We start from the raw sequence: 69,571 nt of genomic DNA, 5'->3' as shown, positions 1-69,571 counted from the left end.
CGGTTATTTGGCACTAGTGACACAGTTGATGGTATTTATTTGAACATGCACTAGTGGTTCCGGTTAATTGGCTCTAGTGGCATGGTATGGAGTATTTGTGAGAGCATGTGCTAGTGGTTCCGGCTAATTGGCTCTAGCGACATGGCTCGATTAGATGTACGGAATTGCATTTGTTTGACAACATGGCATATTGTTGCGTTGCGTTATTTCTTTATAATATTCCGGACTGTTTCTTATTTCATACTCCTATTTGATATCCCTACTGAGCCTTCTGCTCACCGTTTTATTTTTCCCCCTCCTCAGGTGATATAGGTACTAGCGCTAGTGCTCCGACTACGGATCAACAGGGAGGAGCGTGACGCGGATGGCCTGGACTTGTGGTGGTTTGTTGTTTTATTTTGTGTGGTGTTGGTTAGTCTTTGGTTTAATGGTATATTAGGATATATACAAGTATGTAATGTGTGGGATGAATGATGATTTTGGATGGTTAGGCTTAATGCCCTGGTGTGTATGTGCATATGAAGATTTATGATTGGGATGATATGGCCTGAGGCCCTGGGGGATTATTTTGATGTTATGGGAATTGTGTGTTTTAAATTGCTATGTTTTATGCAGGAGACATTCTCAGATATACGGGGAGGTGCTGCCGAATTTTTGTTTAAAATATGTGTTGGTATAATAATGAGTTAATGGTATTTGAGTCTTGGTGTTTTAGGTGGCGGCACGTGGGTGCACACACATGTTGTCAATAAGTCACGTTCCTGGGACGGGGCGTGACAAGTAAACTAGATGGGCCTCTTAACATTGTAGGCTTAGCACTAGATGGGCCTTCTCAATATTGTAGTTGACGTAAACTAGATGGGCCTCCTAACATTGTAGGCTTAGCACTAGACGGGCCTTCTCAATATTGTAGACTTCAACTAATGGGTCTCTTATTTGTCCTACATCACATTGTTTTCTAGTACCTTGCATCATTGAATGCCTTTTGACATTGAATATGTTGGTAGTTTGGAGAGTCCTACATACTTTTTTAAGTTTTAAGAAACGAGCTACTCATTTTATGTATCTGATTCTCAGGTGGCTATCCCAACATAGTTTGATCATCGTTGAGAGCGTGTACACACATATATATTTTCATGAGTTTGCTTGACACTCGTGGTTTATGAACCATTGTGTGGGCTCGAAGGATTTATCTAGAACCCAATCGAAAAGTATTGACTGCGGATTCCTACCTAAAAAAAATCCTCATTTATGTTACAAAGGACAAGAAAAACCCACCTAGTCCAACATGTAGAAATTTGAGTTCTTTACACAAGAGTAAGCATATGATGACCATTTTAGAGTAAAATTCGAAGGTAGACACTCAATTAGTACGACCAATTCAATATAATCTTTCAGAGTGGCTGACCACTTAACTTATTTGTAGAGAGTAGTTGTTGTGATTTTTAACGCTAACTCAAAAACTGTGAAAAATAAGTTGTGAAAAAAGCTGTGAGATGTTTGAGAAAACTTAATTTTTAGATGATGATAGTTCATAAGGTGTGAAAATTATATTATATTTATTATTAAAATTTTTTTTTTTTATCAAATAAGTTGTAAAAAAATTGCTGAACCTTTGTTTTGCCATCGATACTGCTAACTTATGTGTGCTGTTTGGTGGAGCAGCGCCGTTGGCAGCCCTGCACCAAACAGTCACCTAGTTAGAAAATTGAAAACAGTTATAGAATGGAATTTCTTATGTTGTTGTTGAACAAAAAAAAGAAAAGAAAAGAAAACCAATTCATATGTGCGTGTATTGGTAGGAAAAAAAAAGCTCTCTTTACCTGCAATTTCCAAGTAAAACAGGTCAAGCAGAGATACCAAAATATGGACCGGTGACCACAAAGTTTTTTAGTCTTTATTCTTTTGTAATGACTGATAAAACCGTGTGGGTCCACAACATTTCTGGGATATGAAAGAAGTCTCAAATCTCACTTACCTTTTAATATTTTCTATTCAAGACTTGGTCTCCTTTTCTAATGCTTGCTTTGTGGCCCTTGTTAATCAAACCCACAAACAATGCTTAAAATTAATCACTATAAATACCCCATTACTTCACAAAAAAGAACACACCAAAACATTCACCTTCAAGTCATTACTACGACTACTACTACTATCATGACACCAGAGCTTCAACTTCCAGGTTTCAGATTCCATCCAACAGAAGAAGAACTCCTTGATTTCTACCTTAAAAACATCATCTATGGCAAGGGTTTACATCTTGACATAATTTCCTTAATTGGGATTCTTAACATTTATCGTCACGATCCTTGGGACTTGCCAGGTACATATTCATATAAAATTTATAATATATTGCTTGCTTACATATTCATATATGTTTCAATACACTAGAAGTAATTGAATTGTTAATGTTTTTTGTAGGATTGTCTAAGCTTAATGGAGAGAGGGAGTGGTACTTCTTTGTCCCAAGAGACAGGAGACAGAGCAACGGAGGAAGGCCTAACAGGACAACAGAGAAGGGTTTTTGGAAGGCAACCGGTTCTGACAGGAAAATTGTTAGCCTCTCTGATCCAAAGAGGATTATTGGACTTAGAAAGACTCTTGTTTTCTATGGAGGCAGAGCACCAAGAGGAAGCAAGACTGATTGGATCATGAATGAGTATCGCCTGCCTCATTCTTGCAACTGTACTGATAAGGTACTAATATAATTGATGCTAATTCTGTCTCTTTTCTTGATGGGTTTTGATCTATTCGTCTCTGGAAAGAATTTATGTTCATGTGATTGGTATCCATAAAAATGCAGGACATTGTGTTGTGCAAGATATACAGGAAGGCAACTTCCTTGAAAGCTCTGGAGCAGAGAGCAACAATGGAGGAAGAGATGAAGACGACTAGTCCAATTACTTCTACTTCAACCCATTCATCTCCATCTCCATCTCCATCTCCAGCATCATCACCACAAATCTCTTCATTGGACACCATGTCATTTTGTCAAGAAGAGTCGATTGTACCTATTTCTGAACCCAGTGGCAGTTGGGTTTTGAAGCAAGAAGTAGAAGAAGAGAAAAATGGACAGGCCCAAGTGAATAGTAATGGGTCTTCTCTGAAATTGCCAATTGGCCACGGAAAGTTGCCGGAGCTCCAAGTACCCAAATTGTGCATGGGCTTGGAATGGAACCAAGACCCATTCTTGTTGACACCCATAATTAGTCCATGGCTCCATAATTTTACCACTCCTACTTATGCTAATGTTCTCAATTTCTAGTGGTTTCTGTAGATAATCAGTGAAGCAAATTAGGTAACTATTAGGACTTTCTATCTATGTCATCTCCTCTTGCTCAGTAACAGCAGTATTTGAACTGAGTTCCATGAGAGCAGAGAGTGACAATAACTGTGATCTCAAGTTTGGAAGCAGAGTAAGCATGTCTAGTTGTTCAATAAAATTCAAGTAAATCTACTATCTTGTTTTACCCCTTTCTTTGTTTGAAGTTTTGTATGCTAAACCCTTAACCAATTGGGGAAAACCTGGCTTCATGGGCCTAACTAGAAATATTTTTTTATAAGCTTGTGATTGGAGATGGGAAGCCCATTGAGCAAGGAACTTTTAAGGCTAAACATACACGAATTCTCCTGGGCTAAGTTTGACTTTCTTGATCTTGGGATTAATTAGTATCAAGACACTCGTGCATTGCAGATTTCAATGTATATACATATATGTGTTGGGGCACCTGGTGGGGAGGAGACATTGCATAAACATCGCTGCCACAGTGTTCGAGATCTGAATCTTGATTCTCTTAATTACCTTTAGTTTACTAACTGCTGAAACAATAGAGATTCCTCATGTCTCTCAACACTCGATTTGTATATATAAATATATATAGAGCAGAGCAATGAGCAAATCAGCAAAGTCAGCAAAGTGAATTGTATCTTCAATTTTCAACTTCTAAGCTCGTCTCATTTCTAAAAAGAAAATAAATGGCTGCATTGGCCTCTTACACTCGCTCTAACAGCTTACGCTCCAGACCACACCATTTAACTTCAGAAGTTGAGGACCATCTTAGTCCTTAGAAGATTAAGGGCCTCTCAAGCTACCTCTTCTTCAATATCCCATCAACTTACTGCCTTCAAGATTTGCATGATTGTGTCAACAAGTTGCTTCTCTTACCCGTCACTCAAAAATCATTAGCCCAACATCAGAGGAAGACTTTGGTTGATGAGCAGTTGGATGGATCTATCAGGCTCTTGGATGTGTGCAGCACAGCTAAAGAAGCCTTGTTGCAGACAAAGGAATCCGCAGTAGCACTTCAATCAGTTCTACGCAGAAGACATGGTGATGAAATTGGGGTTGCAAGTGAGGTTTAAGGACTTCTTAGCCTCTAGAAAGGTGCTAAAGAAGGCTATACACAAGGTCTTTGGGAACTTGAACGGTATGGAAAGTAAAAGGTCCCTTCCCATTAACAATAACCAGGAGGCAATCGTGATGCTAGAAGAGGTGGAAGCAGTCACTCTCAATGTGTTCGAATCCTTGTTGTTGATCATATCAGGACCAAAGGCATCAAAGCTTGGGGGATGGTCAATACTCTCCAAGCTAAAAAAGCCTAAAAGAATAGCATGTGAGGAAGAACACAGAAAAGCAAATGAATTTAAAGATGTGGATGCTGCATTATTTATTCCTCCTCAATGGCCACAAAGCAGGCAAAGTTGAAGACATGGATGTTGTGCAGCATTTACTTAAAAGCTTGGAGTAGTGCATTCAAGATCTTGAAGAGGGACTTGAATGCTTGTATACACACTTGATCAAAACCAGAGTCTCTCGTCTCACCATCCTCAATCATTAGATGATAAAGTTTTTCTTTTTGTACATATATGAAACATGTAGTGCTCTCCTGAAAGAAAATTTATACACTTGAACGAAAATTTTCTCTGATATTACTCTTCTGTACTTTTTCCTTACTTTTTTTTGTCTGATGTAGGAATAATTATCACTTGATCTTTCATCCACTTCAGATTTATCAAACATTAACATATTAATTATTTATATAAAATATTGTCCCATGAAGGGGAAATACTTATTGAGTTAGAGATTAACACAAGGCAAAAGAGATTCTCCATTTGAATGATCAAGAAAATTTTGTCATAGATGAAAAGGGTTTGACAAACTATGCAGATAAATATTTCAGTACCTGTGACAGGTTGAACCTTGAAGCATCATCGGTATATCATTTTACCACGGTGAAAAGTGTAGACCCTAATGGACCAGCTTCAGCCCTTCAACAAGTTAAAACAGAGATAATGAGTTATTTGCAGGATTTCAAGTTCATGCTTGAGTCTACTTGGGATTCAAAGTGGTCAGAAGAATATCAAAGCTGTCAAGATTACTGTTTCCTCAGTTCAAATAATCAAAAACCAACGCATAATCAAATTATGTTCACATGATTGACATTATTTTCTCGCTGTTTCTCTTATGGATCAAAGTATGCAGATCTTGCCTGCGACTTGCACTACAATGACTGACGCATACACGTTGGAATGATTAATCAAAGAAAGTCGCAATTAAAGCAAATAAACAACTTCATCATGGTCTAATTAATTTTTCAACACCTAGTTGCACAGATCCTTGTCTGCAGGAGAGGGAAAGCAAGATTCCTGGCATTTTGTGAAAGGCAGAACCGGTGAGCTTTCTTCATCTCATGATTCTCATCAATAAAAATGATTTCAATACCACTCGTGCAATTCAGACACATTTCTAAAGCCCTTGAAGACAAAGTTTTGATAGAAAATTCATGTATGTGAATCTTGCCTGCTTCGTGGACTGCAATGTCTAATTGATAAGAAAGTAGTGCACACATGTGGACGTACAGAGGCAACTAAACAAATTCATCACGGTCTAAATAATTTTTTTGCAACAACAGCAATGCACAGATCCTTTTCTGTAGGAAAAAAAAATCAACTGGATTCCAGGCTTGTCCAATGGGTTGCATGCAGTGCACTGTTTTGAATTTCAGACCTCTACTCGTGCACATGTGTTTTATTACTTTCCTATATTAAGTGGAGAAGAAATGGGTACAGCCAAGGCTTATAATAGAAGAAGGTGTCAACACCACTCGTGCAATGCATATTTTATAGTTCAAAATAGTTGATAATATGAGCTGGAAGGCCTTGTAGAAAGGAGACATAGCGTAAACATTGCTTAATAAATTTATTTGATCTAGATCAAACCACGTTACCTCTAGTAATTGAATGAGCAGTTGAGATTCCTCATGTCTCCCTTTCCTTGTGGAATAAAAGGAGCAAGAACCTGCATTAAGGAAGCCAAGCCAATTACTCAACTTGGTTTTACATTCAAATTCAAACTCAAAAGCCTTTTCTTCTATCAGCGAAACAAAAATGGCCACCCCATCTTACCATACTCGCTCTAACAGCTTCCCCAACAGACCACATCCACTCGGTGCAGAACTCAATGCGCAATTGAGAAGATTAAGATCTTCTGAAGCAGCATGTACATCATCAATTTGCCACCAACTAGAAGGACTTCAAGATCTTCATGATTGTGTTGATAAGTTGCTACTATTGCCAGTGAGTCAACAATCATTAGCTCAAGCACAGCATAAAAAATGGGCCGATAAACTGTTGGAAGGATCTATCAGACTCTTGGATGTGTGTAACACTGTGAAGGATGCCTTGCTGCAAACAAAGGAATGCTCTCGTGAACTTCAGTCAATTTTGAGGCGGAGAGGTGGAGTTGAAACTGGGGTCAAGAAGTACCTAACCTCCAGGAAGGTGGTGAAGAAGGCCATCCAGAAGGCCCTGGCAAAGTTGAACGCTGTTGAAACCTGCTCTTCTTCTAAGAATAGCCATGAGAGGAGTGAAACAGTCAACATGCTAAAAGAGGCGGAAACAATCACTATCACTGCAATGGAATCCTTGTTGTCCTTCATTTATTCATCCACCACAGCACCAACAAAACTAAGTGGCTGGTTGTTGGTCTCCAAGCTAGTAAAGACCAAAAGAATAGCATGTGAGGAAGAAAAAATTAGTGAAAGTGAATTTCTAAAGGTTGATGTTGCCCTTTACTCCCTCATCCATCAGGCAACAAAAAAATCAGATGGTATCAAGAATCCTGAGAATGTGCAAAACCAGCTCAAAGAATTGGACTTGTGTATTCAAGATCTTGAAGGAGGACTTGAGAGCCTGTATAGGTGTTTGATCAAAAGTAGAGTCTCCCTTCTTAACATCCTCAACCATTAGTTGAGAAAATTTAATGCAATCAATTTGTTCATGAGTGAAACATAAATGTACATATTTTTTTGGATACAACTTATAGATACGCAATTTTGCAGAAATACTGATGCTATTACAACTTTCCTTCTACTTTTGGAGCTTTAAATTTTTAGTAGTAGTGGTTTTCAAAAATGACTGCTATATCTAGCATAAGCAACATTTTCATGATTCCAACTTTCTGAAATTTGTTAGGCGAAATTTGCTGAATGGAGAGGGTGAAAATTAACAACCTTGAAAGTAGTTAATTTAATTATAAAGACAGGACTATGTATATTTAAGTTTTGAGGCTACATGAGTTTCTGTAGAGTTCAATTCAATGTTAAGGCTGTAAAAACACTTGTACTGTATCCAGTCAAATCTGACAAAATTCACATGCTTGACTCCCCTCTCATGCACTTAGTGCTATTAAAAATGAGCTGGTTGTCTTACTGTTTGAGGGACGATCAAATTTTTGGGCACAATCCCTTACTAGCCAGATTATATTTAGTTTCTAGCATTATTGAATTAATGGCAAACTCCACTATGCAATACAATCATGCTAAAAACACATTATGCATTACATATGATTGAATTATCAATAAATGCCTCAACTAACATGATAGTGCATGCATCTAGAGGTGTAGAAGCAATCAAACAAATTAATCAATGAATGTCTCAACTAACATGATAGTGCATATGCATCTAGATGTGTAGAAGTAATCAAACAAACTAATCAATGAATGTCTCAACTAACGTGATAATGCATGCATCTTGAGGTGTAGAAGCAATCAAACAAATTAATCAAGGTCTGCAATATGAATCAGTCACCTGAATAATCTAAAATTTCATAGCAGATCAGCAGATGGGTATTCATCTTTAAACTGTCCCAATATTGTTTCTTCTTCTCAGCATGTTTAAAATGAAATTTTGAGTAATTGATTCAAGATGTTTCGACTCAATCACGCTGCTACTCAGCTAACTTGAAAACAATGTTATTTGTCCCTCATTGTGAAGTGCTACAGATTTTAAATGACTCCTTGAAGACACAAGGATATGTAAAGTGCTATCCATTGATGCATGGTAAAAAAGATGTGCCAGAAACATGAAGACAAACACAAAACAAATTAAGCACCATTTTTTTCATGGTTAAAACATGAATATAGCATCCCAAAATAAATTTCAATTAATTTTATATGCTTAGGAGTAGGCCACAACAGTTTCCTTCACCAGATGAATGCTCATCTGTGTTGGAAGCTTCTTCCTACTTCCTAGTATTTGTATGCACACTATGAAGGTTTTGAATAATAATCAGCAGAGTAGCCACTACTCTTTTCCCCCATGGAATACTGACAAAAAAACTAAGTATGCAAAGCACTTTAAGAACAAAGTGGCCATTATAATGTCATATTACGGAAAATGGAGTCACCACCGTGCGTGATGTATACTAAAAAAGCAACATTGCCAGAAGTGTTGGGTGAGTAGGAAAACCTAGGGAGGATCATTTAACCTGTTGTGATATAGAGTTTGCCCTAAACTTCAATTTAATCATTGTTGTCCGCGGGTGAGGAAAGGGTCAGCTGTCAAGGAAGCATCTCTTATGTGTTGTTAGAACATATGTATTTTTCAATCCACCTGTGCGCATGCATGTACCATGTCGAATATTATATATTTATGTAAACAGAATGGGTATGACCACGCCTTAGATGAAATTGGGTCAATGCCATCTGTGCAATGTAGATTATTAATTCAATAGAGATGTCTAAGCTAAATAGTTAGCGTACTAAGTTGGAATAACTGGTGGGGATGAGACATTGCCTAAACATACACAATACTGTTTAGATCTAAATCCAAATCAAATTAGTAAATTACTCACTAGTAAAATGTTCTGTCAGAATACTTGAAATTAAGGCCAACAACACTTGTGCAAATGCATATAATATATTTATAAATTATAATCATCATGGTCAAAACAGTTGGACTATGAACTGGGAGGACTGGTGGAAAGGAGACATTGCCGAAAATGAAATAGTATTTAAAGGTAGATCAAATCATGTGTCACCTGAGGAGTACTCGACATTCCTCATGGCTTCCTCTCCTAGTGGTATAAAAGAAGCAGAACCCGCATAAAGAAGCCAGGCATACATTCAACTTCAAAACTCAGAGCTTTCTTTTTCTAGTGCCAAAAAAAATGGCTCCATCTTCTTACCACATTCGCTCTAACAGCATCCCAGACAGATCACACCCTGTCCAAGTGGAACTCAAGGAGCAATTGAGAAGATTAAGATCCTCTGAAGCCACCTCTACTTCATCATCATCATCAATCTGCCACCAACTAAAGGGGCTTCAAGATCTTCATGACTGTGTCAATAAGTGGCTTCTATTACCCCTTACACAGCAATCATTAGCCCAAGGACAGCATGAGAAATGGGTTGATGAGCTGTTGGACGGATATCTCGGGCTCTTGGATGTGTGCGACACTGCTAAGGATGCCTTGCTGCAAATGAAAGAATGCTCTCAAGGACTTGAGTCATCTTTGAGGAGATGTGGAAGTGAGCCAAGGCTGCTTGCAAGTGCGGTTAGGAGGTACTTAACCACCATCAAAGCAGTGGAAAAGTCAATCAACAAGGCCCTGGGGAAATTGAAGCGTCTGGAAGCATCTTTTCCTAAGCACCATGACAGCAATGAAATGGATAGTGTGCTGAAGGATGTGGAAGCAATCACAGTCATGGTATTGGAATCCTTGCTGTCCTTTATTTCCTCCTCTCAAAAGACAGCAACAAAGCTAAGTGGTTGGTCATTGGTGTCCAAGTTATTAAAGACTAAAAGGATTGCATCTGAGGAAAATGACAATACAAATGAATTTCAAAAGATAGATGTTGCACTTCAGACCCTCACCAGTGTCAAGAAAGAAAAATCTGATAGCAGCAAGCATGTGAAGGATGTGCAAAACCAGCTCAAAGATTTGGAGTTGTGCATTCAAGATCTCGAAGGAGGCCTTGAGAGCCTCTATAGGCATTTGATCAAAACCAGAGTCTCTTTTCTCAACATCATCACTCACTAGTTTCTAAAAAATCACAATGTAATCATACATGTAAATGCACGAAACGAAAGGAGGTGTATATGTACTCAGAAACTTAACATATAGATACAATTTGTGCCACTTTTCTACTAAATTTCTCTTTTCTCTTTTCCTGCAGCATTCAATTTTGAGGGTAAAGGGATAGCATTCAATTGTAAGACAAAAATAGAAAATTGCCATTGTTTAATTAGTACAACAATTGAAATCACACAACAAAAAAAAAATCAGAAAAGGAAAAAAAATAGAGGCTTCCCTATTTATTAGTCTCATGACCAAGAAAATACAATTAAAAAAAGGTTAAAAGTGGTGAGAGACTTTAACTCCATAGACTCAATTATTATGCTAAAAGGAGTTCTTTTAACCACAAAAATGATTTTCCTGGTCAATCAAGATAATACTCACAGTCTGTGAATACAAATTTGAGGGCATGGAGTTCTGTAATACTCAATTAAATACCTTCAGAGACGAATCAAAAAGTGATCAAATTCACATGCTTGATTCTAATATAACACATTTAATGCAATTAAATATGATCTGTCACACTATAGAAAATTTGAAATATAGATCCAAGATGATCTGAATAATCTCGAAAAAATCATGGTGCTGTGTCTGCTCTAATAAAAAAAATCTAATCATAAAACTTAATTCTCAACATTTTTCTAGCTGACAGAACTCATTCTATGCAAAACCTCTAGTTTATTGAAATTGATCTTAGAGAAAGGGAAGGAGTTACAATGTTCATAGCAACTAATACTTGAGAGGAAAAGAAAAATAAAAAACATAGTAATATGTAAAGATGACTGGAGTTGAAAGCAATAGTCCATTACAAATGAAGATAAGTACCTCTGCTCTGTTGCAGAGGGTTTACAACTCAGAGTAGCAGAGCTGAGGCGTAACATTGATTTCCTATGAGTAGAGAGTAGCAGAGCTGTACCCACGCCAACAGCGAAGAATGAGGAGGAGCCCCAGCTCAATGAGTTGGTGATTGACGACGGAGGAGAGAGAGTACACGGCGTTTGCAATTTTAGGGAAAGATTTAGGGCCTGAAATTTCAGTTCTGATCCGTTGTATCAACGGCCAGGATCAGCCAAATTGTAGATTCAACATTGATTGTGTCATGGGCCGAACGTTAAGCCCAACAAGAACTCAAAAAGAACGTTAAGCCCAACAAGAACGTTAATGATTGTGGTATGATCATAGTGCAAGACCAAAGCAATAGCATGATCTGCAACACAAGGATAAGCTGTCTATCCCCCTATCTGCAAGACATTCAATTTCAGTAAACATGTGGAGAAACGAGTAAATATAAATTTATGATCAATGTAATATAATTTACGAGACAGAAAATGATCCATGAAAATGAAAGTTATATAGGCCTGGATTTGAAAGCTCTGAATGAACAAGGAAGATATTGAGAGTGAATTGTATATTTGTATCAAACAAAATTTACATTTTGATTTCATTTACATCACAATTTTCCCAACTAGTGGTTGGCGATGTTGAGAAAGGAGACTCTGGTCTTGATCAAACGCCTGCGCAGGCTCTCAAGTTCTCCTTCAAGATCTTGAATGCACAACTCCAAATCTTTGAGCTGGTTTTGTACATTCTCAACATGCTTGCTTGTATCAGATTTTTCCTTCTTGACACTGATAAGGGAGTAAATTGCAGCCTTCATATTCAGAAACTCATTTGCATCTTCTCCTTCCTCAGATGCTATTCTTTTGGGCTTCACTAGCTTGGAAACCAATGACCAGCCAGTACTTAATTTCCCCGGTGCCTTTTGAGAAGAGGAAACAAAGGACAACAAGGACTCGAAGACCATGACAGTCATTGCTTCCACCTCCTTTAGCATATTGAACATTTCATTGCTATCATGCTTCTTCTGATCAGAGGATTCTGTACTTCTCAACTTCCCCAAGGCTTTCTTGGTTGACTTCATAACTATCTTCATAGAGTTTAAGTACTTCTTGACTTCAGTTTCAACTTCACCTCTTCTCCTCAAAATTGAGTTAAGTTCAAGAGAGCATTCCTTTATTTGGATCAAGGCATCTTTAGCAATGTCGCAGACATCCAAGACCCTGAGTGATCCGTCCAACAGCTCATCGATCAATTTTGAGTTTTGACCTTGGCCTATTGATTGTTGAGTGAATGGCAGTAAAAGGAACTTATCAACGCAATCATGAAGATCCTGAAGGCCATTTAGTTGATGTGAGATTGAAGATGATGAAATTGATGTGGCTTCGGAAGATCTTACTCTTCTCAACTGCTCCTCTAGTTCGACATTGAGAGGGTGTGGTCTGTTGGGGAAGCTGTTTGAACGAGTATGATAAGAAGAGGCAGCCATTTTCTTTTGCTGATAGAAGGGAAGTCTTTTGAGACCTGGAGTTAACTCTACAATTTGCTTGGCTTCCTTATGCAGGTATATGCTCCTTTTATACCATGAGGATTGAGGAGATAGAGGAGTCTGATCAACTGCTGATACATGGATTGAAGGTAACATGATTTGAAACCGCTGTTTCAGCGACATTTGCGCCGTGTCTCCATTCCACAAGCCTTCCAGCTCAGAGTCCAACAACTTCAACCTATAAAATTTTCGTTGCACGAGCAGCGTTGACACCATTTTCTTTGATGAGACTTGGCAAGTTGGCATCCCATTCTGTACAAAAATAAGCATGGAAAATATAAAAATCAAAGTAATCTGCAAACAACACATTAGACAAGCTTGGAATCCAGCTGAACCTTCCTCTCCTACAGACAAGGATCTCCATATTGCTGATAATTGTAAAATTATACAGACCATGATCAAGTTGTTTATGATGGAGACAAGATGAATCTTTAACATGATTCAGATTTAGATCCAAACGCTGTCGCAGCGATGATTATGCAATGTCTACTCTCCCATGGGCACCATGACTCATCCTCCAAAACTTGTATATATCATCAGTATGCTGATATATATAAATGTGTGCGAGTACACGCGTGCATGTGTACATAATCTGCAGAAATTCACATCTCCCAACCATTCTTACATATATAAATTCTGGGAATGGTAAGACTTACACTGTCTGGAATCAATGCATAGGGAAAGGAAAGCCTGGAATCCAGCTGATATCTCCTGCAGACAAGGATCTGTGTGCATCATTGGCATTGCAAAATTGAATAGAGCTAGCATGATGAAATTGTCTAGTTGCTTCTGCACGTGTGCATTATATCTAATTGTGACTTTCAAATGATTGATCAATCCAACGTGTAGACTTAACATGATTGTAGTGCAAGAAGCAGACAAAGATCCGCAAACTTCGATTAGACCCCCAACGGTAAGACAACCAGAACAATTAATTAGAACTGTTTTCAACGCAAAAATTACTGTCAATCATGTGAATATCATTCGATTATGATTTGGTTTTCTGTTATTTTAATTGAAACAGCGGGAATCTTGACAGCGTGACGCTATAGATTCATCTAAACATTTTAATACCAAGTTGGATCCATCTTGACCTTAAAAATCCTGCAAATTAACTCATCATTTTAACTTAATAAGTTACTGAAACTTGCACCATTCTAGACTAAGCTTGCTTTTCACAGCTGTAAATGTAAAAGGGTAAATGTTTTCTACATCTGAAGTGAATGCAAGATCAACTGATAATCATTCCAACCTCAGAAAAGAAAAATGGGTCAAAAAAAGTGAAGTAGAAAAGTGGATTATAGCTGCAAAATTTATGATAAGTAGATAATTTTGTCTTTTGAGTGAATACAACATGTTCATATATGTACATTTGTCATGGTTTCTCTGATTAAGCTAATGATTGAGGATGTTAAGAAGGGAGACTCTTGTCTTGATCAAGTGCCTACACAAGCTATCAAGTCCCTCTTCAAGATCTTGAACACACAACTCCAAGCTTTTCAGCTGGTTCTGCACCTTACCAATGTCTTCAAATTTACTTGCTTTGCAGCCAAGGAAGATGCATAATGCAGCATCCACATCTTCAAATTCATTTGTTTTTCTTTGCTCTTCCTCACATTCAATTCTCTTGGACTTTAAAATCTTGGAGACTAGTGACCACCCCCCAAGCTTTGATGTCTTTGTTCCTGAGACGAACGACAACACGGATTCAAACACCTTAAATGTGACTGATTCCACCTCTTTTAGCATTGCAATAGTACTCTCCTGGTCTTTGTTGATCAGAAAGGAAGTTTTACTTTCCTTGCCCTTCAAGTTTCCCAATGCCTTGGAGATTGACTTCTTCACAACCTTTCTTGAGGCTAAGTACTCTTTAAGGCCACCTTCAATCCTGATTTTCTCACCTCCATGTCTCCTTCGCAAAACTGATTGGAGGGCAAGTGTGGAGTCTTTTGTCTGCAACAAGGCATCTTTAGCAGCAGTACACACATCTAAGAGGCTGAGAGATCCATCCAAGAACTCATCGACGCAAATCTCACTCTGATGTTGGGCTAATGATTGTTGAGTGAGGGGTAGGAGAAGGAACTTGTTGACACAATCATGTAAATCCTGAAGGCCATTAAGTTGATAAGATATTGAAGAAGAAGAAGAAGAGGTGGTGGCCTCAGAGGCCCTTAATCTTCTCAAATGGTCTTGGAATTCTGAAGTGATAGGGTGAGGTCTAGAGGGCAAGCTGTTTGAGCGAGTGTGAGAGGCCAAGGAAGCCATTTCTTCACTTCTTGAAAATGAGAAAGGATTAGAAGTCAAAATTTTCAATATGATTCACTTTGCCTTGCCTTTTCTTGTGCCTCTGGTCCATATATACCCTGCGAGTGCAAGTGCGACATAAGGAATCTCTACTGCTTCAATAATATAAAAGTTAAATAATGGCATTTTAAGATGATAAACTCAGATTTAGATCTAAAACACAATGTCAGCGATGTTTACGCAATGTCTCCTCTCCACCAGATGCACCAACTCACCTATCCAGACTCACATTGATGTGTTAACTAGTATGCATTTGTATAATCTACAGTGCACGAGTGGTGATAATAGATATCAATTAATCTTGTTTAATGGAAGACCATATTCTTAACTAATGTCCAATGTCTCCTTCTCAACAATTTCTCCAGCTCATATTGATTGTATATCACATGATATCTTGAGACATATATATGTACTGCACCGTTATACAGCATTCCAACTTTTCTGGTTGATCATCCTTTTATGTAGATTACTTATGCAAGTAACACACTTCTATATGTATATTTGAAGGCAATATAAGGACCTGCAATAGCTACAAAGTCGATTAAAAATAATCAATTTCGTGGGATTGTATGCAAGGAAAGAAATCTCCAATTGAAGAAGTAAACTTGGTGAAAACCCTTTCTCTGATTTTGATTTCTTGATTAAAATGTTACCCCTAAATAAGTGATTTTCTCTGCAACAGAAGGCAAGATTACATGAATTATGTATCATATCACCATCTGACTATATTATTGGCATGTTGTTGTAACAGCACCAGTCATGCAAACATTCAATACTTCCTCAGAATACTCATTTTATTCTCATGGTAAAACCTATTATTCTCACCATTTGTTCCTAAAATATCATCCAAAGTCTAAACACATCTGTACCTAAATATGTAAATAACACCAGCACCTAAATGTGTAAAGGATGAAGGTACTTTTAAATAAACGAGATCAATTACACAGCGTTACACTTAATTGGAGTTAATACAACTAACAACAAAAAGAAAAGGACATCACTTCTCCTCTAGTCGCTGAAGCACCGACTCTGCAAAGCTTTGTTGCCTAACATGAAAAAACAGAAGATGACTTAGGTAACCAATTACATTTGCGACACTAACAGTTCTACAAAATAGTCCACCATTTTAATATGTTATGCATGTGGCTGGTGGTAGAGTTGCAAGGATGCAACCTAGAGGTCACAAGTTTAATAACTGGAAACAACCTCTCCACATATTATGTGGGTTTATGGTCTGCGTACATCTTTTATGTCTCCAACTCCGCCCACTGTGAGAGTCTTGTGCATTAAATATTGTTTACCTTTTCACCTTGTACACTTCAACATCAAGCAACAACAATACCAATGTATAAAAACAATAGTAGTATGGGTACCAAAGAAAGAGACTACGTTTTCCAGAGTGGTTTCAAATTGAAAGGTTGCAAAGACAATAATCAATGACAGCAATCCACTCATATCAATCATGATAGTAACACACTCTTCCAAAGCATTTGTTTATGACAAAGGTATTTAGTAAACAGTAACCATGTGTTAACTCTCAACTTTCTTACCAAAGAAGTTATACAACTCACCTAGATAATTACGAGTACAGTGATTATGCAGTTAATGAAGAAAGAATAGATTATAGATCATTGCATGTTAAAAATAGAAAAGTCAATGTAATCTAAAAATGTTTTTTTTCTTCCTATTCGTAATCAAGAGAGCAATCCAGCCCAGCTTAATAGGGTCAGTCAAAACAGAGGAGCCAATCGGTGATCAAGCGAACAAATGGCCCGTGGGTGTAATTAGATGATAATTTAGTTGATGAGAATAGCTATAACATGTCTCTAAGATTCAACCAATAATACCAGAGAAAAGATGCACTGGCTTGAACACTCGAAGAAAGTGTTCGGAATTTAATGACAACAGCAATGGTGCTATTGAATACCCTAACACAGAGTGTCATACGATTGTAATGCTGTATGGATTAACTTATATGGTTTCATTATTGTATAAATGAGCTTTCACGCGCCGGGGATGGCCATATGCAAGTGAGGGAGGGAGCTTCGAATTACACAACATCCACATCCACATCGACAAATATATTAAAGCAAATCACGTTCAACAAATGTAGGGAAAATTTTCAGATGCACAAAAATAAGGAGAAATGTGTGCTTGGCTTACTTCTGCTCTCTGTGTTTTGGGCTAGGGCGTGAGTACTTCAGATATCCATCCCAAGGAACCATTTTAATACCAGCTCGAACAGATATTATGTCCCTGACCCTGTAATACACAAATTCAATTTGAGTCGGGACTATATCCAACGAAAGAATTGTTTAAAGAATGAAAACAAAATATCTATTGATATCAATTTTTCTTCAATGTATATATCCTACCCCCAAACTTTGGGGATAAAGACTTTGATGATGATGATGTATAAATCCTACCACCTCAAATGTACCAAAAATTTCAAAGCCAAATCCAGGGGAACATAATTTATACCTCTCAGCAAATTCAATAGGTGTCTCTCCAGGCTTCAGGTTCTGTGGTTCCAGGTACCACACATCACAAACAACCGCCCAGGAAGTCATAAGTTGCAGCAAATGCATAGTGAAGGATTGCCTGCATTAAGACATTTAATCAGTATTGAACCCGTAATACCACGCGAGCATACCAAAATATCATGTCGCTACCCTTGACAAAGGTGAAGCCTAGTAAGCCATCCCAAAATATTAGCCTTCAAAGCTAACTTCTCTAACATTTCTCAGATTACTGAAATATGAGTGATAGATGTTATATTAGGCAAACCTAAACTAGGAATTGCACAAAATATTACAACAATCGATTTTCATGAAATCCATTTTAAAATTAATTACAAGATTTTCCAAATGATATCCAAACAATATCTTAATATTTAAAAGAAGAAAGACTTACTTTCGACTGTTCCAGAAAGCATCAACAAATATCTTGTTGTACTTGATTGCGACTGGACAGACAGTGCAGCCAAGTTCAAATGCGCCCTAAGCATGATCAAAAAGATAGTACAGTTATAAAAGAAATATACTAATTATCAACCTCAAAATTTAGTCTCAGTACCTTTTTAAACATAACACTGTAATGGTTATTTACACAAGTTCCTTCAGGAAATATGAGAAGTGGGTTATTGTCAGCCCCCTGAACATGTTCCCTTAACCTGAAATGCCCAAGTTCAAATCATGATGACGTGGACAGTTTTGAGAATGTTTCTCAATAATTGTAGCATTTTAAAATTTTAACTTACTTCCTCGCTACAATTTCACGATCCTTTGCCTCTGAACGATTGAACCAGATACATCCTACGCTCTCTAATATAGTGCTTTGCAGTAATCCTACATTTAAGTCAGCAAAAAAAATTAAACCCACACATTCCATTTACTACAAACCAAAAGTTCAAGCAATCCTTATTTTTCAGAGAATGCCAATCTCAAAATGACAAACAAAAAATGAGAAAGTTATTGAAATCTGAAAATCTGAGACCCATTCTTTTCTGCTTAGGCTTCTATATTGTATTAAAAAAAATCAACTTAAAATGACAGATTTTAGAATGGTAATTAACAAAGGAATAAGAATGAGCCAGCTAACAGCAGCCACTTCATCTATCCAATGTTACTAAAAATACATTTTATGGATATTCTTAAGACATTTTTCAAACATGTTATGAAGAATACATTTGATGGATAGTCTTAAGAAGACATTTTTCTAAGTCGAAACAATAGTGACACAACACTAATTAAAAGCTGTCTCGCATTTGAGATATACAATGTTTAGGAGGACTAGGAAAAATCTTCAACAGAAGTACATAGAGAGCAGAAACAAAAAAGCATTTATGAGAGAATTAACTATTAACCCCACATTATTCATTAAAAAATAGCAGTGGACACCAAAAACTTACCAACCCATCCAGGATGCTTCTGCATAATAACAGCAAACGCAGTCATCTGTTCTAAGATGATGAAATCAATCATGGAAGTATGATTAGCCACAAAAACCTGTCAACCCATGAATGCAAGTCTCAGATACACAGGTAGACAGTTATCACTACTTAGATATAGATTAAGAAATTTCAAAAGCCATCTCAAAAAGTAAAGTATTGTAAGATGGACCTGCTTAGGCCGCATGCTAGGCCGTGGCCCATGGTACTTGACAACTCCAGTCCAAGATGCAACAAAGAAGCTGCAAATTAACTCCACCAAGCATCTCTATGAAGAAGTAAGCGACAAGGAGAAGGTTCAATATGTCTAACAGCAAGTTAACAAGCGAATTCAAAAGCAGAAATGTAAAAAAAGGAAGATCATTGATGAACCACAGTAAAAAAAAATAGGGTTTATATAACCATTGAATAACAAGCTTGTTAGCATTTTCCGAATTTAGATTCATAGAAAAATCAGTCGAAAAAGAAGTTGTAAGAACCACAATATTTAGGAATCAAACCTCAAGATTTTTCCTTAACTTGTCGTTCCCTTTCAAAAGAAAATGCACAGGGATGAAGGCAGAGAGGAATATAATCCAACCTATGGTCAACACTATAACCCTGTAGATATTGCAACAGACGGATGCATATCAGCAACATATAACACAAGGAATTGCATGCACCCAAAGAGTTCTATGATAGTGCAAACTACAAATAATTGGCTTCATTTTACCCTTTCTTTTAAAAGATTTTTTTATGGCAAAATTGGCTTCATTGTTATGAATAAAAGCTTACCTCAAAGGAAATAAAACAAAATATCGAAACACCACTCCAAAACACCACAATGGAAAAAGATAAATATTCCAGTTCCAAGGTTCTGGAGGAATCGATTTGAAACATCGTGTGAATGAGTCCTGTTCATTATAAGAAAGTTCAAATCAAGTAGTGAGAAAATGAAATCACCATAGACCACATAGAAAAAGTTTCAAGATACTGATCATCTTCTAGCAATCAACCTCAGATAATCGATAATTACAGATGTGTTTAGTTAGAATCCTCACTGATTCCCCTTCTTAACAAAGATCTTTCCACAAAATACTTTTCCTAGAAAACAGCAATGTACAATAACTTGAGATAATGTGCTCACTTAAAAGTCGTACTTTTCCACGAAAATACTTCCTACAATAACAAATGGGGCCTCAAGAATACCAAGAAAAATATAGATGAATGAAAAAAAAGAAAAAAAAAAGGCCAGTACAAGCTAGAGTTGAAAGATCCACTGAAATAGCTACATAGTGTTTCCCACACATATTCTTCATAGTTCATGCTATTCCATGCAACTGATTGATCAAGAATATTTCCACAGTGCTCAAATTTTCTATAAATTTATCTTCTCAGACAATCACTTTCGAAGAAAGAATTTCTCTAGAACACAACATTAGCGAAAAATATAGCAAGACTTCCTAAAATTATTGATTCTACAAGGTAACAAGATAATCAATTTCAAACAGGTGAAGGTTGGATATGAAGCTCAAGGAAATTACATAGCACAAACCAAATGATTGGGACAAAAAAACACCCCATAAGTGCTCTGTGAATCTGCTTCAGATAATCTATTTCAGCTTAATATTCACACTGATTTCTCCCCTCAACAAAAAGTTTTCCACGAAATATTGAGCCGCAGAGGTAATGCTATGAGATAAATTGGACAAAATTGGAGGAAAAGTGAATGGAGAGGAGACATACATCAACAATGGCTCCTGCGGCCTCGGTTAAAGTAGGCGAAATGTCGAGCAAATCACGCCTAAATGGAAAAAGAAAATGACTTGACTTGTCCAACATCCAGCTCAAGAAATTTTAGGGAAATTTTTTTGGAGAGAAATAGAAAGAGAGAGAGAGAGAATATACAGGCGAAGCTTGGCGAGGGGCTCGTGGATGGAGGATCCGGAAGGGAGGTAGTCTTCGATGTTGGGTCGATCGAGGTCCAATTCGGAGCTTGAGGATTTGAGCTTGCCTGGGGTACCCATCTACGCTTCTCTCCACTTTCAACTCTGCTAGTATTGCTGATTTGTCGCTCGCTCGCTCGCTCTACAAAAGAAAGAGATGTTCCACGCACACCAACGCATCCTCTTCTTCCTCTTTTATTTAATGCTTCTTTTCCCAATTTTTAATTTTTATTATCCTATTCACATCCCAAAATAATTATTTAAATATATATTATATATACGTAAAAAATAAATGTTTCATATAGAATTTTGCAATAAATTTATTTATAATTGTTGATTTTGATAATCTAATCTAATAAACTTATATTATGGCATGGTTTAAACCTAATCGAACAACAGCAATCCATTTCCATTCCTTATTATTATGGTTAAACAAACCCCAAAGAATGGGATTTACGGTTGGTGAACAAAGAATGACCCAAATATCTTGAATTTACATATATAGCTCAAATACTCAAATGTCATGAGAAACAAAAATTATATATATTTTTTTTATACAGGCAGAAAAAATATATATTAAAGATTCAAGAGATGCTTTAACGGGTCATGCCTTGCTTTGCTCTCCCAACAAACATAAGGATACGTCGCATGGTATTGATACGAAGAGTTAACAACGGGAAGAATTCGTCTTCGATCAGCCAACTCTACTGGATACCCTTGAGTGGTTAAAATTATATGGGTTAATAATAATAATATCAATTCAATCCATACCCTTAGAGAAAACTCGAACCACCTTCAACAAAAAGGGTAACTGTACCCGAAACCGACACAGATGAGTAGGTATAGAATACCCAGCTAGGAGGGGCGCGAGATTATAAAAAGATAATCCATGTTGCTCTGTTTGCGTTTTGGGGGGGTCTATATATAGTTAAAGAAATGTTAATCGAAGGTCATATTGAAACATATATAGGGAAAGGATATATGTTGAGTTCCATCTGTTCCAATTTGTAACATATCGAGGCTGATGTCAAAACGCAGCCCAATAGATACTTGTTGATTGCTGCTACCAGTGGAGGCTTGAATCAACAGAGAACTGGGGTAGGTTGTGTTCTTTCAACGTAATTTAATTTCAATGAAGTTGTCTCATATATACACCTATTGTTTCACATTCACTTCAATTATGAATGAAAGCTCAGTTTGTTGTCTTATGGTTGGAACTTGTATTAGTTAATTTTATGTCTGCAGCAAACATCTTCTCACCTAAATATTCTAATTTAGGAGGACTCTTTGATTGTTCTACTTCTCACCTACCTTACCTTCTTGTTGCATTAAAATTTGGTGTTGGAAAATGGCATATATAGCATATCTTTTGGGTTTGGTACTGCAACTATTTTAGATTCTTTCTTCCATGACTCATCTTTGAGGGATTTCATCAAAATGATAAGATCTAGAGAAGATAAAGTTGATGGCTTTTCAGTAGTATTGACTTGAGCTTTCTTACTAAACCTTAGGTTATGTATAAATTTTGTGATTCAACTAATTAATGGATCCTGTCACAGGTTTGAACCTGATATGCTTGCATTCTCTGGATGTTACTTTGGTGGAGGAGATAAAGAAAGGCTCGAGCTTGCTGCAATACGGAAGATATGGAAGAATTTACATGCATGCCAACCCCGACAAGGAACGGAGGCATGGAAGCTAGCTAGGTGTCCACTAACGCCAGAAGAAATTGGTCTAATGTTGAGAGCATCTGAGTATATGGAGGTGAAGAGACTGCGGCGCCATTGAAGGCGTTGTTCCCAAATTTTCAATCAAAGGAAACCAAAGCCATGCAGCAAGGAGGAGTTGGCACCATTTTCATCTCGCATGGCTGCACTGGATTACATTGTTTGTGACGAAAGAGATGTATTTGTGAGTTGTGACAAATAACAACGGGAATATGCATGGCCAAAATCTAATTGGCTGGAGCCTGGACGGAGGAGATATTTTGACACAAACCAACTATACGTCCTAATGCTAAAAAATTGTTTCTGAAGCGGAACAACATGCATGACGTGGGGATAATTTGCCTCCAGTCCAGGGTACGAACTAATCAGATTGGCTTCATGGGGGAACCAAATGAGATGAGACCAGGAAGAGGGTACGTAGTTTCATGAAAACCCATCAGCCTGCATCTGTGAGAACTCTGATTCAAAACCCAAGGGAGGTCCGGCTCCTCAAAGTCAAACTCATGAGAACTATATGACTGGCTGGTATAGTGAGCAGTTAACTGAGGATGACCGTACGTGAATAAGATTGCTTGGCTGGGACAAACAAGTATGATTCTTCCTTTTTTCTTTCCTTTGATGATTCTTGCCCAAAGCAGGGGGGGGGGAATATATTATGACTAGCTAGAGCGGTATATAAAGGCCAGGGGGTTATTGGTGCTAGCTAGCAATTGATGTTTTGCTTTTCGTTTTTCGTTTTCCTGGTTGTTCTCTTTCACTTTTTTTATTTTATTTTCTCTCTTTGATAGATTTTATATATTTTCATATCCAGAATATCTTGTATGGAAGCAGGATATATGGTAGTTGTTGTTAAGAATTTGGACTTCTCCCTTGCGCTTGCTGGTTCGCAGCAGATATAAGAGAGGTGAGCCCACATTACATAAGTAGATATATTAGCTTGTAAGTAGCATATTTGTTGAGAAAATACTTGTATAGATGGGACTGGAAGTCTGGAACCATATATTCCTATAGAAGCACTAGATTAAAATTCTGATGGATGTATTATTCGATCTCTTGTTTCAATGGAAGAAAAGTGAGATTCTGCAAAAAGTCTCCAATTTATATACTTTGCGGCTTTTTAAAAGCTAGGCTTGGTGTATAGGAGGTGGATATTCTCAAATTCATCTTTCTATGTTTGACTTTAAACTAAACAACATGTCATTTTATAATTTCATCAACTTTAACTTAGATTAAGGCAATTGTAAATTACCTGGTTAATTAGTTATAAACTTAACTTGTATTTAAAATTTATTGTTTAATTTCAAAGTGGAAAAGACGTTACATTATTCTTTCCAACAAGCTTTCAAGTCAGTTGTTGCACCCCTAGCTTGTCAGAGAGTTACATTCAAGTCAGCAAGATGCATATCAGCATATGGATTCCTCATATATAGCTGAATCACTTTACATGAAAAGAAGATGTCAGTATATATATATATATATACTTGATCACATGGTTATGTCTCTAGTATAGTCCTTGCCCTTTTTTGTAACTCACAAGAGTATATATATCTCCATTGATATAACTTTTTACACTGTTTCACATGATGGAAACATGATGGGAGCATAAGGCATTGTTTTGTTTGAAATCAAATGCATATGGTCTCAACTCAAATGTAGCATATTAAATCACAATCATTGAAAAAAATTTTGTGGGGGGTGGGGGGTAAATGTTAATGAGTGGGTGAGGATTTGATTGATTGATGGACTAAAATTGGGTGATGATCCTGTGGGTGCCAAATAATGACAAGGAACAATACACAGAGAATTCAAATTGCCAGTATTGATTGTCAGGTTGTCAAATTGTTACATATGCAGAGCCAATAATGCAAAATCCTCAAGTGCTCATGCATTGGATTCTTCAGATCTTTTGTCCCCCCCGCTCCCCTCTTTCACTTTATATACATCTAGAGAGAGAGAGACAGACAATGTGAGAGAGAGAGTAAATGGGTTACATATATATTGGTCTGGTGAAGACTAAAAGACACGAATTATCACTTATTTCTCAATATTATTTGTTATAAAGGTCTCTATTATGATGACAAAGTTAAATTAGGGATGAGAGAAGAAAAAAGAAAATAACCTAAAAAATGAGGAAATGATGATTGATTGGTGACATGCATCACAAGCTTAACATAATAGAATTGCAAGAAAAAAAAAATGAAAGTAATTGGTGTAAGCAATGGGCATTAAATTCAACCCTATTTCTATTTGCAATCATTAATTCCTTCCACCCTGTTTCTTACCAACCAAAACATTTCATTCTCAATTACCAATAAACCAATCACACTCCCAATTAAATAGTAAATATATGTTGGAATCAACTTACTCTCTTCATTTATCCTAAGTGAGTCAAAACATAAATACTCCCTCCTTCCCAATTTATTTATCATCCTTTGAAAATCCAACTTTTTAAGGGGACATCATTTAATGCAATTCAACTACACAAAATAACCATGTTATTCCAAATTTACCCTGATTTATGACAGTATTTTTTTTTTCTTGAAACAAGAATAATTAAAATTACAAGGGTAATTTTAAAATACAACAACAAAATTGTTAATCAATGAAGAAAACTAACACTAGTTTTGAGACGTCCCAAAATAGAAAGAATGACTAAGAAAATGGGACTAAGGGAGTATTTTTTATCATTTTAAATTTATGTTTTCCTGTTGGGGCTCTAGAGTTACCATTTATTTCTTTTGTGGTTGCCCTAGCTTTTTCTCTCTTTTTTTTTATTTTTTTTTTACTGTTTTCAAATTTCAAAGGAAATATAGTTTTTCTTTTGAAGATCAACTAAAGATGGTAAAAGAAGAAAAGTAAAGATAATATTACCGTGTAGCTGAACTACCATGATAAAATGAGTTATCTTGTGAATGAAATCAAATATTACTTTTTGACTTTATTTAGATATCTCCATGTTCAACCACAACCACTTTCGAATGATGTAGAGTTTTTATTTACTTTCTTCCTATATTTTCCACCTTTTTTTTTTCCTCTCACCTTCTTCATAAATGTTTTTAGCGAATAGTATCATGTTGATTGTGCTAATTTGATTATTCATTCAATCAATAATATTATGGGATTTTAATGATTTAATTTAAGTTAATTTGTTGCTAATTCCCCACCTATATTTTATATAAATAGGAACATTCTGTAAATGTAAAAAAAAAAACAAATAATATAATATATAGTTGGAGATGGAGATGGCTTTTGAGAATGAACATATGTGAAATGCCACTAATGATATCAAAAGACCCTCCACTAGAATTTTTTACTTATGGCACAAGATGCCGAGGAGCATGTCAACCAAGGAGCCACCTCGGCCACTGATCAAGGCAGAGCCGAGGTGTCCATCCAAGAAGAAAACAGGTTGAGGAGCCAACATAAGGCACGATAATCAGTATCTTGATAATACCGAGATACCCTACTGAGTATACCATCTTAGAAGCCTGGGTGGACAAACACCATGGAAACTCAGAGTTCTGAAGGAAATCAATTCCATCTAAGAAAGGAATTAGGATGCGATTCACCATCCTGTAAATCCGCCTAAGACTCAAGGAAGAATATATCTACTCTTACCAAAGTTAGAACTATCCAACTTATACAAAAGGGGACCTCCAGCATCAGGTAAAACATCTTGAACCCTACAATCTTATTAATTAGCTACTTGAGCTAGAGACCTCTGAGCATCAAGTATTCCTCTACTGAATGCATGTTGAATTGACCATTAGCGAGGTCCCCCGAGCATATGCGCCCCCTTAATTAGCTCATGTTTTCCCCTTGTGCAAGTCATCCTTAGCATGATCGATGACACTTTCTGACATCAATCGTACCCCTTGAAACGTCACTAAGACCAATTTAGTTTTGGAATTGTCACCGCTATAAAATCATAACTTTAATAAAAATCAATTTTTCATAATTAATAAAAAAAAAAAAGGAAAGAGAGATTGAAGAAGTGTTGATTAAAGTTAGTGAGATTAAGTTCAACAAAGATATCATAATTAATAAATTTATAAATAATGAAAGCAAAACATAAAAAGATTCCAAGTCCAATATATGATATTTGTTAGTGGAGTGGGCGTTCAATAAATCGAAATGATGGGTGGGTCTCATATTTGATAAGGAATCACCTTCAATACTCATTTTGTTATTATTTAATTTTAGTAGAATTAGTTATTTAGCTATTAAAAGGGAAACTAATTATACATGCATTCATTGCAAAACCCACCATGGACATGACATTTTGGATTGGGACACAATTACAATTACATGCATGCATTCTAAAACCCATTTCAACACGTCTCATATATACTTTTCTCCCTCACCTAGACAACCCTCCCCCACTTCTTACTAATTATATATGCCCGCAGAGAAAAAAATATGCAAATATCTTTTATAAAAGAAGAAGAAGAAGAAGAAGGATGTAGGTGGTTTGGTTTCTAACTAGCTAGTACATGGTTTTAGGTTAATCGTCCTAATTCTTGTTACTTTACGTACCAAAAGCTTGGACTATTCATTCTATTCCGGTATAATGTACTATATATCCAATTGATCGGTATATATAGCATATAGGCATGTATGTATATATATATGTGGAGGCGAGCTACTACTCAACACTATGAGTATGATGATGGTTTGAAGAAGATTGGAAAGAGAGAGAGAGATCTGTAAGACTCTCTATTGCTTCTAAACGAAGGCATTTGGACAAGATTGAATCGATTTAGACTTTTCAAGTTTTCTTCTGGGGTAGAAGTCAACTAAAGCAAAAACCCATTTCAACACGTCTCATATATACCTACACACACACACACATATTTCTGGTGTGGTACTAGAAAATACATAAAATTTTATGTATGAGTATGAGGAATATATAGGGTAAATGCATGGATGGTTTGACTGTAACTTGTGGAATTCTTAACATCTAATTGGTTATTTGCAGGAGAATGACAAACGTCTTTGCTTGAATTGACCAAGGGCCCCTTCCACTTTCATAAATTCATATTTAACCCTCATTTTTTTTAAAAATATTTTACTTCCATTATTTGATTTATCAAAATTAAAAAATATATATATATATATCTCAAACAACAAAATAAAATTATGTCATATGCCGGGCCTTGCACAAAGTAACTAGGAATAAATTGTTGTCTTAGAATTAATATAAAGAACACTTAACTATAAAAAGCTTATATTTTAATTTAATTTAAATGATCGAAACAATAAAAAATGTACTGTATGTTTTATGTCGGTCATTAAACCTGGGATTTTGAAGAATTCTAGGTGGACCAGGGTTCAACAATGTCAGCTTAATTTGTCCATGGCACTTGTGTTTCTATAAACTTCGGCTGCCTGCAATATTCCACAGGAATTAGGGCTCTTTATTACGTACCTACTTTTCCTAGACCCTATAAAACAAGTCAATATTTTGCAGCTTATGATTATTATTAAAAATAATAATTATACTTTTTCATGATTATGTTCTCCCAATCCTGGATATTAATTTCATATTTCCTTGATTAAATCAATGAAGTAATTGGTAATTATTGAGATTGAGATCATACGTTAACATATCTTTGAAATTTATATACAGTGTTAAATGTGATTTATGTAGATACATGTATAGTTATAGACTTATAGTTATGCATGCATAACACAATTATATCCAATATTCTCTTTGTTTGTCCTAAAAAAATCAAATAAATACAAAAATAAATGGAATATTAGTTTTTTTTTATTTGGGGTATAAATTGATGGAATGAGTGAAATCATGCAATTAATTCTTCTCATCATACGTCGTTTTAACTGTTTAAATCATGTAAATGACACGACACATTTCATATGCAAGAGCAAGAGGTAACTACATACTATATATATGATATGACTATGCTCAAATCTATGCAATATATACTATGTTTTATCCCAAATAGAAAGCAAAAAAACAGAAGAAGGAATAGAGGATCTTGGATTAATAATAAATTGCTCTTAAAAGCTGCAGGTTTAAACACATGTTTCAAAACTGAAATCAACTTTGCTTAGAAAATTGTGAAATATTATTGATTTGAATTGATTAGCTAGGCTCTTAATTAACCACAACCGGCACCATTACTACACCATTATTGGTGGAAGGAAGGACCACTAATATTAGCAGTTAGCACACCAAGTATAAGTATAAATTGGGTTGTGCATATCTTTTTCAAATTTTTATATCAACACCACCTAATTTATCAGGTACTGTATTTAACCAGAGTAGGTGTAGGACAGGACAATCCAAGTGTATATATATATATGGGTTAAATGGTTTCTTTTAACTATGAATTTTAGACCCAGAAAGACCTATGCCTATGGTGGCTGACGGCAACAAGAGATGCCAAACCAAACAAGTGAAACACCACCTCCATTTTATATCTTTAACCATTAAAAATAAAAAAATAAATTAAAAACCCATAAATGGAATGCCAACGAAAATAATGAAATCTTATTATGTATAGATACATACATAACTGAAAATGAATATATAAAATATACAATAAAATGGTGAATGTGATATTGAAAGTGCAAAAGTAGAGTCCAATAAACAATAATTATATTTATTTATTTAACAACTACAGTATCTGTTTTACTGTTACTTTCTCTCTCCTCTTCTTTTTCCAGTTCTCATGCAAAACGACGACGCACTCAGAGCTGGCAAGATTCCCTTCCTGTCCTCCACCTCTCCTCTTTCTTTCTTTCCCTAGATTTTTCCCCAGAAACAAACGCCCACCCCACCTCTTCAATTTACTAACTTTTCTGTATTTTCGTTTCGTTTTCCTAATTTATTTTGTGGGTTCTGATTTTGTTTTATGGGTTGTACCAGCTCCAAGCTGGATGATCTACCGGCGGTCGCACTGTGCCGTGACCGCTGCAAATTCCTCGATGAGGCAATTCACCTGAGATTTGCTTTTGCCGAGGCTCACCTCGCCTATGTCCAGTCGCTCAAGGTTATTGGAGCTTCCTTGCATAACTTTATCGAGCAAGATTTCAATGGCGGAGCTGGGGAGTTTTTTCCCTCGCCGAAGCTCAATCTTCCTCCGAAAAGAAAAGGAGATCCGATTGGTGAAGAGGGGGCCAATTCTTCTCATGGAAAAGCTCTTCACTCCCACTCAAATTCCGGCTCTCACCTCAATTTCCACTCAGATTCTGAGGATGATGAAGACGATTCAGACGCTCACTCGCTTCACCACTCTGGACACTCCTCTCCGCTGCATCACACTCAAATTGGAGACTACGATATGATTCCGAACCAAGAGGCTGTGGAGGCGTATCCTGGTGGATTTCCGGGCGGGTTTATGCAAATGAACTATATGAAGAAACATACCACGCCGTCGGTTGTGTACCAACAGAAACCTATGAGTCCCGAAACTGTTTATTACGGCGAATCTTCTGCTTCTACGTCCTATAAGCAGCAGTATCCGTACTCAGCCGACAATTCTAATCAGTATTCTTCCTTTGGGTATCCGAATTATGGGGGTGGCGGTGGATATTATGGCTCGGCGGAGCCTCCCTACGGATCCTCTCCTCGGATTCAGGCAGAAGCTTCTTCTTCAAAGCCGCCACCGGCGCCGCCTTCTCCACCTAGAGCATCAGCTTGGGATTTCCTGAATCCGTTCGAGGGCTATGACAAGTATTATTCAGCATACACGCCGAGCCGGGACTCGAAGGAAGTGAGGGAAGAAGAGGGGATTCCTGATTTGGAAGACGAGGAGTACCAACACGAGGTTGTTAAGGAAGTACATGGTGATCAGAAGTTTGTTGCTGACGGTGGCGGGCCAAGGAAGCACTCAAAATCTGCAGTGGAAGAAGAAGATGAGGATGAGGAGGTGGGCAGTGGTGGTGGGGAGGCGTCTCTTTACCAGACAAGGCCTAGTGTTGAAAGTAGAGGGATGGAGTATGAGGTGCACGTCGTGGAGAAGAAGGTTGTGGATGATGAGAGGGCAGAAGAGCGTGCCAGAGGTGGCAATGCTGGTAGAGGTAGAGTGAGAGACGTGTCTGAGGTGGCAGTGGAAATCAAGTTTCAGTTTGAGAGAGCGTCGGAGTCCGGCAATGAGATTGCGAAGATTCTTGAAGTGGGAAAGCTCCCCTACCAGCGTAAACACAGTGAGTATTGGGATTGGTGTAGGACCAATGTTACCCACAATTATTTTTATATTCTGAAAGCCAAAAAAAAAGTCTTACTCTTTCCGTATTTGCTTGCTTGATCTGTGACAATTCCGTGAAGTTATCTTTATTTTTTGCTGCTTAATCTAATATTCTAGCTTAAGAACACCTGATTTGATGTTTGTTTGTACTAAATTTGGCGTTGTTTAGTTGGCCATTAACATGAAATTTATGAATGTGTGAAGCAGTCTCTTCCAAGATGTTGCATGTGGTTACTCCCTCACTATCAGTGATATCCTCACAACCATCTACTTCCAAAGCTGTTGAGTCATCATCCTCCACTGACAAGGCTACTCCGGCATATTTGGAAATTGAGGAAGAACTGGCAATCAGGACAAAAAATCTTTCCTCCACTCTGCAAAAGCTTTACCTTTGGGAGAAGAAACTGTATAATGAAGTTAAGGTATGTTCTGTTGTTGACTAATTCAATGTCTCTCTACACTGCTTGACATGCTTCAAGTTGTTCAATGCTATTGAATTTATGAATCAATTTATAACTTTCCTACCATGCATTGTATGCTTGTTGCTTTCCAATTTTGCTATTATTCTTTTTTCCAGGCTGAGGAAAAGATGCGGGTAGTTCATGACAGAAAATGTGAAAAGCTGAAGCGTTTGGATGAAAGAGGTGCTGAGGCTCATAAGGTTGATTCAACGCGTAGCTTAATAAAAAGTCTATCAACAAAAATGAGAATTGCAATTCAAGTCGTTGACAAGATTTCAGAGACCATAAATAAGATTAGGGATGAAGAGCTATGGCCACAGCTAAATGAATTAATTCAAGGGTATGTGAAGTAAAATAGCTACTGTTTACTCTCGCTTTCCTTCTTTTCTTTTTTGATGTGCTTCACGCACTTGTATCATATGTATTGTGTCATTCTTGTTTGTTTATATATTTTTATCTGTGTGTATTTTCTCATATCACAGGCAATTTCTTTCCTCAACTTATTCATATTTGTGTCATATATTTCTTTTTGAAGGTCCTCATATGGAACATGATTAAACCTTGGTAGCAGGAGCAGTCCTCGTAAAACCAAATCTATCTACTTTAGTAATGTACTTGCATATATTATATGCTGTTGATACCATTAAGCTCAAATTTCATTGGATCAAGAAGACAGCCTGATGTTTGAATGCAATGAAAATACTAAGGTGCATAATTTTGCCTTTTTGAAGTTATACTTCGGAACTGGTACGTTGTATTAGGGACTGCAATAAGGTATGATGGATTAGTCTAGGACTGACGATTTGAACTTTATGCAATGGGCGTGTGAGGATTTCTGTTTCTGGTAATAAGCATGAGGGTTTTGACTGTTGCCGGGGTAGGAATTCAGCTATGATTGCTTTGGTGTAAGGGTTTCATGATGATGATGATGCTTTGGTGTAAGCTAATAAAGCTACCACTACTGTTAGATGGGCTGCGCAGTGGAATAACTAATCAGGAGTGAGAGTGGTTCATGGAACAGGCATGAGGCAAATAAAGGAGGGGCCTAGAGTGCGAAATTATGGTTTAGTTCCCTTGATGGGCTGGGATCTTTTTGTAGTATGGGAAATTAGGTTTGGTTTTCATTAAAATTGGCAACGAAAAGAAGCCATTGCTATTGCTGTTGGGACTTGGGAGGTGGGTTTTTCTTTTTCCTCTCTACTTTTCTCATGTGGCAGCTTGAGTTGGGGGTGGCTGCTCCTTGCAACCTTTGAACTCTTGTGTGTTAACCCACTTCTATCAGAACCTTATCAGTTTGTCTTGAGTGATTAGGATAAAATTTTCCTAACGACCATTGTTGGGCATAGGAGTGGAATTTGTGTAAGTGACCATACGATTAATGGCTCTGTGTTCATATGTATTGTTAACGTGGTTGACAACCTTCTTTGGGTTGTTAAAATTTTAAAATAAGTATTTGCTGCACGCCCCTCTCTCGCATCAAGATTTTACTCAATTTAACTGTCAATTGTGGAGGTAAAAAAGCACCTATATTTCATATATTGTGACGAGTCCTTTTCCATTAAATTCAAATTTATGAAAGAAATGGTGCTTACGGAGGATTTCAAAACATCTTTGCCGCCTCTGAAAATTATTGGAACTTTGGAAGCATCATTATGAATTTATGATAGTTTATGTGATACAGGTTGATGGTAATGATTGTCCTCGTCATCATAGTGGATAGGCCCATCACAAGGATTTTGAGTCTAACATCGCTGTCTTGTAATATTGGATCAACGACTAATTTCTTATTTTTAAAAATGAAATGCGGATTTTTAGCATTTTACAACTGGCTTGATATATGCATATAAGGCCCTCTAATTCACAATGGCAGTATGGAGAAACTAATATCTGACTTAGCTCAAGGAAGACTTCCGACTTGTGAGGATGATGTCTTCGAATTTTGAATTTATACCAAAGGGTTGTGAGTTTTCTTCGATGCTTACATGTTTGACATCCTTATCTGTTACATGTTTGCACAACAAATTCTTGTGCATTTAGCTCTTTGATGCTTATCTGTTACATTCTTGTGATTTTGCTTTTATTATGAAAACCTGTGGGTTTATTTCTGTTAATGGATGGCTCATAAATTCTATACTTTGTGATTCCAATGATCTTGTGCATTTGTGTGACATGTGGTTAGTTTTGTTTGCTAATTTTTTTTCTCCTATGGTGTCTGGTGATGTCTTCAGGTTAACTAGGATGTGGCAAGGTATGCTTGAATGCCATCATACTCAGTCCCAAGCTGTGAGAGAAGCCAGAAATTTAAGTCGCCTTGGTAGCAGCAGGAAGTTGAGTGATGCTCACCTTGAAGCCACTTTGCGGCTTGAACATGAGCTTCTAAACTGGACTTTTAGGTTCTCCAGTTGGATAAGAGCTCAGAAAGGTTATGTGAGAGCCCTGAATAACTGGCTTATGAAATGTCTTCTTAATGAGCCAGAAGAGACAGAAGATGGCAGACCACCCTTTTCACCTGGTAGGATAGGAGCGCCCCCCGTGTTTGTGATATGTAATCAGTGGTCTCAAGCTTTAGACAGGATATCTGAGAAGGAAGTGGTTCAGTCCATGCGCATTTTTGCCATGAGTGTGTTTCAGCTCTGGGAACATGACAAGCTTGCAATGCGGGAAAGGATGATGGCAAACAATGATTTAGAGAGGAAAGTAAGGAACTTGGATAGGGAGGATCAGCGCATACAAAAGGAGATTCAAATGCTCGATAAAAAAATAATTCTGGCTGATGGGGGTAACAGTCTTTCTGTATCTGGACATGCTGTATTTCAAAGTGACACTAGCAGTGGTAATCTGCAGGGGAGTTTGCAACGCATTTTTGAGGCCATGGAGAGATTCACAGCTGACTCCATGAAAGCATACGAGGAACTCTTGCAACGCAGTGAAGAAGAAATGCATGCGCAAGAAAGTGAGAGTGATTCATAGGGCTTTGTATCTAAATGCTTTCTCAGTATCTTCAGCTTGTAGTGTCATCAAGAAATTCTGGACTCTGAGGATGTTTACCGCGCTGCATCACAATGTTCCAGAAAGCAGGCTTGGTCGAATATATGTGAACTACCCACTGATTAAGCCCCATTATGAACTGCTCAGCTGGGTGCTTGTCTTTTGCCTGGAGAAAGTCTGTTGTGCCTAGTACAAAATGTTGTGTACCAACTCAGGAGTGTAAAAGATCTCGTGTCAAAACTAGCACTAGCGCATTGGTGAAGGTGAAGCACCTTATTTGTTTGATGATGCAGATACTGAAGCCGATACTGGGACATCATGCCCACAAATAAGTCATTCGTGACTCAAACCGTGGCCCTGAAGCGATTGTGCTTGGTCTAAAGAGGTTTGAGATCCTGCTTCTGCAGATGAAAAGGGTGCAGGGAAAGTGAAAAACTCATCTTCAAAAATTCACAGGATAAGCAGATTTCTTCGAAGTTTTGTAGGTTAATTGGGCTGACGCAAGTCATCGATTAGCCCAAATATCTTATGTTGTTGTATAATAGAATAATACTAGGATTTGAGAATTTCAAATGTGTGAAGATTGTAAAAAGAAACATATACATCTTTCCACCTCAAAACTTGGTATATATGATGGGCGCTATTTTGTTTTTCTGGATTTAACAACTCCATATAAATTTGTAGAAAGCGTGTGGAATTCCAAGCACACGAATTAAATATTAAGGTATCCTCTGGCCCAAGAGTATTTGGTCTGGTCAACAACACTACAATCTCTGAATCTTGAGATGCTGCTTACAAATTTTAACTTTTTTTTTTTATGGCTATGAAATCTAAAATTTTCCAATTTATATGGTGAGTAATCTTGTATGACAGGCAACGGGGCTTTCAAAATTTGTACACTTAGAAGAGAGGAGAGGGGTTTCTCATTGTCTTGAGAAAGAAGATCCTCAGAAGTGGAATGAGAATTTATTTGCTAGCTGTTACTTATGTGGATCTCCAGTCTCAGAATTAAGGCATCGGAACCGTGCGAATATTGACTGCAACCTACTTTTTCTATGAGTTCATATCTATCTCCACAGTAATTTTTATTCTTTTTGTTTCGTGAAATTAGCTTCAACGAGCAAATGCCTCATTGCCTTGGTATATGGATAAAGTTTGTTTATTAAAAAGCCAGTGCCTCAGTATAAAAGCATGTTTCCCAGGTGCTGTATTGACTGTGTGAAGGACTTCAGGGGATGTTGTCTTTGAAATGCACAACTGCCCCTCGACTTAGACCTGTTCTGCTCGGGCATCAAAGATACGAAAAATGGCATGTATATCAAGATTCAAATTTGCAAACAGAATTGACAATTTGATGCCATAAGCCATATCATATCATCCAAGATCAAAAGCAGGTATTCCTTGTGAATTCATCAGATAAATTATTTCTTTGACAATGCTAAGGATTTTATGTTAACCAAGATAATGTAATAGTTAAGGATCTTCATAGTTAACTATGTTAATGTAATAGCTAAGGATTTTCCTTGTTAACCAAGATAATGTAATAGCTAAATGGACTACTGCAAGTAACAAAGTTCATAAATAACTCTTTAGTTCATGCTCTCTAGAAATGAACAGGAAGTTCTTGTTCTGAATGACTAACCAGGCCAGGCACCCTTCTTTCCTTTTTTTGTAATTCCTTCCAGTCCCACAGGAGGGTATATAATTAGCACCAGTGACGATGCAAACAGCAGGCATATTTGTTCTGATCATTTTAAACTGAATAACTAAGAAGCAAAGAAAATAAGGGAACAATCAAATGCACCCTTCTCTTTTTTTTTTTTTTTTTCAGTTTGATAAGGTACATCATATTAACCAGAAAACTAGGTACTAGAGTAACATATTTGAAGTGGTTCAAAAACTGCATTACTAGACTCATATCGATATACCGCTGCATCTTTCATCTTCTACCATAGAATCCTGAAAACAAAGTCCTATCCGAAACCACATCGTAGAGTGGCACCTTCATCATACTTTTCTCCGTTCTAAGTTGGGAATCCAATAATTTCAATGGCAGCATTCAACAGTCAAGTGCACTGACCATAATTGCCAAGCTAAGATAAATAACATTCCAAAAAAAAAAAAACTCAAATAAAATACAGAGTGCTTAATCAATTACAATAACCGAACACTCGCCAAGAAACAGAAGTACTGTTTGTCAAAATGAAACCAAAATCTAAGCACCTTGATTCATAAATACTGAAAGTTCTACAGGTTTACTAAGCTAGCAAATAAAAAAGAAAGGACAGAATCAAAAAAAGACAATGCCTTAAACAAATTACCATGACCGGGGAATCACCCAAATAGCGGGTGGCACTATAAGCCCAGAAGAATTTGACTTGTAAAGTGGCTCCACAATTCCATCCTCCAATTTGAACACGCCCGGTTCAATATTTACAGATCTATGATCTGTATAATATATACGATTTCCTTTGTAGCCAAAGTCAAGCGGATTTGAGAGAGAAAATGATTGATTCCTACCCAAAAACTCTGCATCCCCTTCAAAAGTGTCTACTTGTATCCAACATGGCTTTGATCCACTCCTCGTATCCAGCTTATGTATTTCAAAGTAAAAGGAGCCATACGAAACACCCTGATAAAGGTTATCAAGAGTCTTATATCCATCTTCTCCCTCAATAACAATGGGTTCTGCTAGTTTGACATGATCTTCCTCCTTACCCTGAGGTTTTGCTGCCTGCAAGATTCTAAATAATTCCCCCTGCACTCCACTAGATACCAAAGCAGTTGTGTATAAGGGGGAGACTGTTGATGAGGGCATGACTGGTGAGAGACCCATTGCCATAAATCTCAGTCAGTGTAGGTTCAGAAACAGTGAGGTCACAAGCAAAAATCTCTCCTCTTGCTGATACAACGTAGAACTGTCCCTTGAAATAAATTGCATCCATATAAAATTTAGGATTTCGGTCTATATCATACCTCAAAGCTCCATCATAAATAAATTGCATCCATATAAAATTTAGGATTTCGGTCTATATCATACCTCAAAGCTCCATCATCAATGTAGCTCCAAGCTTCATCGCCCACCTTGCAAAAAGCCAGCTTCTTGTGTCCATAAATAAATAGAACAAAGCAATCCGAGGCTGTAGGAATTGTTGATAAGATTACTTTGCCAATGCAAAAGTTAAACCTCGCCAACTTGCCATCCATATTAAAGTTAAAGCCATTTATAATAAAAGACCCAAGATTATTTAGCTCCAACATATCAATCTGAGGAAGGTCGATGCAAGTGTCGGAGAAAGGATTCAATAGGTATATGTCAATGTCATCGTCAATCATGACAACCCACCCTTGATAGGATCCAATACAAATTTCTCTGAGTGGAACACTGATTTGGGGTAAGAAATCTTGTTCTTTAGCAATGTCCTTGCCAACTACGAAGGCAAGGTGTCTTGATTGGGAAGTAGTACCAGAGACAATTAGACAAGGAGAATCCATAGGGGCATAGCGGCTAAGGTATGTTACTGCCACACTGGACCACGATCTGCATACACAAGCAAATCGATAATAATCTTTACCAATAATTAGTTTTTGCAGGATTAGCTGTAGGGCATCCAGAGGGAGTTCAGCCCAGTCTCTCATGGCTAGATCCGGTTGTGTCCGTGAGCTTGTAATAGACCCTGACCGACTTGGCGCCATGGGGAAGCTCGGTTGAAGCAGCACGAAGAAGATGAGAGGAATGAAAAAGAGGAAGAAGAATAAGTTAGGGTAGAATTGAAGAAAAGCGTAGCAGGGTACCCGCACGTTGCCGCGGGCATATATTTTTTTTTTTAGTATGGTTAGGGGAGATTAATCTTGATTAAATGACATATTACATTAATGATAGTTTATTTTTACTCAATTATGAAGGTATGATATAAATTTTATAATTTTCAATTTCTCTCAAAGGGAATTTGAAAAGGCATATTGGGAATGGATTTCATAAACAATCTAATGTTCTTTGGGAAATTGTGTTCTGATACTCGTCAAACTAACACTCAAGATGATTTTAAACAAACTAAAACAAACATTTTTGATTTTTTTGGTTTATTTGGACTGGTCAACTGTTCAATGCCGGACAAACCCATTTCAATATATAGTAATGTCAGCTAAGAATCTCCCTTATGCTATATATTTTCCTTGTGTGTTTATTGGCTACCGCAAAACCCTAAGAAGCCATGAACTCACGTACGTTTATGTATCATGTCCATGCTCTTCTCAATGCCAACGACTCTTGCGAAGAAAAGGTTTAGTTCAAGTTACAGCTCATTAATTATTAATCAACGACTTACAAATTAATGAGTAATGCATATATAAGAAGGGTTGTTTGTATCGAGATTTTCTAATTGTTTGGCTGATAAATTAATGGCTCCAAACATATTTTCCATAGATTGTTGGTTCATTGACTTCTCAGTCCATTAACTTCCTCAGCAGGTGAAGAGACTTCAAACAAGTATTACTCTCCAGCATGAGCTGCAATTGCATTAGAATTAATTACATCTCCGGCTCAGAGAGCTAACACAGAGAAATTATATTGGCATGCATCTGTTAAAGACTATAGAAATGGACTCTATTAACCAATCCATTAAATTCAAACCCATACACGTTAAACGATCTCTATAAGCACCGGAGCAAGTGTTAAATGATCTCAACTATACTGGGGGGTTCTACTCTATCCTGGGTGATGCTAAGCAACTACCAGTTGATGCTTCTCAGAATCAAGTGGAGACATCTTGCCATGTATTTTAGCACTGTCCATGGAAAATCTCTGCAGGTCACAAGAATTCGGGGTTGTCACCAAAGTCAGCTTGCCAACTTTCTGCATAAAAAATTCACCATATCTGGTGCCATGCTAGCTCTCGTATCATGTCTTTCCTGAACAACTGAACCCCTGCAGAAAATAAACTTCACAGATCAGTAATACACCAGAGAACTATATATGCAAGTCATGGCACATAACTTTTTTAGAGAGGGAGAGAAGGAGAAAGAGGAGTACTAGTGGAAGTCAGCAGCTGCACAATAAAAAGAACTTTAATTAAGCATATGTATTAGAATATTAGATAACGAACATTAGGCAGGACTCAAGAAATTATTATCTGTTGATCGAAACATATGGTGACTATATAAACATACCTGATCAACGCCAAGATGAGTGTTGACACTTGCGCAGCAAGCTATGCCTGTAAGGTGGCTGTTTTCTCTGCAACGAAACACATGAGATGAGTTCTCACACCAAATAGATGACTGGCTGGCACAAAAGAAGTAATTAATCGACTGAAAGTAGAATACTAATAATATTAGTAAATGAAAAGCTTAAGGGTAACAAAGTGACATCAATACTCTCCTTATATGGCTTAAAACAGATTAAGAGGGCGAGGCGGAAGAAGCAGTCAAGTTGCTAGCAAACATAGAACTAAACCTAGACCTACAAAGATCTAAAATCCTCCAAATTTTACTAGAACAACTTCATGTGAATGCTTAGAAAACAAGAATGACCTTACTTTAGAGACAGCATGAGCACCTCCAACAACCATCGAAATGCAACATCTTAGTAGACTTAATCACCCAAGTATAGAAAGAGCAAAAAATTTGCAAAATCAACGTCTCACAAAGATCTAGTAGCGAAGATGAGGAACAAAAGTCCAGGAGCAACTGCAGAACAACCAAAAGAAAAAAAGAGGACAATCACACATCAATAAATTCATGAAGCATGGCAAAGACCCACTGAACATTACACCCGTCTCGCAAAACAAACACGAAATACCTCCACACCCGTAAAATTGAGGATTGAAAATGGCACCCATGCTATGAACCACGCCAATCACCCGCAACAAATTGAACACTCGAGTCCGCAACAACTCAAAGCCCGTGCGAACAATTACTGTAGAAAATAGATAGGGGTAGAGGCAATAACAGGTGAGATTCGGGTTTAGAAAGAGGAGGGAAGAAAGGAAGAGGAGGCATAGGAGAGAGAATGCATGAATCGTGCAATGAACGAAAGAAGAGGCGTCCTGTAAGGAGATCAACAAGAGTAAGAAGATGCATGAACCGCAGAGATGCACATTGCACGTATGAACTGAAGGAGAATCTGTCTCGAGGAGAGACGACGTCGTTTAGGGCAATTGCACGACCACTAGAACCATAAAACGACGTAGTTTTGCTTATAGCGTGGAAAAAAATAGAAAAACTACAAATAGACGCATCGTAACCCGGGAAATTGATTGAGACGGCACAACAAAACAGAAAACTAAAAAAAAATAAGAAAGAGCCAGACGTGCGATTGCATCCCACCGCACAAAAAAACAATAAAAGCAGAGACAAAACGATGCCGTTTTGCTCCACCAATCGTTGGACAAAACGAAAACCACTCCTGAGAGTAGAAAAAAGCCATTGAACTCGTCACAGAATGACGCCTTTTCTATGAACTTTATATAATACTAGCGTCGTGCCCGCGCTTTGCGGCGGGGAGTTGGGTTGATGTATGAGACGGCGGTCATCGGCGGAGTTTCGAGAGGAGCTGCAACAAAAAAAATTCCAAGCTTCGAAAACGACGCCGTAGCACTGCGAAGGCAAAGGTAAAGGGAATAGGACAAACATACGAGTTGGGACCCGCGTTGTCAATTTTGCAGAAGATAAAAAAAATCATAAGTCGCGTAGACCCTTGAAACACACGGAACAGACGCGCGCGTGCAAAGCACGGGAACAACAAAAGCTATGCATCGTAAATTGTGTGAAACGACAGACACAATTGACTGATTGGGGTTGAGAAATTTATTGGGCTGTTCTTCGATCAAGGGAAGATTTTGTGATGGGCCTGAATTAAGTTGAATTGCTTGTGGCAATGGGCCTCAATTAACGACTGAATTATTTACTCGGAATATATTGTAGAAATTGAGTGCGATATTTTTTTGCAGAGAGAGTGGACCTTTTATTGCCCTGATTTGGTCCAATTGTTTAGGTGATGGGCGGAGGTTTTTTTCCTTATTTATTTGATTTTTTTATTGGCTGCATTAATAGTTGTGTTTTTATTAATGTCTTAGTTGGGCAGGTCAGGTACCTTATTAAATAATTTTTGAGGGTGGAATGATGATATTTTTTTGAGGGAAGGCATCCTGTAGTTATTGCGTTCGTTCCACTTTATCTTCCATTTTTCTTTGGACGTCCTATGCTTCGTGTTGTGATATGGTCATCGTGATTTGGTGAGGTTCGTTTGGTCGTCGTCATCGGCGTGAGTGATTTCATGACATTGTTAAGAATTGTTTAGGTTTTTTTTTTTTTTTTTTTTTTTCTCTCTCTTTGTGATTGTTAAAGTTGTTTATATATATATATATATTTTTTTTTTAAAATTCTGAGGGCTCTCTAACTATGTCTTTGTTTAAATTTGTTGTCTATTTTGTCTTTTTTTGGGCTAATTTTGTGCAAAATTTTGGTTCTTGGCGGTTAAGTTTCTATTTAATTGTATTTGTCGACGTTCTGGATTTTGTCTTTCCGATGTTCATGTTTGTGTCGTAATTTTTTGGTTGGTTGTAAGCCATAATTTTTTGGTTGATCGTTAATGGGTATTTCATTTTTTCTCGTCTATAGAATGAAATTTAAGTGCCGTTTTAGAGTCAATGTGCACCATCGTGGATTTTTTTTTCAGATGAGTACAAGAAATATGTCGGTGGGACAATCACGGTTCTTACTAACGTGTCTGGAAAGTTGGTGCAAGGAACGTTGCACTCGTATGCTTAAATATTATTTATCAATTGATGCTGAGCATGTTCATTTTAGATATTTGAGCAATTCATTTTTGTTTTGTAATGATCTACTGATGTTAAAGAAGAGAAAGATTATACGGAAATGGGCATCACTGGTCTTATGAAAGGGGCTGTCAATTTATACGCGTGTCATCCTTTTGTTGATGTGTTATCCTGCAATGTTTCGAAGGAACACGATCCATTTTTTGTGGTATATATTGTAATTGATTAGGTGATTGAATATTATTGTGTTAGAAATTATTGTCTCTCTTTTATTTAATAATTTGTTTTTGTACTTGGAAGTGTTCTTCGGAAAGTTCAATTTATGTGTATTTTTGACGTGGAAGTTTAGTTGGGGCGAGGACCAGATTCTCATTGAGGTTGGGTTTGCAGCGTGCTAGATCAGGTTTTAAATTAGATGATTATGCCGGTGCTTGTGATGAGACGGGGTTCTATTTGTTGCACACAAGGATGTATGAGGTACAATTGTGTAATTTTTGTCACTCTTTGTGTAATAATAATATTTCATATTTATAATATTCAATTTATAATGTTTGTTGTAGATGTGTCAAATTGTCGTCTGTGACAATAATGTTGGTGGTGGTGATGGAAAGTCTTCTACCAGTTTTTCAACAAATTATGGTCCCGGAGAATCTTAGAATTTGGAAGGAGTTAATTGTTTTCTCAATGTTAATATTTATCGATGTTCTTAATAATGTGATTTTATTTTTTATTTTACTTGTTTGGTGTGAAGAATTATTTTCCATTGTTTATGGAATATTTATTTGATTGATGATGTTTGAGTTGCTGTATGTTTGCAATTGTTTGATTTGTTAGATAGCTAATGTAGTGCAAAGTTTTGAAAATGATTATTTCGGCATTGCATATTTTGAAAATGAAATTTTCAGCATTGAATATTTACATATATATGTTTGGCAATTCATTGACACTAACATAGTTAGAACAAAATAACATTTCTGCACTTTTGTTAGTCGTCTATTCCTTCATTTCTTAGCTAGCTAATGTATTGCAGAGGTTTGAAAATGATAATTTCAGCATTGCATATTTACATAGATATGCTTGTGGAGTAAGTTACCCTAATATAGTGAAAAACAAAATAAGGCCTTTGCACTTTGCTTAGTTGTCCATTGTTTGTTCTTGTTGCCAGCTTCATCGACATTCTCCATCTTTGATGCAACTTTCATCTTTCCACGTATATACACCTGTAACTTCGTAATTCATGTATACTATCATCTTAAATATTTGGGAAAACTATATATATATATTTTTTGTATTGATTAAGTGCTTTTGTTAAGGAAATATTTAAGGGCATCTTACCAGTCAATAGCATTTTTCTTCTCTGAAGTCAAAAGGAGGCGGTGGTATTGGTCACATTGTTGATGACCATTTTCTGTTACTGGTTTCTGCTTCATGTATGTTTTGTTTCCTCATCTCTTCTTCTTCATGTTCTAATTTTGATCTTGTCTGCTCCATGCTGCCTGCAATATCATTTACCAAATCCATGATATCAACAATCTCACCTATAAGTGGTATGAATTTTTGGCCATTGTAGTTTGTTGGAATGAAATTTTCATGCTCTATTTGTTCATCCTCTTTGATTTGTTGTGTCTCTTCATCGGAAATTTTGAGCGTCTTCTCTTCCTTGATTTCAGAATATTCGAGAGTGACCTTGAGAGCAGTTAATGCATTTAGAGTTAACTTTTCCATCTGAATTCTGCACCAATCCATCTTTGCAATCAAATTTATGAGCTGGTTTGGGCATCTGTGCTCACGTATAACACTGGATCCTGCTTCGAAGTTCTTTGTTGTTTCATATTTCAATGCATTCTTACTGTTTTGCAGAATGGTCTGATATAATATCAATGTTTGCGAGTACAATTGTTTCACCGTTGGCATGAAATACGTCTTCCTCTTATCTTCTTCCGTGGATGTCAGAATCTTGACATGGTGCATTATTATTTTCTTCATCAACACATTCATCTGTTTTTCCTCGTCAATCTTGATCAGGATGTCGTTTTCGCAAGATTGGCACAGATTTTCAAAATTTTCGCAGTCATGCCTTTCCCATTCGAGAGATGTTTGTAAGGCACTTTTTTCCTTGCATACTTGCTCTGCATTCTGAATCAAGAACTTCATTTCTTTTTCTGTTAGATCTCCCTCGTCTGTTGCAACTGATTCTAGCTGCATAGCAATCCAATCCAATGCATCGATTGCATCCTGATGTCTCCTTCCAAATATATTTTGAGCTTGTAGTTTTCGTTGTATTGTTGATGTGAACATTCTTGCTTAATCCTGAGATAAAGTTAAAGAAAATTATTCTGAGGTACATATATTCATGAATAATTTCAAAGCTATAAGAATGATGAATGTGGTTTTATAGTAGATTGCATGTTTTGATGGTCAATGTGAACTGTAGTAAAGATGATTAAATTTTGAGAAAGCTGTTTCTTTTTATTTTTCATCTTGTAGATATGTTTCTGATCTAAGAATATTTCATAGAAGAAGTCGTGCAGGAGTTCAAATAACAACCATTATCTGTAGTAAGGTGTAATATTTTTTCATGAGATTTGGTTAGCACAGTTGATAATTTATATGGTGGACATACCTTATAAAAGGAGCTGAAAGTTGTTTGTTTTCCCTTCTGCAGGATCTTTACTCCATGGAATCTACCCGACTGTTGGTAATTCTTGAGATTTTGATATCTGATGGTGGTTATTGCAAAGGAGGATGGCGTTTTTAAATGCCTATGATCTTGTACTTTGTTTTTTTATCCTTAATGTGTCCAAATCCTGACCTTTAATCTTGCATTGGCTTTCGTAATATTCTTTTGGCTGCTCTGTTTTTTAATCTTATCACTGTGTAAGAAGCAGTTATTGTTTGATGTGTGGGATTGTGTGTAGTGGGTTTTAATTACCGGAGTGGACGTTTGTTGATGCTTAGTTTGCATTAAGTGGATTTTTCATGTTTTTAGTTTGCCACTTGGTTGGAATTCAGTTGATAATCATGGTCGATTTTTAATTTATTATTATAGCATTGTTATGATTCTTGTTTTGTTAATGGGGCAATATTGGTATATTAATATAGAGACACTATCTAATTTCCTGAGCATATCTGGGAGGAAATTTTTGTTATATAATATCTCAATTTAAAAGGATCGCATACCTCATGTAAGTTAAAAGAAACAAATGGAGAGCTTGAATTAAACCAATTAATAGATCTGTAATCCATGAGGAGCATGCAGATATACTATGATCTAGAAAAATATTATGTATGCTCTTAAAGTTGAGAAGTCAATAGTATCACATGAAGAAGAATAATAAACCTGAAAAAAGTTGTGGAACATAAATAGGACAAATGCAATGAAGAGAGCATAACATAATGATGTGCACGAATGAAGTTCAGTTAATAGGAAACCTCCTTCTTTATACATTCGACAAATAAGTTGTGAACCTTCGAGAGTTACAATACATAATGAGAAGAAACGTTGTTGAGCCCCATGAGCACACAATAATGTTTTTGAATGAAAGGCATATTCCCCCGAGCTTCCCCTGGAGTACTGTTTCCGCATTCGACACTATTATGCCTTGTGTTTCTTAAAAATCAACTAAGTCACTTGATTGAATAAAACCAGCATACACGACAGCAACCATCAATCCAGCAAATAATAGCAAAAAACCCAGAGAGATGATGAAGAGCGAGCAAGAGAAGGCTTGCAAAGATGAGAGCCAAAAAATGCTTTTTGAGACAATCAGTTCATTGCTATTAATAAATGAATATGGGCCACCTGAATAAAGCAATGAAATATGATAACATCTACAGTTTCATATTATTCATTGCACTTAGATCCCGAGATTTTGCAAGGAAGAAAAATTGATCTCAACAGATGACCTTGAATGACTACAAGTGTACTGTAAGAATTTCAGGCATGATTTGGTTGTCTAGATCATCCATGGTGGCAAAGGACTAAAGTGACTCAAATATAAATCTGCAGCAATAAACAATAGAAAATTTTTTAGACGTAATCCAACTGAAGATCCAGAGAGTTGAATATAGAAGAAAGTAAAAAAAGTCGTAAAATGATGCAACCAAAATCTTGATTTCACTCTTTTCAAAAAACTACTAACAACAAAACCAGCGTTTCAAGATCTGACTTAGAATGTTCAGGAGGAAGGACATAAAAAAAGCAGCTATGTAACATAGTCAAGAAATATATCAAAAGGCAGAAAAAACTATTAATCATACTCATGCATGGACACAACTTACTATTTTTCACTTTTCCTTCTACTGAAGGATAGCCTGCTGAAAAAATCACCGCATGCTTTAAAAGAAAATGTTTGACGCTATAAAATTGCATTTTAAGAAACTGACAGAGTAAGCAACTACCTTAGAGGATGATTGCATAGGATCATAATCCAGATGGTTTCTCATATCTTTATCGTTTGGAAGATCTGCGAATCATATTGATTCCATTTAGAATTTAACATTATGCTTTGAAAGACATTAAAGTTCCTTAAATGGCTGTAGTAAATTGTTCCATCAACCCTTGTTTTTTGTTGGATACTGCGCAAACTGTAACCAATTTAATTGGACAACATATCAAAATTTTATAAAGAGCAAGATCAACTTTCTCCGTTGAAATGATCTTGCACAAAGTTTATTTTTTGTAAAAAGAAGATGAATAGATTACCTGCTTCCTGGTTATTGACAACGATTTTTCTGCTTTCAACAATAAGGTTGGTGCGATGTCCACTGCAGTAGTACATAAAGTAATAGTTAAAGACAGTCTTATTTAATATTAAATGAAGAAACTGAATCGAATTTGAAGGTTTGACCTTGATTTCGTTGATTGGAGTCGATATTTGACATGTCCACACATTGTATACTATGCAACTTCGTAAAGGGTTCATATTGATTTTCCTGATCTTGTCAGAAAGCACGTTATTCCACGCCGTGGTTGTAATTGAAATGAGCCAGTTTTTCCATATTTGTTGTTGTTGTATTGAAATAATAATGTAAGCAATTGGTAAGTTTTGAGGCTTATAGAATTTCATGAAAAGATAATGGAAGTGGGTTATTTTTTGGGGATGTGGGATTTATAGTAGAAAGACTTAGTTGGTATTATCTAGAGTTTTGTATAATAAGTACATACCTTTTTCTACTGAATTCAGTTGGTTATGAACTCTTTTGTTGATTTTCAACTTTGATCTTCTTGGCTGAAATTCAGCTCTTGGCTTGGCGTCTATATTCATTGATCAATGACTGAAAATATTTTGAAACTGTTAGTTTTTTTGTTAAATGGCAGTTGATATAAATTTGTGAATATTAGAGTCGTAAAAAGCTCAAACCTTGTATGCAGATCCTCAAAATGATGCAACGAAAATCTTTTATTAATCATACTCATGCATGGACACAACTTACTATTTTTCATTTTTCCTTCTACTGAAGGATAGCCTGCTGAAAAAATCACCGCATGTTTTAAAATAAAATGTTTGGAGGCTATAAAATTGCTTTTAAGAAACTGACAGAGTAAGCAACTACCTTAGAGGATGATTGCACAGGATCATAATCCAGATGGTTTCTCATATCTTTATCGTTTGGAAGATCTGTGAATCATATTGATTTTATTAGAATTTAACATTATGCTTTGAAAGACATTAAAGTTCCTTAAATGGCTGTAGTAAATTGTTCCATCAACCCTTGTTTTTTGTTGGATACTTGCGCAAACTGTAACCAATTTAATTAGACAACATATCAAAATTTTGTAAAGAGGAAGATCAACTTTCTCCGTTGAAATGATCTTGCACAAAGTTTATTTTTTGTAAAAAGAAGATGAATAGACTACCTGCTTCCTGGTTGTTGACAATGATTTGTCTGATTTCAACAATAAGGTTGGTGCGATGTCCACTGCAGTAGTACATAAAGTAATAGTTAAAGACAGTCTTATTTAATATTAAATGAAGAAACTGAATCGAATTTGAAGGTTTGACCTTGATTTCATTGATTGGAGTCGATATTTGACATGTCGACACATTGTATACTATGCAACTTCGTAAAGGGTTCATATTGATTTTCCTGATCTTGTCAGGAAGCATGTTATTCCACGCTGTGGTTGTAATTGAAATGACCCAGTTTTTCCATATTTATTGTTGCTGTACTGAAATAATAATGTAAGCAATTGGTAAGTTTTGAGGCTTATAGAATTTCATGAAAAGATAATGGAAGTGGGTTATTTTTTTGGCTATGTGGGATTTCTAATAGAAAGACTTAGTTGGTGTTATCTAGAGTTTTGTATAATAAGTACATACCTTTTTCTGCTGAATTCAGTTGGTTATAGACATTGTCTTCGTAGACCACAATTTGAACTATTTTGTTGATTTTCAACTTTGATCTTCTTGGCTGAAATTCAGCTCTTGGCTTTGGCGTCTATATTCATTGATCAATGACTGAAAATATTTTGAAACTGTTAGTTTTTCTGTTAAATGGCAGTTGATATAAATTTGTGAATATTAGAGTCATAAAAAGCTCAAACCTTGTGTGCAGATCCTCAAAAACTTCATCATATACAATATTTTTTGTGTACATGGAATTTTCTTCGTCTTGTCCTGCTATCAAGATCTTTAGTCCTTTATAGCATGTCACTCTCGATGCAGCAACGTACAATTGACCATGTGAGAAAACTGGTCAAGGAAGATATAACCCAACCTTTTCCAGGGTTTGACCCTGGCTTTTATTTATAGTCATTGCGTAGGACAATCGTAAAGGAAATTGTCTACGCCTGATTGTGAAAGGCCATTTATATTCGGTTGCAGACATTATTATCCTTGGAATACATACTTTGTCACCCACATGACTACCTGTGATAACTGTTGCCTGGATCACTTTTTCTCCCAATCTTGTGATCATTAGTCTAGTTCCATTACACAGACCGCAGGTTTGATTTAAATTTCGTAATAGCATCACAGGTGTATTAACCTTCAAATGAAGCTCGTGGTTGGGAATGCCGTTGAATGACAGTGAATTTAAAAATTCAGTTGGGTAGAGCAGATCATCATCATCCGAAGCACCAGCGACTTTGTATATTGAGTCAAAACTGAGATATGTTTTCTGTTCAGTGGGTATCATTTTCAAAACATGTGTGTTTATCATATCAACTGCCTCATTCGTGCCGGTGATGATGGCTCTCTCTTTTAAATACTCGAAGTCATTGTACGAAGATAGCAAACCACTATATGTCTCTGTAATCAAATCCTCAATATCGCCTTTTGCAGATTTTATTAATAAGGAGTCGGGTATTTTTATCCAGGTTGGGCATTCCTCATCGTCTTTTATTTTGATTGTTTCGGCCCTACCTTCCCCAATGTTAATAAGCCACTGACTAAAATGACTGAGATCTGCTTTTTCTTCATTTGATAAACCAACATCTTTCAACCTCATATTCTGTTTCAGAATATAAATCTTGCAATGACACCACAATGATGATTGTGTTATACAAGCTTTGATAGTATCATGTCTTGAACCCTTGATAACCACAGGAAGAATTTGTCTAAAATCTCCACCAAGTAGAACTATTTTTCCTCCGAAACATTGATTAGCGTTTGTTTCCTCATCACAGTCAAATATATCACTCAAAGATTTGTGTAATGCTTCAAAACAATGGCGATGGGTCATTGGTGCTTCATCCCAGACAATAAGAGATGCTCTTTTAATAAGGTCTGCTAGGTGAGTCCCTTTCTTAATATGACAGCTTGATTCAGCATGTACATCAATCGGTATTTTGAACCTTGAGTGCGCAGTTCTTCCACCAGGCAATAGTAGTGATGCTATTCCAGAAGATGCCACCGCAAGGACAATTTTTCCTTGCGAACGTAAACTGCTTATAATTGCATTATAAAGAAATGTTTTTCCAGTTCCCCCATGACCATAAATAAAGAATAAGCCTCCCATGTCTCTGTTGACAGCTTCTGTAACTGCGTTGTACACTGTTCTTTGATCATCATTCATTTGCTCTACTAATTGAAGACTTTGACACTGAAGTTCATCTATGTTATGTGATAGTTCTTCTCTCAACATAGTATTACCCAAGTCTTGCACATTTTTATTTGTTGGCTGTGGAAGTCTATTTTCAGCCAGTGATGAACCACTTCTCTTAAGCAACTTTTCTACCTCTATAAGCACTGCATCTGTTATTTCTTCTTCTGAAAAATTCGTTTCCAACATCCCATTTTCTGTTGTAAGCTTGTAAATTATATCTTCTTGCAAGCATGCTATATTATCGGCAAACAACTTTTTCGCATCTGCAACCTCGCAATATAGTATCATTGTGACAAACAAATCCCTAAGCTCATGTGCAGTTGCCCATTGTGCAGCCTCTTTCATAGCTTCATTCCACTCCCGATCGTTGCCAATTAAACCCATTGCATTACAAGCTTCTTTAAAGGTTTCATAAACACTTCCATTAATTGTCCTCATATCAATGAAGTTTGTGGCCCCTCTGATATGAGATAACAACATTCTTAAATAATAAACCTCTCCTGCTGATGGATGAACATATGAAATTCTGCCAATGCAATGTCCTCTCTTTCTTCGAAACCATATTTTGTCTGTGTTGTCCCACCTCCAAAAAGCTGGAAACTCAGCATATGTTAGCTGTCTAGCGTCTTCACAATTTGTGTTTGTAAACATCCATTCGGTCAACATAGTTTTCTCAATTCCGGGCTGCTGTAATACTCTGTCAACTTGGATATTTCCTCTGAAAACTACGTTGTTCATTAGAGGCATGTGAATTGTTAAGCTAAGAACAGTTGGGAACTTGTGGTGAATATGAAATTCAAAAATTCTCCACACTGATTCATATGCAGTCAAATACCTACAATCAAGATAGGTCTTTATCTCATCAATAACTTCATTATCAGCAGCTGTATTTTGAGCAGTTGTGTGCGTCCTTTCTTGTAGGAAAGCTCTTGTTCGATCTGGTCCTTTATTCACGTATTTAAAGAGATACTTTATCGACCTTGAACGATTGCACCACTCGACATTTATATGTGCATCATATTTCAGAAGTAGTTTTTTATTGTAAGGCACAACAAAACGATTGTCCATTTCAACTCCAGCCTTAACCACTACATTGTCATCTGCCCTTCTTCTATAAATGGCAAATCCATCCTCACCAATAGTAGTCTCTCTGTAATTCTTCTTGGGAAAATGTTTCATACATTTCCCATTTTTCATACATGGCGCTTTGGAGTTTGCATTCCCACATGGTCCATGGATCATGAATTTAGAAACAACCTTGTACAAATCTGGTTCTGTTTCTTTGTCTGGTATCTCCGCACATATAATTTTGTCAATGTCATCTGGCGTTGGGTATTTATCACTTTGGTGCAGCCAGATAATTATGTGAACATGAGGCAAACCTCTCTTTTGGAACTCAACAGTGTAAATAGCTCCCACAACATTTCCAAAGTGGTTTCCTTTTTGAATATCATTCATAAACACATTAAGCTTCATATGAAAGACTCTGGCAATGATATCTGGTCTGTCTTCTGGCTTTTGACCTGGTATAAGAGCCAATGCATCTTGTATTTCTATCCATTGAACATTGCATGTAAAAGTGATAAATAAATCTGGGTTTCCCCTAGACCTACATATTGCCATTGCATCATGATAGTTTTGAATCATATAGCGAGGGCCACTTGTAAAGCTCGATGGTAAGATGACACGCTTGCCAATAGAATTTGCTCTCACATCACCTCGGAGAAATGCATCTTGAATACCCTTATATATTTCACATCTATAATGGTCTTGTTGATGCTTAAAACGAATATATCGTAATCTCTCATCTTCTATGCATGTAAAAGCATCCACTATATATTGTTGAAATAATTTGCCCCCACTAATTAGTAACCCACCACCATTCTTTCTTTGTTGTAACATGTAGGCATAGAATTCACGTCTTGTAACGTATCCTCGTTTCAATTTAGGAGAGTTACCATTATGTTGATATGGAATATTCAGCCTGTATCCATCCTCTCCAAACGGAAACAATATAGGATATTGCATTGCCATGAACGAAGGATGCAGATCATTTATACGTTTTAATCCCTGTCCCTGGTGGTCAACAATAATGTCCCGGCCCTCATCTGTACTGCCAATGTCACCCACTATCAATCCTGCCATTTCTGGTAGTGTTGGAGCATTATACTGCGAGCTGTCTCCATGTCTTCTAGATGATAAGCACAATGAGAAAGTCCGCTCATCTCCACTGTGAATTCTATCTCTGGCCATTCGAAAAGCTTTGACCAAATGATTTACCTGATCAAACATTTGTATTAATTGAGAAACAATATCATTTTGGACTACAACATTGAGAGCAGATCTTGAAAGAGCTGCTACTCTATTGGAGACTTCATTTTCTGTGTCGTAAACATAGAGCTGAGCAAATTGTGGTCTTTGTCCATCTAGTGGCAGAAGTGATCCTATCAAATGGTGGTTTTGTCCATTGATTTTAAAAACATATGGCCCTTGACCTCGGTTTATTTCCTTGTCAATTTTTCCGCCGGTAGATGTAAATGCGAACATAGAATTGTACATTCTCAAGTTGTCACGAAATAATTTTGAACATCTGTCTCTTCCATAATCCATCAACTGTTTCAATGGATGTGGAGGTTCACTGAATGGAGGTAATTTGATGCGTCCTTGTCTACAACAAAGCGAGTATACTGGATGATAATTGGAGGATGATTTTAGACGCTCTGAAAACCAAAATATAGCTCCACAGAATTGACAAGTATATGAAGGTTGCCCTAGGTTTAACGTCACTGTTTCTGACCCAATTACATGTTTTTCAGAGGAAGTATTCAACTGATCAACTGTACTTGCGGTGTAGGGTTTATGTCGCTTGCTAGCAGGTCGCACAGACGAAGATGAAGCTTCCAATTCTGTAGGGTTTGTTCTGTGTCTCTTTTTTTCATCAATTAACATCTTGCGCCTCATTCTATTAAGCTTGGTTGATTCTCCAATCTCCATCGTAGAATTATATGCACTATAAAATTATGTAAATTCAAAATATTTTTACAGTATATAATAGCATAAGTTTCTTATTTCATGTTTAGAGTATATAATAGATGAGGCAAAATTCATGAAAGGAATAGGAGATAGACTCTGAAAAATTCTCATGATGCATGATAACATTGTAAATATTTATTATTTAACTTATACGAAATGATAGAGTTTAGAAAACAAACCTGGAATGAATTACAATGAGAATGTTTTGCAGGTAGGCAATTTTTGGTGGATGAATAACTGCTTCGAATATAGAAGGGGCTGGGGGCTGTCAATAAATATGACAACGTAAGCTAATATTTCACAGAAGTATATTAAATTTTATAAGAATTGGTAAAATTTAGTAAACTAAATTTAAAGTCAACAAATATAAAAGCAGAGAATGTTTTGGTTTTTTGCAGAGATGTGTAGATTGCAAAAATGTTTTGCCTAACTAAATAGTTATGAATCTGTATAACACGAGTGTTGATATCAATAGAAATTATTTTTGTTTTGAAAAGACACAGGGCAAACACGAGTGCTGATATCAATAGAAATGGTTTTTGTCTTGATAAGGCACAGGGCAAAGATGTTGAAATAAAAAAGTAGAAGAATGTGTAAAGGGTCGAATATATCATAAGGTCGTCAAATAAATAGGATAAGACACAGGGCAAACATGTTGAAATAAAAGAGTAGAAGGATGTGAAAAGGGTCGAATAGATCATAAGGTCATCAAACAAATAGGCTCTCGAGATGGAGATTGCAAGACTTTACTCATGAAATGAACTTCTTTATCATCGTAAAGGCATTAGAGCAGTTACTATATTACAATTCAACATGCTTCCAAAAAAAATGGTATCCAATAAAACCATCACATTTATCAGCGAATGTATTATGAAGAAAAAACTATTGAAACCATTTTAAAGACTGGAAAGAAATTAAATTTTAGAAGGGCAACATTTGTAATTTGTAAATTAGTCATCGTTATTTATAAAATTTGGGTGTGGAAGAAATAAGAAATGGAAAGCGTTGAGCAACAATCGATAAACCAATTTGAGCTGAGAATAGTGAGGGGAAGTAAAATTATAGGTGAACAGGGTGAAGCAATTCTTACCAATTAAAAGCATGTTAAGAAAGGCAACAGATTCTTCAAAGCTAACGAAATCCTCAATGAAAAGCAGATTTTGCAGATTAGGGAGAGAACGGACATAAAATTTCTGACACTTCTTTTGGAATGGGTGATTTATTGCAACCTCCGTAGATGGAGTTCTTTTGTACAGCTTCGTAAGAGGGAATGAAATCTTAAGAATGTTGGAGTAGATGGATTGTGAACCTCGAATGAAAATAAATGGAGGAAGGTTTTGTTTATCAGTTTTTACTTTTTACAATTGCTGCTACTTGTAAGCCCAATTATGATAGGCCCTTTTTAGACATGGGCCTTTATAATATTTTAGGAATCAGATTTATTAGAAACGGACGGAAAGCATAATGGCTCTATTTAATTATAAGTATTAGTTGACATTTAATAGTTGCGGATAAGATTCGAAATTTATTTTTTGAATGGTAATAGGACACACATACGTTAGGCCATGTTCGAGGGGTATCAAGGTCACCACAGCCGATGGAAACTACTCATATCCCAACCCTTCCTGATGAGAATAGAACCATTGACCTCAAGATCTTGTGCAGGTTACCTAACCAACAGACTACTATAATTCACCTTTTATTTGTTGAAAGAGAAAAAAAATTATATGCTCTGTAATTTTTCAATGTGACTTACTATCTTATTTTACTTTTATGTGTCTACTCAATGTGACTTACTTCATTATCCTGTATCTAATTTTCTCATAATTGTTTATTTTATAAATTGTTTGCAACTGAGTATGCAAGAAATAAAAAGCGAGAGGAAAAATCACTTCTCAAAAGATAGTTTTGGATAAATGAAAACTTAGATCTACAGTGGTGGTAACACACAATTCACAATATTGCTGAAGCCAATGTCTATTTTAATGCGGTTACGTGATATACAATTAATGAAAATGTTTAGGAAGTAGTAATTACTTAACATTATTGAAAGTGCATACCAACTTCTCGTTGGTGGAAATTAAAACGGATTTAATCGTGATTGATCAAACCTAAAGTAATTATGATGTAACATAAGAATAAAATTAGTCATGGCTCTCATATTTGTCGTATAATAGAACAAAAAATCCATGCAGGAAAAATTGGAATTGTGCATGAGGAATCTGGAATTTTGTGGCTGAAGTCTCAGAAGGTCAGTGTGGTATATAGAAACTAAAACTCATAGGATAAATGAAATTAGATGAGACCATAAATTGAAAGATTAGGGCACAATTACACATGATAAATATCCCAAGTTCAAAGCAGGTGTTACCATTAATTATATAAACAGGGATAACAATGATTACCCATTACAACTATAACACGAAAAAATTTGCGGGTAGGAAAAAGGGAAATTATGCATTAGGAACCTGGAATGTTTGCAGCTAAAGGTTGAAAAGGTCAGTTTTGTACATATGCAAACGAATACTGAGAAGATAAATTAAATTGCATGACAAGTAGGTGCTACCATTAATTATTTAAACATGGATTAGCTATTACAACATTCTTAAGAAAGTTAGTAGCGAAGGTAACTTCAAAACAGTATATTTACGATTACATTGAACTTCAAGGACTCCATCAGTATCTTTTATAAGATTGTTGCTGTCTATCCCTTCAGTCCTTCCTCTATCGAGAAAAGAAGTTGTCATTATTCAAATTAAAAGCATCAATGAAAATGAAATGAAAATTATTGTTAAATATATAAGCATAATTTATGTTTTGTAAGCAGGACTTACTTTGAATAAGAAATGTTGGTTTCATCTCGTTGTGAAGCAATTGCATGACAAAAGAATCCCCCTGTTTCAAGTGATTATCAACCATAAATCTTGTCCAACCAATTCCGATATAAACAACTGGACGTGATTTCTTCTTTTTAAGATGTGCGGTCCATTGGTTTCCATCTCCATTCATCAGAATTACATCAGCGTTGTCGACTCTGTCGGCTAAGTTATTTGATCTTGCAAAAGCTATTGGAATCAGCTGCAAAGAAAGATTTTATGTTTTAGGAAAAAAATATAATTAAGATGAGTTAGCTATGAGATCAACTATGTTTTTGTCTTGTATTATTCATCACTAATAACCAATCTGTTGTCTCTCAGAGTTGAAGGTGTTATAATTGCTCTGAATCTTGGCCTGCCAGCTTCTTTTGGGACGTCTGGATCTGCATAGTAAATTTTTGGAAGTGTTGTGTTAGATTAAGAGGAGTTCGATGACAAAATGCGAATATAATTTGTTATAGAGACTTAAAGAAGCAAATATTGTAATGTGATAGAGATTTCTTACCTGGCGGCTGAAATTCCTTTACAAGACCATCTGAATCGAAAACTATTAATTCAAATACCATATTGTCTGCGTATTTGAACATGAGAATGTCATGTAAATGAAGATCATGGTCCACTGCAAATTGTGTCCAATTGTTTTCAATCCTTCTTCCATCAATTCTGACATAATAGTTCTTTGATGTTGGACTTCTTATCAGTGCCCTGACATCATTCGTTGGTTCCAAGTGCCGCATGAACTTCAAAGGTATAAGCTGTGAGAAAAGTGTAATCCTTTACAACTATTTTATTGTATTGGAATGAGAAAAATCAGTTTCACGAGTCAGAGGATTGTACAAATTCTTGGCCGAAGTCGTCGTTTATGGGCTTTATGAAATGCAGACGGTTTGGGTTCATAATGCTGCCATCCATGCCTTTGTATCTCTGGGACAGTAATGAATAAACAATTTTCTGATCTTAATTTATTTGAAAACGCATATTAACCCACCAAGAACAAAACCAGTAACTATGAAGTCATACAAATTTGTCATGCATAGTTTTAGAATAGACACGGGATCATGGAAAGAAACGGTACAGCATCACCTATTTCTGACCAAAGTAACAGTTATATCCATTTACAAAAAAGGTTTGAAGGACATCTTAGAATTGTATTATATGAACAACATGCACAGAGTTGTCCAGTACATCATCGACATTGACTTTATATAACAATAAAAAGGTAATCAGTTCAGATTGTATGACATGGTAAAGAAGGAGAAGATGAATCTTTCTGACCTTGAACTGATGAACTGCGTTCGACTCTGTGGTTTTGTTTTTCTTTCTTCGGTTCGAAGAAGATAAGAAATTTTTCAAGGAGTTGTGTGGCTAGGGTTTCAAGTGTTGACCATCTTATTTACATACGGTTTGGTCTATTTAACCGTGGTTGGTAGTGTAGCTTCGAATTTCGTGATTTAGTTGTCCAGGCTATTAATACAAATTGGTTAAGGAGTGTCAGATGGGTTACATTTGTTGTGTTATGTGTGGTTGTGTATATTCACAAATCTTTTTATGACGACTTTTAGAGAGATTTTAGCTTCGTCGTCATGAATAGCTAAACAATCTAGTTGGCCAGTAATGGGATTAGGAAATCAAATGCTTCTTTTAATTATAAAGACATTTATTTTGTGTTATATAATTTTTGTTCTCATGGTTTTCTTTTTGTCATGTTTTATATAATTTTATGGTTATACTTTTACAGGTGCACTTTTAGATGTCAAGAGTTGGCTTCATGTTTCTGTTACTGGTGATATAATGTTTTAACGCTACACATCATCTTAGTGTTTGTGGAAAATAACTAACAAACAAAAGTATACATAGTTTTTTAGTGTTTCATCGTTAGTACATACATGGAGAAGTACATTAATGAAGTAAAAGCTTAACATAACCAAAAACAACTACCTCTCACACAAATGATTTGTGGACAATTGTAGGCAGGACATAACGTTGCAAGTTTTTTGGATATTTGGTCATCCATGGAACTGTATATACAACAAGACAAAAGTGAAGCTTTGCGTTACTAAATATGCTGAATGTTAACGACTTCTCTTTTCAGTAATGTACTTCAAATGTCTGCACGACGCTTATTTTTCCCGTGCGAGTAGTTCTTTTCCTCTGTTATGATAGCCCTGCGTTGCATAAAGTATTAATAAAAATTATCATAGATCAAGGTTAGGAAGATCTATATTGAATGATAACATTTCGTCTACGAAGTCGATTTAAGTTATAGCTGGACAAAGAAATTTGTAAATATAAAAAGTTAGGAAGATCTATCAATAAACATGGAAGTAATTTTAATGTTAATCCGCATTATCATATAAATGTTAGAGTTCAGGTTCAAAGCTCATGTTTAGGAGAATGAAGAAATTGTTTGCGCAGGTGTGCAGTTAAATAGGGAAATATGTAATCGCTTGATAGAATAGAAGTTTATTTTAATTTCTTGAGTATGAGAATATGCGACTGACCTATTTCGCTTGTTCTCTGAATTGTCTGTAAAGCTACTGGCCAGATCATTCTTCCCATCAGTTCCTGAGATTTGGAAGTGTGATTGTTCCACAGCTGCCTTATTTGGATCGTGATCATTTTCATAAACTTGAGAGACATTGAAGGTCAAAGTTTCAGAGTTGTTTTCCCTCTCATTGATTGATACAGTGAAGTTGTAGGTTTTGCCATAGAGATTCAGCATGATTGTTGGAACTTCGGTTCGAACAGAACTTGGAAGATCAGACAAAGTGCTTGCTGGTATTTTTATCATCCTCTCGACATGTTTGCCGAACAAGAGAAATTTAGCATCATGTGTCCCATCCGTCACATACATGCTTACTTTGTACCTAGTTTCAAAGAGAAATTAATGAAGTATGCAACGTCCAAAAAACAATGCAATTTTGGATTTTTTTCTTAACAATTAATTATTTACCATGGGATTGGCAATTTTGCCGTTGGTCCACACTTGTTGCAGGACAATTTTCCTTCATAGCTGTTGATACCGACCTTGCATTTTGGACATGCATTATACCACCATCCCCTTGATGCGTCTATCTCTGTTATTGAACCCACAGTAGTGAATTTTTTCCCCTGTCAGCAATTTAAAATAGAACACACAGTTAGTCTGGCATTGGTGCTAACATTTGTAGTAATTGATGTCGACGTATGAAAACTCACCATATTTGTTTTTTTATCGAGAGAGATGAGTTCTGAAATTGTCTTTTGATTATTTTGTGGGATCAGTGCTATTGGCATCTCTGAGTCCCGCAAATCATCAAGGATTGTTACCTCACTTGGATAGGACATGCTGATTGAAGAAGTTGTTGTTAGTTGTAGTGGAACATGGACATAGGATGAAGTTAAAAAGGTCCTAAACCTTCCAGGATTAGGACCCTAACCCATAAAACATGAGAAAAATATAATTTTTCGGAAAAAGACATTAATGATCATAGCAATAGGATAGAAATTGCAAAGAAAATTAGTAAATTGCAATCTGATAAACAATGGAGGAAGCCGTGTACATAATCTCATAATTACCCAGATTCCCACAGTTGTGGTTAATTGATACCAAGACCTATTAGATTGGATTGGAGGAAACATGTTTATGTTCCAATACATTTTCTATGAATAATGTATAGAACTTACTTGTTGTGGAATTTGTGAACTTCTGGTATATCTAGATTAAGGTAGATTTTGGTGGCCGATGTGCTTGACAGTGTTGTTTCACTTGCAATAAATAAGAATAGGCATTAAAATTCACATGTACTTATTTTGTTTAATAGACTGAACACTGAAAATATGAAGGGAAAAAATAAATACCCCGAAAAGATTTCACAGTCATTCCTGAAAGGACAATGATAATACGATCTTTTTTGGGGATCTTTAGAACATTGTCCTCTTCAAATTCATCAGCTATTTTACCCCATAAGGTGACTGGAATAGTCTTGTTGCTGCAATGTGTACTCTATCATCAACTGAAGTAGTTTGTGCTAAATTGTTACATAGTGTAAACATTTGGGAATATTAAAAATCTTACCTGATAGTATTGATAAGAAGGTTTTTTTTCCCAACCATCCTTCCATTAGCAAAAGTAGTTGTGAGCTTAGAAACAGAAGTTAAGTGACCCATGATATCTGCAAGCACGTAAAGCTAGTTCAAACATTTTCACAGCATTTTTTGATAAATATGATATATTTAACATACTAACATTCACATACCAGTGAGGTCAGCATCATTGTACAATCTTGACTCCAATATTTGGTCGTCGACAAAATTAAAACAATTCATTGGAATGTTCTTTTCGGTATCAGACATTTCCGATACGATGGTCCATGTACCAATTCGGATAATTTGGTCGTGCTTTGAAATTCTAAAACTCTTTCTCGCAGCCCCAACAAAGAAATTTGATATCTGATAGATTTTCCCCTCCACGAACAACTCCTTCATCCTGTTTGCATCTTCTTTCCTGATGGATCCTTGTATAGTTGTTCCCTAAAAGCATCATAAACGTAAAGACACTAATGATTTATTCATAAACGCATACATGTGTAGAAATTTTGTTCATACCTGTTCATCAACAAAAAGGAGGTCGACACTCATCAGCTGGTCTTGTTGAGATGGATTTGTAGAATCCCACATCCTTGCAACGCGAGCGACCACAGTGTACCCGCGCTGACCCATTTCCAGCTTGTTTAATGGTGTATGATCCATTTTCCGCTGCTGGTAGTTTCCAAATGGATATGAGAATGAAAGAATAAACACGTTCTCGAAACAAAATATATTTTAGTTAAAAATGCGGCTGCATAAGAGACGAAAAGAGGGAATACAAGACGACAAATTAACCAAGAAATAAAATCAAAGATTCTATAATAATAAAATGAAGAAGAAGGCAAGAAATCTTACCCGGGAATAAATGTTAGACTCAATTTATTTTGGAGCCAGAGTAGCGAGGGAAATAGGGAATACAAGGAATTTTAAAATAAAGATGAGGAAGAAAGGCCGAAAAACTCACCCAAGAAGAAATATCAGATAAGATGGAGCTTCGAACTGCAATAGCTAGAGGAACAAAGAAGAATCGGTAAAATAATAAGAATCGATGAAGAACAACTGTAAGGAAAATAATAAAAATCAATACCTAGCAACAATACCTCGCACAGATGAAATGGACCAAACGAAAATGGATTTAAACCACAGCCAAGATGGATGAAGAAAGAGTAATGGAAAGAAGGAAGGAGGGAATATGTGATGTAAACCCAACTGACTGTCAGGCAATTAATTGAAGGCACCAAGACAACTGATATCGAGGCAATCGATGTAGTAGATGCATGAACCGCAGTCTATTCGTTGCCATGGAGAACTACGACGTCGTTTTGGGAGAGGAGCTGCAGCAAAAAAAAATCCTGAGCGCTGATCGAAGGCAAAGGGAAAGTGAGATACGACAAACACATGCATCGCAACCCGCGCTGCCAAGCTGGCAGAACATCAAAAGAATCAGAACTCACGCAGACCTTCGAAAAAGACAGAACAGACGCGCTCGTGAACACCACGGGAACAACAAAACAAAACGGCTAGGCATAAAGCGACGTCGTTTTGCTGGGCCAGCTGCCACACAACACGAAGACCAGCCGAGAGAGTACACGAAAGACAACGAACTCGCCACAGAATCACTCTAAATCTATGGACTTTATATATTGTAATTGATATATATATATATATATATAGCTCTCCGCCCGTGCGTTGCGCGGGTGAATTTCTTTTAATATCCTTACATATGAACATACAACGTAAGTAAAAAAAAAAAAACACGTGGTTCAGGTCTTGTTGCTATTGTTTAGCATGCACTTACAGTGGGTCTACACCACCAAGCACAGATGAGTTTCTTTTGCAACTATAGAGAAATCATACCAATAAAATTTTGTATTAGTTTTACATGCCACCCAGCAAAAGCTGCTGAAAAGAGATTGTAGAAACTGCACAATACCAAATAGTTTGTAAGAAAATATAAATACCTTCAGATACACCTTTGTTGTTTCCTCTAAGTACCATACTTCGATTTTATCCCACCTTCATCAATCTTAGCTCAAATACTTGAAAAGCCAAGTTGAAAAATTACGAAAAATGCATTGGGGCACAAAAAATCACATATTATCGTAACTAAATAGTTTCTCAAACCCCATATTATCAAAATTGAACTTAGGAACATAGACTTGCATAGCTTGGCTGCAGGATAGAACTAACACTAACTAATAAGTAAATGGTGCATTATTTCAATATAGAAATTAAGGATCACAACTATTGGTTCAGTGACGGATTGAAGAGTCACAAAAAAGCCAAGTATGGCTATAAGTCCTACTCTGCATATTCTCCGTAGAACCTTATATGCAACAAATTAGACCGCGTTAGGACTTACACGATAATATCTGATGGTACACAACTCCTAATCATCAGCATCACATCATTTCAACATAATCTCAATTTAGATGCACTTTCACAGGCGTCAAATGATTTGAACTATCACATCAATAAGAAAGCAAGAATATGCTTCTAATGATTGAAAAATACAACCAAAGAGAATAAAGAAGCAAACCCCAAGTAACTGGTACCACTTGGAGGTTCATCTTTATGGTCGTGATAGGGCAAAAAATATAAGGCCATTTTGATCTCGTCAGCGAAATATTTTCAACTTAATTAAGCTAAAATAGAGTTCTCACCATTCATTTCATTTGATTTAGACATAGGCGCAAGCAGGTTCGTTTTGTCATATGCATCCACAATTGATAATTAAATAATGAGCAGGGAAGAAAATGCCAGAGGACTGAGAATTCAAAGATAGAGATCCAAGTCCAAACAGTGATTATGATGTTTCTCATTGTAAATTACTCAAAACTAAAATGCAACTATAACACAAAACATTCAACCAAGGAGAAATCAGGGCCTGTTTGATACAACACAACGTCTCCACTGTCGCTCACATAGTGGTATTGATCTAAGCTCTTCACCAGATTATCAACCAAGTGAAATGGAAAAGGCCCTGATTCCATTGGCTCTTTGTAGTACTTTCCAAGCATTGGCTTTCCTATTAGTATTCTTAATAGATATACAACTCAAATGATAAGATCATAAATACAGCAACAACAACAAATCTTAGTCTTGCTCAAGCTTATGATCTTTATAGATTATTTGCTGGGTACCAAGGTAGCTTTGGTTCATCATGGTCATACTGATGCAAGTATGTAATAGCATCCAACCATATAACAAAAACCTGCAGACATATTGAGTTAATAGGGCTTGAAAATCTGGCATAGAAAAAAACTTGGGAAAATAAAATGATAAAGACTTGTGTTTATTTGACTCACCAATACTCTTCCGAATACAAATATGCCACGATAATCAGTTAATGAAACCCCACCATAAGCAAAACATTCAGCTAAGATAGCTCAACCCCTTCTAGCATCATTCCAGATAACCTAATATAATTTGCAGGGGATATTAAAGAAATTGAGAACACAAAAATGCCAAAACAGTGGCACACATGAAACAATACCACAAAATTAGGAAGGAAGCACATGCAGCATATCAAAAAGCTATCAGAAGTGAAATCGAAGACAACTAACCTGAGATGTCGGATCGCACCGAATCTATGAACCACACTAAACACCTCGCAGCAACACGGGTCACTCCAACCAAAATCAACACCCATCTCCATCCCCAAATTGCAATCCGACATATCTCATAATCTCTCCTACTACGAAAAACCAATAACACCACAAAGACCCACCTCGTGAACCTGAGCTAAACCTCCAACATCTAGAAATCATCAAACGAAGAACCAACACCGACAAAAAATTCATAGAAGGTTCTTTGACTGATATATAAGTCATGAGATATAACACATTCTGCGGTGAACAACCAATAACACCATAGACACACGCCTTCTGAACCCGAGATAAACCCCCAACATCTTGAAATCATCGAACACAGGACAACACCAACAAAAAAATCATAGAAGGTTTCTCGACTGATATATAAGTCTTGAGATATAACCCATTATTCAAGCCGGAATTGGTAAAAAAACACAAAACACCCATATTCAACAATCAAGCCGTGCAACATGCTCAACAGAGTTGATGACAAAAAAAAAATTCAAGTCCAAAGATGATTTATATTAGATTACAATCTCAAACACTATCAACAATTCTTATCATATTTTCCCAAGCAAATATAAATTAGCAAAACACCCCACCAGAGTTTTGGTCATGGCGGAGAAGGAACAGGTCACGCAGAGATGCATGAATTGAATCGAGGTCAGTGCTGAATCGAAGCAGCTGCCCGTACAAAATTATCTAAAGATGCCTTTTTTTGTATAGCCAAACATACATACTTTCAATGAATGCAACTGATGCAATAGCAAACTTTTTCCCAAGCTTTTTTGAAGCATCCCCAAGTTTGATACCTAAACAACATCTCAGCTTGTAAAGCTCCCTCCAATGACAATCAAGCGTAATTGTTGAAATTTACTTAGCAACACCTGAGCATAATTTTTTAAACCATAGACATTTTCCGTTGGGAAGGATAGAAAACTAAATCTCATAAAAAGAGAGATTTTAATCTCAATCCAGCGGTAATAACGCTTTGCCGAACTGAGCTGAATAAGACCAAGAAAATTGTCCAAAAATACCCAAGAAAATTTCAAAAAAATATCATCAACATTCTTTCAATACACGAGAATATCTTCAAAAAGTATCACTAACATGCATGTAAAGAATATTTATATCAAGGCATTAACAGTTGGCAGGGGAACTCACCAGACTAATCTTTGAAGTACCACCACAACCTCCCAATAGCAAACCCTATTAAAAAAAAACAGCATTATTGTTAAAAGATTGACTTATCATAGAAATCTAAAAATTCCAAAAAGTTTGTTAATTTAAGAACCTGAGAGTGGGCTCTTTGAAGGTCTTGTTCAGCTATGTTGGCCTCATACAACTGGATTCTAGCTATGATGATACAAAAACGAAGAACAACCGATGATTTCGTCTCCTTCTTTCTTCCACAGAGAAAATGCCCAAAAAAAATCAAACTAAACTCGAGAGGACAAAAAATGGCAACTCACCATGGATATAACAAAAGCTGCCGAAAAGAGAACGAAGACAAAGGAGTGAACCTGCAAGGCCCAGAAAATGAACCGATCATGATCATAAGCCACCCCAAGAAAAAGGGACAGAGCCTGGTGAACCATCGTAAGCTACCCGTGAGAGGCTGAGAAACAACTAAATGTCAGATCAAAACAAAAAATAACCAAACCAAAAGGTCTTCAAAACTGTGAGACTTACCAGGCTTAGAAAATTTGAACAAAATATTTGAGACACAACCAAAAACACTACAGTGAATCACCTCGCAAACGCACGCAGGACCTAGACCAACAAAGAGGAAGGCAAGAACAGGTCAGTCGCGAGCTAATGCATCAAATTCTTCCTCACCCAAACGCGCAAGACACACAGCCAGAGGAGGAGCCGAGGAGAGGAACGTCAATAGAAGCAAAAGTGAGTATCGTTTTTGGCAGGGAAAGCAGAGCCGGCCGGAGTGGGGTTGAGTTGGAGAAGAGAGGGTTTTTTTTTTTTTTTGTCTCTCTGCAATCCTTTGATATCTTCGATGGAAATTGGTAAATGCATAGAGACGAATGTAGAAGGGCTAAACTTAGTGAAGAGGTTCAAAAAAACACGTGTCAAAAACTGTTTCACAGGTGTCTTGTGTAATTAAAATGGGACCCACAGAAAACCAAAAAACAAAACAAAAGTCTCAGGCGGGTCCCACAAAAAAAAACCAAACTAAACCCACACGCGAGAGTATAGAAAAACTAAGGAACTCGCCCGCAATTGTACTGACTTGCCTTCCCTATTAGTATTTTACATAGATAGATAGACTAGCGTCGTGCCCGCGCTTTGCGGCGGGGAGGTGGGTAGATGTATTTATTGAGGTTGTCCTCGGAGTCGCAATTGAGAGGTTTTGGGGAATCATACACATTTCCTACTGCTATACATAACATAATCAATATGTCTTCTCACTTTCTTTCTTGGTATGTATACATTCCTTGTTTGGATGTTTTCATATATATCAAATGACTGGTTTAATGAATTTTTTTTGGATGTTTTGACATAAAACTAAATGTTGCCATAGTGTTTTCAGTAATGAAAAAACTTGTAAGTATTGACGAACTTCTGTCGAGAGACAGAGTCATGCATAAGGAGATAAACATTAGAGACATAGGCCGGCAGAAAAAAGAGCATAAAAAGGTATTCAACAGAAAAACAGAAAATTAGCAATGGTTTCTGCCCTCTAAGCTGACGATGTTGAAAGGCATGTTGTTGATGGGATAGTATACAATCAATTCATCACCATCAGGGCTCTGAGAGAACATAAATAACCAATAGAGAGGCATTCACAGGTCTTGGCAACACTTAATGGGAAGCTGCATTTTCAATGATAGAGAAAGAGAGGGGTATGTGGTAGGAAGTCAGCTGTAGGTGGTGATAATATGGCAGAATGAGAAGCATAAAAAAGAGTGAAACATGCAAGTTAGGAGTTTAAAGATATATCATAGCAGAGAATGAAAGATAAAGCAGAATAAAATACAATTTTTGAGAAAATGTATGAACCTTATACAGTTTTTTTAGCCAAAAGCATGCTAGTTAATATGTAAATAGGCAGATGCATCGTAAGAGAAAGTCAAAACATAAGATTAAACCTTATGTAAAGCAGAAGAAACCTTAGATATAAAGTAAGATTAAATCAATATAGTGCATATAAGATTATTACATGTCAACAAAGTACTATCAAAATCATATTAAAAAAGGATCGTGGGTGATCAAATCAAATTGAATAAGCAAAAGTTACATAAACATTATTTCTATGGCAATACTATTAAATAGATCAATTCAGATTAGTTCCATATAAGAAGCTAGACACATCTGCAATAAACATAAATAAGCAAGGCAAATTCAAAGGCAGCGAATATGATGGCCATCACTATTAATTGACAACGAATATTTTTTTCATGGTGGCCATCACCATTCACCTGCACCAAGAAAGTTGTTGGAAGTGACTAAAAAATGTAGAAGTAACCAATCAACTATTGATTTATTCTTTTGGCCCATGCAAAAGAATGACATTTAGGCAAATTTAAAATGTAAACAAATTAAACTTATCTGAGGCAAACAATATTGGTCCCCATGTTATTCTTGCTTTTGCCAAATCTGCACATTAAACACATCATATTTTATGAAGAATTAAAAGAAACAATGTAACAAATGTGTCATCCAATATCTGTCGATATTAAAAAGTAGCAATGACTCACAAACTTATAGACATCAATAGACTTTCATGTAAAGAGACCATGTCAATAAGAGTGAAAATGTAAGCAAGCTCTCACCTTTCACACTGTGCCCATTTATATGTTCATCATCCATATAATTTGTTATTAATTAATTTTTTAATACCTATATATGTGAGGGAAGGTGCCACGGTTAGAGCTACATATATATAGGGACATGTATAGAGAAACAATGCACAAAAAAAAAACCAAAAAACAACTGTTTAAGAACTCGATAGAATGTACACAAAAAATAGTGAGCTCTAAAAGTTTAAATGCTGCATTATTTATTGTCATGGCATGGAACAATCAAATTACAAAGCCCAACCAAAATCACTCCAGCTCTGCTGCCTATACTTCATCGACAATAATACCTTGCCTAATAATATGTAAACTTATTCGAACCATTCGACAAATGGACATAAACATCAACTAAGATGTCATTCTTGATGAATTGACTCCAAATCCACAGTCGCTGAATGAAAATTCTGAATAAGAACATTAAAAAAGAACGGAATAAGCAAAAATGAGTGAATATCTTTTATCCAGACTTAGCTATTTAATTAACCTTGGTTACTATGAAACAAAGGCCGAAACAAAGATCAATTTGTGGTGAAAATGACGTTCTATCAAGCGTCAGGGGTCAAAACATTACTTCTAGCTAATGGTCTGCATTGTAATTTAAAATACCTCAAATATCTCAAGCAAGTTACCATGGATTTCTAACCCTAAGCCTCTAATTTTTGAATGTAATAGGCGTCAATAACAAAACACAGAATATTCATCATAATAGATCTTGAAGGTAAAAAAAAACTTAAATAAAAACCCAGTTTTCCATGAATAAGGCTTGTCAAGTTGGTCTCGGAGATCATCAAACTAAGGAAACCCAATCCCATCCTCTCTTACCCCTCCTATCCAAAGACAAGCGACGACTCACCGAAAAACAAAGCAAAGCTGGAAGGCGAAGCATAAATGCACAACAGTTGAATTATCTTGAAAAAGTGAAGAAACTCACCCAGAAGAAACAGAGGATTCAATGAAATCATCAAAAGAACAACTTACAAAGACAAAGGCTAAACAAAAAACATGAGCTTGGACACCTTGACAGCTACCAAATGGCAACACATTAAATTTACCATCAAATCTCATGGTGCTGTTTCTACAGAAATCGTACATCCTATACGAAAAAGGCTTCACACACATCAGCATATATGAGAGTGCACTATTATTGTTGATTTCACAATTATAGCCCAAAAAAATATGAAAAAGGTCCATTTTATGTGTTCTTCAAAGTTGCAGCTCAGAAAAAAGAAGAAAAAAATTTGAGACACGAAAGGTATCTAGATTCTGACGTAAACTTCATGTCCACTGTCATGGATTCAAAATGCATGGAAAGTTATAAACCTTACCTGCAATTTACATAGCATTCACAGAAGAGGCACAGGGCGTAGATTGCATATAGATTGATGAAGCGATTGACAAAAGTTGGGGACTTGGTGAATTGCTGGTTAAATGCATCGCTAAAATTGTGAGGCGGATCGGTTGATATGATCAACACAGAGGGTCGAACACTGGCGAGCGGAATTGAGAGAATCAAGCTACAAGTCGTTTTGCCAACACCGCCTTTGCCTCCAACGAAGACCCACTTGAGGCTTTCTTGCTCCAGCATGTTCTGTACAGTTCCCTCTGGAATATTTTGGTTCTCTGTAGCCATTCTTGCAACCACTTCTGATTATTTATATGTCCACCACAACCTAGAAATCCAAAGAGGCAAGGCGGAGTTTTCACTCGATTTCGGTCTCCAATTAGTTGCCACTAACCCTCTAAAAAGCCAATCTGCAGTAGAGTACAGAGAGCAAAAAACTTGAATCAATGTGCTTATTGCTAGAATCTCACTCTCTTTGATGTATTTCTTGGTAGGGCATAAAAGACTGGTTGCTAAAGCTGGTAAATTCCTTTTGCTTGTCAAGCGCACCAGCCTACAATAAGTAGAGAGTAAGTAAGATTATTAAGGTGACAAATGTGATGTGAAAGTATGAATGCATTTCACCTGATAATTTAATCACACACTTGTTACCACTAACAAACTACCATGAGACTATGAATCTGAAAAGAAAAAAAGAAAAGGAAGAAAGT

At 36.5% G+C, this 69,571-nt stretch overlaps 10 protein-coding genes across 18 annotated transcripts in view; 4 read left to right on the top strand and 6 right to left on the bottom strand.

Annotated features, from left to right (window-relative positions):
* The first annotated feature begins 2,114 nt into the window (after positions 1-2,114).
* Positions 2,115-3,472, top strand: LOC120014561 (NAC domain-containing protein 6-like). The gene is made up of 3 exons (XM_038866545.1): positions 2,115-2,323; positions 2,422-2,696; positions 2,804-3,472. Exons 1-3 carry the CDS (start codon positions 2,158-2,160, stop codon positions 3,263-3,265), a joined length of 903 nt encoding a protein of 300 aa, XP_038722473.1. The 5' UTR covers positions 2,115-2,157; the 3' UTR covers positions 3,266-3,472.
* Positions 3,473-6,387: 2,915 nt separating this feature from the next.
* LOC119979844 lies at positions 6,388-9,387 on the top strand. Its single transcript, XM_038822472.1, has 2 exons — positions 6,388-7,193; positions 9,153-9,387. Exons 1-2 carry the CDS (start codon positions 6,388-6,390, stop codon positions 9,385-9,387), a joined length of 1,041 nt encoding a protein of 346 aa, XP_038678400.1.
* Positions 8,102-10,324, top strand: LOC120014570. 2 transcript variants are annotated; one of them, XM_038866563.1, is made up of 2 exons: positions 8,102-10,050; positions 10,156-10,324. In XM_038866563.1, the coding sequence occupies exons 1-2, from the start codon at positions 9,449-9,451 to the stop codon at positions 10,319-10,321; spliced, it is 768 nt and encodes a 255-aa protein (XP_038722491.1). In that variant the 5' UTR covers positions 8,102-9,448; the 3' UTR covers positions 10,322-10,324. The 2 variants fall into 2 exon arrangements, with proteins under 2 accessions (XP_038722491.1, XP_038722484.1); XM_038866556.1 differs by having other exon boundaries at positions 8,103-10,324.
* Positions 10,325-14,086: 3,762 nt separating this feature from the next.
* Positions 14,087-15,302, bottom strand: LOC120004647. The gene has a single exon (XM_038854011.1). The coding sequence runs from the start codon at positions 15,006-15,008 to the stop codon at positions 14,139-14,141; it is 870 nt and encodes a 289-aa protein (XP_038709939.1). The 5' UTR covers positions 15,009-15,302; the 3' UTR covers positions 14,087-14,138.
* A 505-nt stretch (positions 15,303-15,807) lies between these two features.
* Positions 15,808-21,102, bottom strand: LOC120007185 (glycerol-3-phosphate acyltransferase 9-like). Its single transcript, XM_038857382.1, has 12 exons — positions 20,884-21,102; positions 20,722-20,779; positions 19,771-19,889; positions 19,497-19,596; positions 19,169-19,264; positions 18,958-19,054; positions 18,307-18,394; positions 18,123-18,219; positions 17,961-18,046; positions 17,529-17,648; positions 17,211-17,309; positions 15,808-16,093 (listed from the first exon to the last, which is right to left on the bottom strand). Exons 1-12 carry the CDS (start codon positions 21,000-21,002, stop codon positions 16,045-16,047), a joined length of 1,128 nt encoding a protein of 375 aa, XP_038713310.1. The 5' UTR covers positions 21,003-21,102; the 3' UTR covers positions 15,808-16,044.
* Positions 21,103-29,400: 8,298 nt separating this feature from the next.
* On the top strand, positions 29,401-34,968 carry LOC120012669 (protein ALTERED PHOSPHATE STARVATION RESPONSE 1-like). 2 transcript variants are annotated; one of them, XM_038864108.1, is made up of 4 exons: positions 29,401-30,820; positions 31,066-31,283; positions 31,439-31,662; positions 33,551-34,968. In XM_038864108.1, exons 1-4 carry the CDS (start codon positions 29,527-29,529, stop codon positions 34,290-34,292), a joined length of 2,478 nt encoding a protein of 825 aa, XP_038720036.1. In that variant the 5' UTR covers positions 29,401-29,526; the 3' UTR covers positions 34,293-34,968. The 2 variants fall into 2 exon arrangements, with proteins under 2 accessions (XP_038720036.1, XP_038720042.1); XM_038864114.1 differs by having other exon boundaries at positions 29,404-30,820; positions 31,069-31,283.
* Positions 34,969-36,441: 1,473 nt separating this feature from the next.
* On the bottom strand, positions 36,442-38,199 carry LOC120016750 (F-box protein SKIP23-like). Of its 2 annotated transcripts, XM_038869667.1 has the most exons (3): positions 37,351-38,199; positions 37,202-37,286; positions 36,442-37,156 (listed from the first exon to the last, which is right to left on the bottom strand). In XM_038869667.1, exons 1-3 carry the CDS (start codon positions 38,004-38,006, stop codon positions 37,079-37,081), a joined length of 819 nt encoding a protein of 272 aa, XP_038725595.1. In that variant the 5' UTR covers positions 38,007-38,199; the 3' UTR covers positions 36,442-37,078. The 2 variants fall into 2 exon arrangements, with proteins under 2 accessions (XP_038725595.1, XP_038725590.1); XM_038869662.1 differs by having other exon boundaries at positions 36,442-37,286; positions 37,351-38,196.
* Positions 38,200-47,542: 9,343 nt separating this feature from the next.
* LOC119979839 lies at positions 47,543-57,161 on the bottom strand. The gene is made up of 11 exons (XM_038822467.1): positions 57,141-57,161; positions 56,884-56,970; positions 56,552-56,801; positions 56,350-56,429; positions 56,005-56,248; positions 53,350-53,407; positions 48,961-53,147; positions 48,636-48,783; positions 47,949-48,010; positions 47,645-47,709; positions 47,543-47,557 (listed from the first exon to the last, which is right to left on the bottom strand). Exons 1-11 carry the CDS (start codon positions 57,159-57,161, stop codon positions 47,543-47,545), a joined length of 5,217 nt encoding a protein of 1,738 aa, XP_038678395.1.
* Positions 57,162-58,147: 986 nt separating this feature from the next.
* On the bottom strand, positions 58,148-62,112 carry LOC119979824 (replication protein A 70 kDa DNA-binding subunit B-like). Its single transcript, XM_038822453.1, has 15 exons — positions 62,048-62,112; positions 61,913-61,954; positions 61,504-61,537; positions 61,256-61,327; positions 61,079-61,201; positions 60,634-60,783; positions 60,285-60,558; positions 60,104-60,200; positions 59,887-60,017; positions 59,713-59,794; positions 59,605-59,641; positions 59,245-59,460; positions 59,000-59,157; positions 58,548-58,913; positions 58,148-58,211 (listed from the first exon to the last, which is right to left on the bottom strand). Exons 1-15 carry the CDS (start codon positions 62,110-62,112, stop codon positions 58,148-58,150), a joined length of 1,911 nt encoding a protein of 636 aa, XP_038678381.1.
* Positions 62,113-66,924: 4,812 nt separating this feature from the next.
* Positions 66,925-69,571, bottom strand: part of LOC119981900 (dihydroorotase, mitochondrial-like) — a 4,422-nt gene continuing 1,775 nt past the window's right edge. For 3 of the 6 annotated variants that reach the window (XR_005464254.1, XR_005464253.1, XR_005464257.1), the window contains exons 6-7: positions 68,845-69,414; positions 66,925-67,319 (exon numbers count right to left, since the gene is read on the bottom strand). Coding sequence is in view for 1 of the 6 variants with exons in the window: in XM_038825042.1 (XP_038680970.1) it covers positions 69,168-69,189; positions 69,332-69,414 (105 nt within the window). In the remaining 5 variants the exon portion in view is untranslated. The other 3 variants (XR_005464256.1, XR_005464255.1, XM_038825042.1) reach the window with 3 other exon arrangements.

This window comes from Tripterygium wilfordii, chromosome 2 (genome assembly GCF_013401445.1).
Source record: "Tripterygium wilfordii isolate XIE 37 chromosome 2, ASM1340144v1, whole genome shotgun sequence".
In the NCBI taxonomy this organism is placed as follows: Eukaryota; Viridiplantae; Streptophyta; class Magnoliopsida; order Celastrales; family Celastraceae; genus Tripterygium; species Tripterygium wilfordii.
The sequence above is the reverse complement of the archived record's forward strand: the minus strand, read 5'-3'. Positions and strand labels throughout refer to the sequence as shown.

What these genes read in the sequence shown, in the direction of transcription:
- LOC120014561 (XM_038866545.1), top strand. Translation starts at nt 2,158, where the DNA reads ATGACACCAGAGCTTCAACTTCCAGGTTTCAGATTCCATCCAACAGAA. An exon ending in CGATCCTTGGGACTTGCCAG is followed by an intron (nt 2,324 to 2,421) that starts GTACATATTCAT and finishes TGTTTTTTGTAG; the next exon opens with GATTGTCTAAGCTTAATGGA. An exon ending in CTTGCAACTGTACTGATAAG is followed by an intron (nt 2,697 to 2,803) that starts GTACTAATATAA and finishes ATAAAAATGCAG; the next exon opens with GACATTGTGTTGTGCAAGAT.
- LOC119979844 (XM_038822472.1), top strand. Translation starts at nt 6,388, where the DNA reads ATGGCCACCCCATCTTACCATACTCGCTCTAACAGCTTCCCCAACAGA. An exon ending in GAAGGAGGACTTGAGAGCCT is followed by an intron (nt 7,194 to 9,152) that starts GTATAGGTGTTT and finishes ATGTTCTGTCAG; the next exon opens with AATACTTGAAATTAAGGCCA.
- LOC120014570 (XM_038866556.1), top strand. Translation starts at nt 9,449, where the DNA reads ATGGCTCCATCTTCTTACCACATTCGCTCTAACAGCATCCCAGACAGA.
- LOC120004647 (XM_038854011.1), bottom strand. Translation starts at nt 15,008, where the DNA reads ATGGCTTCCTTGGCCTCTCACACTCGCTCAAACAGCTTGCCCTCTAGA.
- LOC120007185 (XM_038857382.1), bottom strand. Translation starts at nt 21,002, where the DNA reads ATGGGTACCCCAGGCAAGCTCAAATCCTCAAGCTCCGAATTGGACCTC. An exon ending in GAAGCATCCTGGATGGGTTG is followed by an intron (nt 18,395 to 18,957) that starts GTAAGTTTTTGG and finishes ACTTAAATGTAG; the next exon opens with GATTACTGCAAAGCACTATA. An exon ending in CGTGAAATTGTAGCGAGGAA is followed by an intron (nt 18,220 to 18,306) that starts GTAAGTTAAAAT and finishes TGGGCATTTCAG; the next exon opens with GTTAAGGGAACATGTTCAGG.
- LOC120012669 (XM_038864108.1), top strand. Translation starts at nt 29,527, where the DNA reads ATGGGTTGTACCAGCTCCAAGCTGGATGATCTACCGGCGGTCGCACTG. An exon ending in CCCCTACCAGCGTAAACACA is followed by an intron (nt 30,821 to 31,065) that starts GTGAGTATTGGG and finishes GAATGTGTGAAG; the next exon opens with CAGTCTCTTCCAAGATGTTG. An exon ending in AACTGTATAATGAAGTTAAG is followed by an intron (nt 31,284 to 31,438) that starts GTATGTTCTGTT and finishes TCTTTTTTCCAG; the next exon opens with GCTGAGGAAAAGATGCGGGT.
- LOC120016750 (XM_038869662.1), bottom strand. Translation starts at nt 38,006, where the DNA reads ATGGCGCCAAGTCGGTCAGGGTCTATTACAAGCTCACGGACACAACCG. An exon ending in ATTGATGATGGAGCTTTGAG is followed by an intron (nt 37,287 to 37,350) that starts GTATGATATAGA and finishes TGGAGCTTTGAG; the next exon opens with GTATGATATAGACCGAAATC.
- LOC119979839 (XM_038822467.1), bottom strand. Translation starts at nt 57,161, where the DNA reads ATGGATATAACTGTTACTTTG. An exon ending in ACGACTTCGGCCAAGAATTT is followed by an intron (nt 56,802 to 56,883) that starts GTACAATCCTCT and finishes CTTTTCTCACAG; the next exon opens with CTTATACCTTTGAAGTTCAT. An exon ending in TGTCAACAACCAGGAAGCAG is followed by an intron (nt 47,710 to 47,948) that starts GTAGTCTATTCA and finishes TATGATTCACAG; the next exon opens with ATCTTCCAAACGATAAAGAT.
- LOC119979824 (XM_038822453.1), bottom strand. Translation starts at nt 62,112, where the DNA reads ATGGTACTTAGAGGAAACAACAAAGGTGTATCTGAAGGTATTTATATT. An exon ending in CTTCTTATCAATACTATCAG is followed by an intron (nt 60,018 to 60,103) that starts GTAAGATTTTTA and finishes TACACATTGCAG; the next exon opens with CAACAAGACTATTCCAGTCA. An exon ending in GACTGTGAAATCTTTTCGGG is followed by an intron (nt 59,795 to 59,886) that starts GTATTTATTTTT and finishes TATTTATTGCAA; the next exon opens with GTGAAACAACACTGTCAAGC.